The following is a 72,089-nucleotide window of genomic DNA, read 5'->3' as shown; positions in this document are numbered from 1 at the left end:
TCTCCAAAAAGTTTTGTTGCGTTTGGACTCCGTTTGGTACTGATATTCTGTGAAGTAAAAAACAAGCAAAAAACAACAACTGGCACTAGGCACTATGTCAATAGGTTAGTCCCAAAAATGATATAAAGTTGCTATAAAATGATTGTAAAACATCCAAGAATGACATATAACATCATGGAACGAGCAAAAAATATAGATACGTTGGTGACGTATCAGTGCGCCGCCTGCATCGCAGCCGGTCTGCCTCCAGACTCGGCGAAGCCGGAGGAGGAGGAGGAGGAGGAGCGGCAGCCGTCTTCGATGGAGGTGACGGATCCGAAGGAGTACAAGGCAGAGCAGCCGTAGGATAAGCTGGCGGGGGCTCCGGGCTTCAGCATGGCGGGCGCGGAGGCGGAGTTCGTGGTCGCCCAAGCGACCAAGATGGCAGAGCAACATGCCATCCTCTAGTCCATCCAAGATGAGGCCTACTTGGAGGCCAACCAACAATTCATCCGGCGGGAACAGGCCGCGATCGACGCGCTTTTCGATGGACTCGACACGGAGATGGAGGTGGAGGCCGACGTAGAGCAGCTGGAAGAGTCAGAGTTGCGGTTGTCTCCCATGTACCTAGAGCCAGGCACGAAGATAGTGGACATCTTGGACGAGAATTAGGGTATTATATGTTTCTATGTAGGACTTTCTCGTGTGCATGATTTGTAAGGTTTCAAATTTGATATATCTGGATGCAAAGTAGTAAATTTAAGGTCTAACCTATCATTACCCATGGACGTGCCCGGGCACGTCCGCTTTGAGGGGCCGGATTGAAGGAAATATGCCCTAGAGGCGATGACAAAGGGAACAACGTATGTTGTTATGCGGTCTGACCGATAAAGATCTTCGTAGAATATGTGGGAGCCAATATGAGCATCCAGGTTCCGCTATTGGGTATTGACCGAAGACGTGTCTCGGTCATGTCTACATAGTTCTCGAACCCGTAGGGTCTGCACGCTTAAAGTTTCGATGACGGTTATATTATGAGTTTATGAGTTTTGATGTACCGAAGGTTGTTCGAAGTCCCGGATGTGATCACAGACATGACGAGGAGTCTCGAAATGGTCGAGACATGAAGATTGTGTTGGGGAACGTAGTAATTTCAAAAATTTCCTACGCACACGCAAGATCATGGTGATGCATAGCAACGAGAGGGGAGAGTGTTGTCTACGTACCCTCGTAGACCGTTCGCGGAAGCTTTATATCAACGCGGTTGATGTAGTCGTATGTCTTCACGATCCGACCGATCCAAGTACCGAAAGCACGGCACCTCCGAGTTCTGCACACGTTCGGCTCGGTGACGTCCTCACCTTCTCGATCCAGCAAGAGGGGCAAAGTAGTAGATGAGTTCCGGTAGCACGACGGTGTGGTGACGGTGTTGGTGAAGAACAATCTCTGCAGGGCTTCGCCTAAGCACTATGAAAACTAGGATGGAGGATAAACTAGAGGGGACGGGGTTGCCGGCACACGGTTTGGTGTTTCTTGATGTGTCTTTGGTGCTAGCCTTGCCCCTCTATTTATATGTTGAGCCATGGGGTCGAAACTTGGAGCAAAAGCCTCCTCAAAGTCGGTTTTGCCCGAAAGGCAAGAGTCCCACTCGGACTCCAGGACCGAACGCCACAATCCTTGGCGTCTGGCCCAGATGCCATGGGCCTCGGCGTCTGGCCTAGGGCCAGACGCCAGGGTCTCCAGCGTTTGGCCCCCTGGCCTCCGCAAAACTCCTTTTGCACCGACTTATAGCCCCATGGGCCTGACCCCTTGGCCAAACCATATCATCCAATATATGAATCTTTACCTCCGGACCATTCTAGAGCTCCTCGTCATGTCCGTGATCTCATCCGGGACTCCGAACAACATTCAGTCACCAACATACATAACTCATATAATACTATATCGTCAACGAATGTTAAGCGTGCGGACCCTATGGGTTCGAGAACTATGTACACATGACCGAGACACCTCTCTGGTCAATAACCAATAGCGGGACCTGGATGCCCATATTGGCTCCTACATATTCAACGAAGATCTTTATCGGTCAGACCGGATAACGACATATGTTGTTCCCTTTGTCATCGGTATGTTACTTGCCCGAGATTCGATCGTCGGTATCTCAATACCTAGTTCAATCTCGTTACCGGCAAGTCTATTTACTCATTCCGTAATACATCATCCCGCAACTAACTCATTAGTTGCAATGCTTGCAAGGCTTATAGTGATGTGCATTACCAAGTGGGCCCAGAGACACCTCTCTGACAATCGGAGTGACCAATCCTAATCTCGAAATACGCCAACCCAACAACTACCTTCGGAGGCACCTGTAGAGCACCTTTATAATCACCCAGTTACGTTGTGACGTTTGGTGGCACACAAAGTGTTCCTCCGGTAAACGGGAGTTGCATAATCTCATAGTCATAGGAACATGTATAAGTCATGAAGAAAGCAATAGCAACAAACTAAACGATCAAGTGCTAAGCTAACGGAATGGGTCAAGTCAATCATATCATTCTCCTAATGATGTGATCCCGTTGATCAAATGACAACTCATGTCTATGGTTAGGAAACTTAACCATCTTTGATCAACGAGCTAGTCAAGTAGAGGCATACTAGTGACACTCTGTTTGTCTATGTATTCACACATGTATTATGTTTCTGGTTAATACAATTCTGGCATGAATAATAAACATTTATCATGAAATAAGGAAATAAACAATAACTTTATTATTTCCTCTAGGGCATATTTCCTTCAGTCTCCCACTTGCACTAGAGTCAATAATCTAGATCACATCGCCATGTGATTTGACATCAACAGTTCACATCTTTATGTGGTTAACACCCATAGTTCACATCGACATGTGACCAACACCCAAAGGGTTTACTAGAGTCAGTAATCTAGTTCACATCGCTATGTGATTAACACCCAAAGAGTATTAAGGTGTGATCATGTTTTTCTTGTGAGATAATTTTAGTCAACGGGTCTCTCACATTCAGATCCATAAGTATTTTGCAAATTTCTATGTCTACAATACTCTGCATGGAGCTACTCTAGCTAATTGCTCCCACTTTCTATATGTATCTAGACCGAGACTTAGAGTCATCTAGATTAGTGTCAAAACTTGCATCGACATAACCCTTTACGACGAACCTTTTGTCACTTCCATAATCGAGAAACATATCCTTATTCCACTAAGGATAATTTTGACCGCTGTCCAGTGATCTACTCCTAGATCAATATCGTACTCCCTTTCCAAACTCAGTGGTAGGGTATGCAATAGATCTGGTACACAGCATGGCATACTTTATAGAACCTATGGCTGAGGCATAGGGAATGACTTTCATTCTCTTTCTATCTTCTGTCGTGGTCCGGCTTTGAGTCTTACTCAATTTCACACCTTGTAACACAGGCAAGAAACTCTTTCTTTGACTGTTCCATTTTGAACTACTTCAAAATCTTGTCGAGGTATGTACTCATTGAAAAAAAACTTATCAAGTGTCTTGATCTATCTCTATAGATCTCGATGCTCAATATGTAAGCAGCTTCACCGAGGTCCTTCTTTGAAAAACTCCTTTCAAACACTCCTTTATGCTTTGCAGAATAATTCTACATTATCTCCGATCAACAATATGTCATTCACATATACTTATCAGAAATGTTGTAGTGCTCCCACTCACTTTCTTGTAAATACAGGCTTCACCGCAAGTCTGTATAAAACTATATGCTTTGATCAACTTATCAAAGCGTATATTCCAACTCCGAGATGCTTGCACTAGTCCATAGATGGATCGCTGGAGCTTGCATATTTTGTTAGTACCTTTAGGATTGACAAAACCTTCTGGTTGCATCATATACAACTCTTCTTTAATAAATCCATTAAGGAATGAAGTTTTGTTTATCCATTTGCCAGATTTCATAAAATGCGGCAATTGCTAACATGATTCAGACAGACTTAAGCATAGATACGAGTGAGAAACTCTCATCGTAGTCAACACCTTGAACTTGTCGAAAACCTTTTTGCGACAATTCTAGCTTTGTAGATAGTAACACTACTATTAGCGCCCGTCTTCCTCTTGAAGATCCATTTAATCTCAATGGTTCGCCGATCATTGGGCAAGTCAATCAAAGTCCATAATTTGTTCTCATACATGGATCTCATCTCAAATTTCATGGCCTCAAGCCATTTCGCGGAATCTGGGCTCATCATCGCTTCCTCATGGTTCGTAGGCTCGTAATGGTCAAGTAACATGACCTTCAGAACAGGATTACCGTACCACACTGGTGCGGATCTCACTCTGGTTTACCTACGAGGTTCGGTAGTAACTTGATCTAAAGTTACATGATCATCATCATTAGCTTCCTCACTAATTGGTGTAGTAGTCACAGGAACAGATTTCTGTGATGAACTACTTTCCAATAAGGGAGCAGGTACAGTTACCTCATCAAGTTCTACTTTCCTTCCACTCACTTCTTTCGAGAGAAACTCCTTCTCTAGAAAGGATCCATTCTCAGCAATGAATAACTTGCCTTCGGATCTGTGATATAAGGTGTACCCAACATTTTCTTTTGGGTATCCTATGAAGACGCACTTCTATGATTTGGGTTTGAGCTTATCAGGTTGAAACTTTTTCACATAAGCATTGCAACCTCAAACTTTAAGAAACGACAGCTTAGGTTTCTTGCCAAACCATAGTTCATACGGTGTTCGTCTCAACGGATTTAGATGGTGCCCTATTTAACGTGAATGTAGCTGTCTCTAATGCATAACCCCAAAACTATAGTGGTAAATCGGTAAGAGACATCATAGATCGCACCATATCTAATAAAGTACGGTTACGACGTTCAGACACACCATTACACTGTGGTGTTCCAGGTGGCATGAGTAGTGAAACTATTTCACATTGTTGTAACTGAAGGCCAAACTCGTAACTCAAATATTTTACTTCTGCGATCATATCGTAGAAACTTTTTATTTTTGTTACGATGATTCTCCACTTCACTCTGAAATTCTTTGAACTTTTCAAATGTTTCAGACTTGTGTTTCATCAAGTAGATATACTCATATCTGCTCAAATCATCTGTGAAGATCAGAAAATAATGATACCTGCCGCGAGCCTCAATATTCATCGGACCACATACATCAGTATGTATGATTTCCAACAAATCTGTTGCTCGCTCCATTGTTTCGAAGAACGGAGTTTTAGTCATCTTGCCCATGAGGCATGGTTCGCAAGCATCAACTGATTCATAATCAAGTGATTCCAAAAGCCCATCAGCATGGATTTTCTTCATGCGCTTTACACCAATATGACCTAAACGGCAGTGCCACAAATAAGTTGCACTATCATTATTAACTTTGCATCTTTTGGCTTCAATATTATGAAAATGTGTATCACCACGATCGAGATCCACCAAACCATTTTCATTGGGTGTATGACCATAGAAGGTTTTATTCATGTAAACAGAACAACAATTATTCTCTAACTTACATGAATAACCGTATTGCAATAAACATGATCCAATCATATTTATGCTCAATGCAAACACTAAATAACATTTATTTTAGGTTTAACACTAATCCCGAAAGTATAGGGAGTGTGCGATGATGATCATATCAATCTTGGAACCATTTCCAATACACATCGTCACTTCACCCTTAACTAGTCTCTGTTCATTCTGTAACTCCTGTTTCGAGCTACTATTCTTAGCAAATGAACTAGTATCAAATACTGAGGGGTTACTATAAACATTAGTAAAGTACACATCAATAACATGTATATCAAATATACCTATGTTCACTTTGCCATTCTTCTTATCCGCCAATTACTTGGGGTAGTTCCGCTTCCACTGACCAGTCCCTTTGTAGTAGAAGTGATGACCCACAAGTATAGGGGATCTATCGTAGTCCTTTCGATAAGTAAGAGTGTCGAACCCAATGAGGAGCAGAAGGAAATGATAAGCGGTTTTCATCAAGGTATTCTCTGCAAGTACTGAAATAAGTGGTAACAGATAGTTTTGTGATAGGATAAATTGTAACGAGCAACAAGTAACAAAAGTAAATAAAGTGCAGCAGGGTGGCCCAATCCTTTTGTAGCAAAGGACAAGCCGGAACAAACTCTTATAATAGGAAAAGTGCTCCCGAGGACACATGGGAATATCATCAAGCTAATTTTCATCACGTTCATATGATTCGCGTTCGATACTTTGATAATTTGATATGTGGGTGGACCGGTGCTTGGGTGATGTTCTTACTTGAACAAGCATCCCACTTATGATTAACCTCTATTGCAAGCATCCGCAACTACAACAAAAGTATTAAGGTAAACCTAACCATAGCATGAAACATATGGATCCAAATCAGCCCCTTACGAAGCAACGCATAAACTAGGGTTTAAGCTTCTGTCACTCTAGCAACCCATCATCTACTTATTACTTCCCAATGCCTTCCTCTAGGCCCAAATAATGGTGAAGTGTTATGTAGTCGACGTTCACATAACACCACTAGAGGCTAGACAACATACATCTTATCAAAAATATCAAATGAATACCAAATTCACATGACTACTCATAGCAAGACTTCTCCCTTGTCCTCAGGAACAAACGTAATTACTCACAAAGCATATTCATGTTCATAATCAGAGGGGTAATAATATGCATATAGGATCTGAACATATGATCTTCCACCAATTAAACCAACTAGCATCAACTACAAGGAGTAATCAACACTACTAGAAACCTACTAGCACCAATCCCGGACTTTGAGACAAGAATTGGATACAAGAGATGAACTAGGGTTTGGAGATGAGATGGTGTTGGTGAAGATGTTGATGGAGATTGCCCTCTCCCGATGAGAGGAGCGTTGGTGATGACGATGGTGATGATTTCCCCCTCCGGGAGGGAAGTATCCCCGGCAGAACAACTCTGCCGGAGCTCTAGATTGGATCCGCCAAGGTTCCGCCTCGTGGCGGCGGAGTCTCGTCCCGAAAAGTTCCTTCCTATTTTTTTCTCATCGAAAGACCTCATATAGGAGAAGATGGACGTCGGAGAGCCACCAGGGGGCCCACGAGGTAGGGGGCGCGCCCTAGGGGGGGCGCCCCCACCCTCGTGAGAAGGGTGTGGGCCCCTTGGCCTTCATCTTTTGCGAGGATTTTTCTTTATTTATTTTAAGACATTCCGTGGAGTTTCAGGACTTTTGGAGTTGCGCAGAATAGGTTTCTAATATTTGCTCCTTTTCCAGCCCAGAATTCCAGTTGCCAGAATTCTCCCTCTTTATGTAAACCTTGTAAAATAAGAGAGAATAGCCATAAGTATTGTGACATAAAGTGAAATAACAGTCCATAATGCAATAAATATCGATATAAAAGCATGATGCAAAATGGACGTATCAACTCCCCCAAGCTTAGACCTCGCTTGTCCTCAAGCGAAAAGCCGATAACAATAAATATGTCCTCATGTTTAGAGGTAGAGGCGTCGATAAAAATAAAATACGGACATGAAGGCATCATGATTATTCTCATAACAGCAACTTATATAGATTTTGTCATATGATTACTTATGTTCAAGTGATGATCTATTCACAATGCAAAAGTATAAATCATAAACCTTATTGGGCTCCGACAAACTATAATCTCAGTCATTGAAGCAATCGCAATTTATCATAACATCGGAAAGAGTCTATGTCAGAGCTAAAAAGCAAGTCCACATACTCAACTATCATTTAGTCCCCCATAATTGCTAACACTCACACAATACTTGTGGTTACGGAGTTTTAATCGGACACAGAGAAAGATAGGGGCTTATAGTTTTGCCCCACAACCTTTTACCTCAAGGGTAATGTCAACAATAATGGTTCATGCTCCCCTACATCCAATTAGATATATATATATATATCATGTTCTTTCCAACATGCTGAGCTTGCCAAAGGATAAAATGAAAAAGGAAAGGTGAAGATCACCGTGACTCTTGCATAAGGCAGAAGATAATAATAAAAGATAGGCCCTTCGCAGAGGGAAGCAGAGGTTGCCATGCGCTTTATGGTTGGATGCATAAAATCTCAATGCGAAAGAACGTCACTTTATATTGCCCCTTGTGATATGAACCTTTATTATGCAGTCCATCGCTTTTATTACTTCCACATCACAAGATCGTATAAAGCTTATTTCTCCCACACCAATCAATCATACATATTTAGAGCAATTCTTATTGCTTTGCACCGATGACAACTTACTTGAAGGATCTTGCTCAATTCATAGGTAGATATGGTGGACTCTCATGGCAAAACTGGTTTAGGGATTTTGGAAGCACAAGTAGTATTTCTACTTGGTGCTGAGAATTTGGCTAGCATGAGGGGGAAAGGCAAGCTCAACAAGTTAGAGGAACCATGACAACATACTTTATCTCAGATATAAGAAAGACATAACTCATTACGTTGTCTTCCTTGTCCAACATCAACTCTTTAGCATGTCATATTTTAATGAGTGCTCCCAATCATAAAAGATGTCAATGATAATATATCTATATGTGAAACCTCTCTTTTCTTATTACTTCGTATTAATTGCAACAATGACCAAAGCTATGTCTGCCAACTCCCAACAACTTTTAATCATCATACTCTTTCTATGTGAAGTCATTACTCTCAATAAGATCAATATGAACTTTTTGTTTCTTTTTATTCTTTTCTTCTTTCTTTTATTCACCCAAGATTATGGCAAAACAATCAATCCCTTGACTCAACACTAATTTTTATTATATATAGCTCACGGACTCGATTACATAGAGAGATCATAAAGCAAAACTCAAAACTAGATCATGACATAAACTTTATTCTACTAGATCAAGATACTACTAATAAGATCGAACTAAGAAAAATGATAAAGATAGGAGTTGTGATTGTGATATGATACTGGGGCACCTCCCCCAAGCTTGGCAGTTGCCAAGGGGAGTGCCCATACCCATGTGATTATGTCTCCTTCTTTGTTGTCGGTGTAATATTCTTGGCGATGATTCCCCTCAGGATGCGGTTCTCCTCCTTGAGCTTATTGACTTGCTATTTAGGTCCATTATTTCCTTACGAAGCTTTCTTGTGACAGCTAAAGCTCCTTGCACCCAAGGGTGTTGCATAGCTGCGGGAGAACAAGTGACACTCCTCTTCATATTTTCATAAGAAAGAAATCTAACATTAGAAGGGATAACCGAGTTTGGAATAGCTGAGCTCTGTAGTTCCCCCATCGTGAACCCAGCTCGGAGGCAAGAGGTGACTTCTTGATCCTCCATGGCATCTACTCTCATCAAGTCAGCCTCCATCTCTTCCTCCGTTGCTGGCCCAAAGTGGTCAGCGTCGCTATTTGCCCTTGGTTCCGGTGCCGGATTAGATACCCGGCTCTCCCCGATTGACTCTTGAGAAGACATCTTGCCCTAATCTACAGCGGCAAAAGCTCGAAAACAAAAACAGAGGAATTTTGCGTGATACGGGAGTCAAAACCTTCGGGAGGTTATATAATGAATTTTTACCGACCAAAATACGTAACATGCAAGAAAACGGAGTCCGGAAGGCACACGAGGTGCTCACGAGGTAGGGGGCGCGCCCAGGGGGGTAGGGCGCGCCCACCACCCTCGTGGGGCCCTCGTGTCCTTCCCGGACTGCTGCTTATTTTTCTATTTTTCTAAATATTCCAAAACGGAGAAATATTGCCTTAAAAATTGTTTTGGAGTCGGTTTACTACCTATTCCTTTTCGGAGTCTGAAACGTTCCGGAAAGTGTCCCTTATGTATTCCTCCGGGGTTACGGTTTCAATAATATTGGTTTCAACATTTATGGGATTACCTGAGATATAATGTTTAATTCTTTGACCGTTTACCACCTTCGGATTTGTGCCTTCGAAGTTGTTGATTTTTATGGCACCGGAACGATAGACCTCCTCGATAACGTAAGGGCCTTCCCATTTAGAGAGAAGTTTTCCTGCAAAAAATCTTAAACGAGAGTTGTATAACAATACATAATCACCTACATTAAACTCACGCTTTTGTATCCTTTTGTCATGCCATCTTTTAACTTTTTCTTTAAACAACTTGGCATTTTCATAAGCTTGGGTTCTCCATTCGTCAAGTGAGCTAATATCAAATAACCTCTTCTCACCGGCAAGTTTAAAATCATAGTTGAGTTCTTTAATAGCCCAATATGCCTTATGTTCTAGTTCGAGAGGTAAGTGACATGCTTTTCCATAAACCATTTTATACGGAGACATTCCCATAGGATTTTTATATGCAGTTCTATATGCCCATAATGCATCATCAAGTTTCTTAGACCAATTCTTTCTAGACCTATTAACAGTCTTTTGCAAAATTAATTTGAGCTCTCTATTGCTCAACTCTACTTGACCACTAGACTGTGGGTGATAAGGAGATGCAATTCTATGATTAACATCATATTTAGCAAGCATTTTACGGAAGGCACCACGGATAAAGTGTGAACCACAATCAGTCATTACATATCTAGGGACTCCAAACCTCAGAAAAATAACTTCTTTAAGCATTTTAATAGAAGTGTTATGATCATCACTACTAGTTGGAATAACTTCTACCCACTTAGTAACGTAATCAACAACAACTAGAATATGTGTGTATCCATTAGAGGCAGGAAAAGGTCCCATATAATCAAAGCCCCAAACATCAAATGGTTCAATAACAAGTGAATAATTCATAGGCATTTCTTGACGTCTACTAATATTACCAATTCTTTGACATTCATCACAAGACAAGACAAACTTACGGGCATCCTTGAAGAGAGTAGGCCAATAAAAACCAGATTGCAGTACCTTATGTGCAGTTCTATCTCCAGCGTGGTGTCCTCCATAAGACTCGGAATGGCACTTGCGTAGGATATGTTCCTGTTCATGCTCAGGTACACAACGTCTAATAACACCATCTACTCCTTCTTTATAAAGATGTGGGTCATCCCAAGAGTAATGTCTCAAATAATAGAAGAACTTTTTCTTTTGCTGGTATGTGAAGCTAGGTGGTATAAACTTGGCAACAATATAATTAGCATAATCAGCATACCATGGAGTACTACGAGAAGTACTTATAACATTTAATTGTTCATCAGGAAAGTCATCATTAATAGGTAGTGGGTCATCAAGAATATTTTCTAACCTAGGCAAATTGTCTGCAATGGGGTTCTCAGCTCCCTTTTTATCAACAATATGCAAATCAAATTCTTGTAGCAAGAGAACCCATCTAATAAGTCTAGGTTTAGCATCTTTCTTTTCCATAAGGTATTTAATAGCAGCATGATCAGTGTGAATAGTTACTTTAGAATCAACAATATAAGGTCTGAACTTATCACAAGCAAATACAACTGCTAAAAGCTCTTTTTCAGTAGTAGCATTATTTCTTTGAGCATTGTCTAGAGTCTTACTAGCATAATGAATAACATTTAATTTCTTATCAACTCTTTGCCCTAGAACAACACCTACATCATAATCACTAGCATCACACATAATTTCAAAGGGTAAATTCCAATCAGGTGGCTGAACAATAGGTGCAGAGACTAATGCTTTCTTAAGTATTTCAAATGCTTCTACACAATCATCATCAAAGACAAATGGTATATCTTTTTGCAATAAATTAGTCAGAGGCCGAGAAATTTTTGAGAAGTCCTTAATGAACCTCCTGTAAAATCCGGCGTGACCAAGGAAACTTATTATACCTTTGATGTCCTTGGGACATGGCATCTTTTCAATAGCATCAACCTTGGCTTTATCAACTTCAATACCTCTTTCAGAGACTTTGTGCCCCAAGACAATACCTTCATTAACCATAAAGTGGCACTTTTCCCAATTCAAGACAAGATTAGTTTCTTCACATCTCTGCAAAACTCGATCAAGATTGCTCAAGCAATCATCAAAAGAGGAACCATAGACGGAAAATTCGTCCATGAAAACCTCACAAATCTTTTCACAAAAGTCAGAGAATATAGCCATCATGCATCTTTGAAAGGTAGCAGGTGCATTACATAAACCAAAAGGCATACGTCTATAAGCAGAAGTACCAAAAGGGCATGTCAAAGTAGTCTTTGATTGATCTCTAGCCGACACAGGTATTTGAGAGAAACCAGAATAACCATCTAGAAAGCAATAGTGTGTGTGTTTGCATAATCTTTCTAGCATTTGATCAATAAAAGGTAAGGGGTAATGATCTTTCTTAGTAGCTTTATTTAATTTATAGAAATCAATTACCATCCTGTAACCTGTGATAATTCCTTGTGGAATCAATTCATCTTTATCATTAGGAACAACAGTAATACCTCCCTTCTTAGGGACACAATGGACAGGACTTGCCCACTCACTATCAGCAACGGGATAGATTATACCTGCCTCCAGAAGCTTTAGTATTTCTTTTCTTACCACTTCTTTCATTTTAGGATTCAGACGTCGTTGAGGATCACAAACTGGTTTGGCATTTGCTTCCAAATTTATTTTATGTTGACATAGAGTGGGACTAATGCCCTTAAGATCATCAAGAGTATATCCAATAGCAGCACGATGCTTCTTCAGAGTTTTCAATAATCTTTCTTCTTCATGCTCTGAAAGGTTAGCACTAATAATAATAGGATATATCTTCTTTTCATCAAGATAAGCATATTTAAGATTATCAGGCAGAGGTTTAAGCTCAAACACGGGATCACCCTTGGGTGGAGGAGGATCCCCTAAAATTTCAACAGGCAAATTGTGATGCAGAATAGGTTCCTGTTTAAAGAATACTTCATCTATTTCCCTTCTTTCATTCATGAACATATCATTTTCATGGTCTAGCAAAAAGTGTTCTAAAGGATCACTAGGAGGTACGGCAATAGAAGCAAGACCAATAATTTCATACTTACTAGGTAATTCTCCCTCACGATGTTGTTTACTAAATTTAGAGAAATTAAACTCATGAACCATATCATCCAAGCCAATAGTAACAACATTCTTTTCGCAGTCTATCTTAGCATTAACAGTGTTCAAGAAGGGTCTACCAAATATAATGGGACAAAAGCTATCTTGTGGGGAAGTAAGAACAAGAAAATCAGCAGGATATTTAGTCTTCCCACACAAGACTTCAACATCTCTAACAATTCCAATTGATTAAATAGTATCTCTATTAGCAAGTTTAATTGTGACATCAATATCTTCTAACTCAACAAGTGCAATATCATGCATAATTTCTTTGTATAAGTCATGAGGTATAACACTAGCACCGGCACCCATATCACATAAGCCATGATAACAGTGATCTCCTATTTTAACAGAAATAACAGGAACGCCTACCACATGTCTATGTTTATCTTTATCACAAGGTTTAGCAATTCTAGCAATTTCACCTTCGAACTAAATAACATGCCCATCAATATTATCAGACAAGAGATCTTTAACAATAGCAATTTTAGATTCTACTTTAACTTGCTCAGGAGGTGTATAAGTTCTAATATTGCTTTTACGAACAACAGTTGAAGCTTTAGCATGATCCTTTACTCTAATAGGGAAAGGTGGTTTCTCAACATAAGAAGTAGGAATAATAGGATCATTATAAGTGACAGTCTTTTCTTCAACTTTAATAGGTGCAACTACTTTTATTCTATGCGAGGATGATATTTAAACCACTTCTCCTTAGGGAGATCAACATAAGTAGCAAAGGATTCACAGAAAGAAGCTACTATCTCAGAATCAAGTCCATATTTAGTGCTAAACTTACGGAAAATATCGGTATCCATAAAAGATTTAACACAATCAAACTTAGGTGTCATAGCTGACTCCTTACCTTCATCGAGATCCCAATCTTCAGAGTTGCGTTTAATTCTATCCAATAAATTCAATCTGAATTCAATAGTCTTCATCATAAAAGAGCCAGCACAAGAAGTATCGAGCATGGTGCGATTGTTTTTAGAAAGCCGAGCATAAAAACTTTGCATAATTATTTCTCTTGGGAGCTCATGATTGGGGCATGAATATAACATTGATTTAAGCCTCCCCCAAGCTTGAGCGATGCTTTCTCCTTCGCGAGGCCAAAAATTATATATATAATTGCGATCACGATGAACAAGATGCATAGGGTAATACTTTTGATCAAATTCCAACTTCAATCTTTTATAGTCCCATGATCTCATATCATCACATAGCCTATACCATACCAATGCGTCTCCCTTCAAAGATAAAGGGAAGACCTTCTTCTTAGCAACATCATCGGGTATACCTGCAAGCTTAAATAATCCACGAACTTCATCCACATATATTAAGTGCTCATCAGGATGCTTTGTTCCATCTCCTGTAAAAGGGTTAGCTAGCAGTTTTTCCATCATAGCCGAAGGAAATTCAAAAGGAGTTTCATTTTCAATAGGTTCAGTAGGTTGAGGAGCAACTCTTTGCTCTACTGGACGGGGTGAAGATACCCCAAACAAGCCCCTCAGAGAATTACTTTCCATAGTAACAAGTGATAGTAAGTTTCAGCACACTATATAAATTTTTTCCTTACCAAATTCCACCTACCAAAGGTGCTACACTCCCCGGCAACGGTGCCAGAAAAGAGTCTTGATGACCCACAAGTATAGGGGATCTATCGTATCCTTTCGATAAGTAAGAGTGTCGAACCCAACGAGGAGCAGAAGGAAATGATAAGCGGTTTCCAGCAAGGTATTCTCTGCAAGTACTGAAATAAGTGGTAACAGATAATTTCGTGATAGGATAATTTGTAACGAGCAATAAGTAACAAAAGTAAATAAAGTGCAGCAAGGTGGCCCAATCCCTTTTGTAGCAAAGGACAAGCCTGGACAAACTCTTATATAGAGAAAAGCGCTCCCGAGGACACATGGGAATATCATCAAGCTAGTTTTCATCACGCTCATATGATTCGCGTTCGATACTTTGATAATTTGATATGTGGGTGGACCGGTGCTTGGGTACTGTTCTTACTTGAACAAGCATCCCACTTATGATTAACCTCTATTGCAAGCATCCGCAACTACAACAAAAGTATTAAGGTAAACCTAACCATAGCATGAAACATATGGATCCAAATCAGCCCCTTACGAAGCAACGCATAAACTAGGGTTTAAGCTTCTGTCACTCTAGCAACCCATCATCTACTTATTACTTCCCAATGCCTTCCTCTAGGCCCAAATAATGGTGAAGTGTTATGTAGTCGACGTTCACATAACACCACTAGAGGCTAGACAACATACATCTTATCAAAATATCAAACGAATACCAAATTCACATGACTACTCATAGCAAGACTTCTCCCTTGTCCTCAGGAACGAACGTAATTACTCACAAAGCATATTCATGTTCATAATCAGAGGGGTAATAATATGCATATAGGATCTGAACATATGATCTTCCACCAATTAAACCAACTAGCATCAACTACAAGGAGTAATCAACACTACTAGCAACCTACTAGCACCAATCCCGGACTTTGAGACAAGAATTGGATACAAGAGATGAACTAGGGTTTGGAGATGAGATGGTGCTGGTGAAGATGTTGACGGAGATTGCCCTCTCCCGATGAGAGGAGCGTTGGTGGTGACGATGGTGATGACTTCCCCCTTCGGGAGGGAAGTATCCCCGGCAGAACAGCTGTGCCGGAGCTCTAGATTGGATCCACCAAGGTTCCACCTCGTGGTGGCGGAGTCTCGTCCCGAAAAGTTCCTTTCTATTTTTTTTCTCATCAAAAGACCTCATATAGGAGAAGATGGACGTCGGAGAGCCACCAGGGGGCCCACGAGGTAGGGGGGCGCGCCCCCCACCCTCGTGAGAAGGGTGTGGGCCCCCTGGCCTTCATCTTTTGAGAGGATTTTTCTTTATTTATTTTAAGACGTTCCGTGGAGTTTCATGACTTTTGGAGTTGCGCAGAATAGGTCTCTAATATTTGCTCCTTTTCCAACCCAGAATTCCAGCTGCCGGCATTCTCCCTCTTTATGTAAACCTTGTAAAATAAGAGAGAATAGCCATAAGTATTGTGACATAAAGTGAAATATCAGTCCATAATGCAATAAATATCGATATAAAAGCATGATGCAAAATGGACGTATCAAGAAGCACTTAGTTTCAGGCTTAGGTCCAGATTTGGGTTTTTTCACTTGAGCAGCAACTTGCTTGCCGTTCTTCTTGAAGTTCCCCTTTCTTCCCTTTGTCCCTTTACTTGAAACTAGTGGTTTTGTTTACCATCAACACTTGATGCTTTTCTTGATTTCTACCTTCGTTGATTTCAGCATCATGAAGAGCTTGGAAATCGTTTCTGTTATCCCTTGCATATTATAATTCATCACGAAGTTCTACTAACTTGGTGATGGTGACTAGAGAATTCTGTCAATCACTATTTTATCTGGAAGATTAACTCCCACTTGATTCAAACGATTGTAGTACCCAGACAATCTGAGCACATGCTCACTTCTTAAGCTATTCTCCTCCATCTTTTAGCTATAGAACTTGTTGGAGACTTCATATCTCTCAACTTGGGTATTTCCTTGAAATATTAACTTCAACTCCTGGAACATCTCACATGGTCCATGACGTTCAAAACGTCTTTGAAGTCCCGATTCTAAGCCGTTTAAGCATGGTGCACTAAACTATCAAGTAGTCATCATATTGAGCTAGCCAAACGTTCATAACATCTGCATCTACTCCTGCAATAGGTTTGTCACCTAGCGGTGCACCAAGGACATAATTTTTCTGTGCAGCAATGAGGATAAACCTCAGATCATGGATCCAATCCGCATCATTGCTACTAACATCTTTCAACTTAGTTTTTTCTAGGAACATATCAAAAATAAAACATGGGAGCTAAACGCGAGCTATTGATCTACAACATAGATATGCTAATACTACCAGGACTAAGTTCATGATAAATTTAAGTTCAATTAATCATATTACTTAAGAACTCCCACTTAGATAGACATCCCTCTAATCCTCTAAGTGATCACGTGATCCATATCAACTAAACCATGTCCGATCATCATGTGAGATGGTGTAGTATCAACGGTGAACATCACTATGTTGATCATATCTACTATATGATTCACGCTCGACCTTTCGGTCTCCGTGTTCCGAGGCCATATCTGTTATATGCTAGGCTCGTCAAGTTTAACCTGAGTATTCCGCGTGTGCAACTGTTTTGCACCTGTTGTATTTGAACGTAGAGCCTATCACACCCGATCATCATGTGGTGTCTCAGCACGAAGAACTTTCGCAACGGTGCATACTCAGGGAGAACACTTATACTTTGATAATTTAGTGAGGGATCATCTTATAATGCTACCGTCAATCAAAGCAAGATAAGATGCATAAAAGATAAACATCACATGCAATAAATATAAGTGATATGATATGGCCATCATCATCTTGTGCTTGTGATCTCCATCTCTGAAGCACCTTCATGATCACCATCGTCACCGGCGCGACACCTTGATCTCCATCGTAGCATCGTTGTTGTCTCGCCAATATTATGCTTCCACGACTATCGCTACCGCTTAGTGATAAAGTATAGCATTATAGGGCGATTGCATTGCATACAATAAAGCGACAACCATATGGCTCCTGCCAGTTGCCGATAGCTCGGTTACAAAACATGATCATCTCATACAATAAAATTTATCATAATGTCTTGACCATATCACATCACAACATGCCCTGCAAAAACAAGTTAGACGTCCTCTACTTTGTTGTTGCAAATTTTACGTGGCTGCTACGGGCTTAGCAAGAACCGTTCTTACCTACGCATCAAAACCACAATGATAGTTTGTCAAGTTGGTGCTGTTTAAACCTTCGCAAGGACCGGGCGTAGCCACACTCGGTTGAACTAAAGTTGGAGAAACTGACACCCGCCAGCCACCTGTGTGCAAAGCATGTCGGTAGAACCAGTCTCGCATAAGCGTACGCGCAATGTCGGTCCGGGCCGCTTCATCCAACAATACCGCCGAACCAAAGTATGACATGCTGGTAAGCAATATGACTTATATCACCCACAACTCACTTGTATTCTACTCATGCATATGACATCTACTCATAAAACCCGGCTCGGATGCCACTGTTGGGGAACGTAGTAATTTCAAAAAATTCCTACACACACGCAAGATCATGGTGATGCATAGCAACGAGAGGGGAGAGTGTTGTCTACGTACCCTCGTAGACCATTCGCGGAAGCGTTATATCAACGCGGTTGATGTAGTCGTACGTCTTCACGATCTGACCGATCCAAGTACCGAAAGCACGGCACCTCCGAGTTCTGCACACGTTTGGCTCGGTGACGTCCTCGCCTTCTCGATCCAGCAAGAGGGGCGAAGTAGTAGATGAGTTCCGGCAGCACGACGGCGTGGTGACGGTGTTGGTGAAGAACAATCTCCGCAAGGCTTCGCCTAAGCACTACGAAAACTAGGGCGGAGGATAAACTAGAGGGGACGGGGCTGCCGGCACATGGCTTGGTGTTTCTTGATGTGTCTTTGGTGCTAGCCTTGCCCCTCTATTTATATGTTGAGCCCTGGGGTCGAAACTTGGAGCAAAAGCCTCCTCAAAGTCGGTTTTGCCCGAAAGGCAAGAGTCCCACTCGGACTCCAGGACCGAACGCCACAATCCTTGGTGTCTGGCCCAGATGCCATGGGCCTCGGCGTCTGGCCCAGGGCCAGACGCCAGGGTCTCCGGCGCTTGGCCCCTTTGCCTCCGCAAAACTCCTTTTGCACCAACTTATAGCCCCATGGGCCTGACCCCTTGGTCAAACCATACCATCCAATATATGAATCTTTATCTCCGGACCATTCCGGAGCTCCTCGTCATGTCCGTGATCTCATCCGGGACTCTGAACAACATTCGGTCACCAACATACATAACCCATATAATACTATATCATCAACGAACATTAAGCGTGCGGACCCTACGGGTTCGAGAACTATGTACACATGACCGAGACACCTCTCTGGTCAATAACCAATAGCGGGACCTAGATGCCCATATTGGCTCCTACATATTCTACGAAGATCTTTATCGGTTAGACCGCATAACAACATATGTTGTTCCCTTTGTCATCGGTATGTTACTTGCCCGAGATTCGATCGTCAGTATCTCAATACCTAGTTCAATCTCGTTAACGGCAAGTCTCTTTACTCGTTTCGTAATACATCATCCCGCAACTAACTCATTAGTTGCAATGCTTGCCAGGCTTATAGTGATGTGCATTACCGAGTGGGCCCAGAGATACCTCTCCGACAATCGGAGTGACCAATCCTAATCTCGAAATACGCCAACCCAACAAGTACCTTCGGAGGCACCTGTAGAGCACCTTTATAATCACCCAGTTACGTTGTGACGTTTGGTGGCACACAAAGTGTTCCTCCGGTAAACGGGAGTTGCATAATCTCATAGTCATAGGAACATGTATAAGTCATGAAGAAAGCAATAGCAACAAACTAAACGATCAAGTGCTAAGCTAACGGAATGGGTCAAGTCAATCATATCATTCTCCTAATGATGTGATCCCATTAATCAAATGACAACTCATGTCTATGGTTAGGAAACTTAACCATCTTTGATCAACGAGCTAGTCAAGTAGAGGCATACTAGTGACACTCTATTTGTCTTATGTATTCACACATGTATTATGTTTCCAGTTAATACAATTCTGGCATGAATAATAAACATTTATCATGAAATAAGGAAATAAATAATAACTTTATTATTGCCTCTAGGGCATATTTCCTTCAGATTGATATATTGGAAGCCTATATTTGGATATCGGAAATGTTCCGGGTGAAATCGGGATTTTACCGGAGTACCGAGTGGTTACCGGAACCCCCCGGGGGCTTAATGGGCCATAGTGGGCATTAGTGGAGAAGAGGAGAGGCGGCTAGGGCAGGGCCGCGCGCCCCTCCCCCTCTAGTCCGAATAGGACAAGGAGAGGGGGGGGGCGCCCCCCCTTTTCCTTTGTCTCTCCCTCCACTTTACCCCCTTCTCCTAATCCAACAAGGAAGGGAGGGAGTCCTACTCCCGGTGGGAGTAGGACTCCTCCTGGCGCGCCTCCTCCTGGCCTGCCGCACCTCCCCCCTTGCTCCTTTATATACGGGGGCAGGGGGCACCCCATAGACACAACAATTGTTTTGATCTTTTAGCCATGTGCGGTGCCCCCCTCCACCATAGTCCACCTCGATAATACTGTAGCGGTGCTTAGGCGAAGCCCCGCGTCGGTAGAACATCATCATCGTCACCACGCCATCGTGCTGATGAAACTCTCCCTCAACACTCGGCTGGATCGGAGTTCGAGGGACGCCATCGGGCTGAACGTGTGCTGAACTCGGAGGTGTCGTGTGTTCGGTACTTGATTGGTCGGATCGTGAGCACGTACGACTACATCAACCGCGTTGTGCTAACACTTCCGCTTTCGGTCTAGGAGGGTATGTGGACACACTCTCCCCTCTCGTTGCTATGCATCACCATGATCTTGCGTGTGCGTAGGATTTTTTTTTGAAATTACTACGTTCCCCAACAGTGGTATAAGAGTCAGGTTATATGCGTAGATGTCATATGCACGAGTAGAACACAAGTGAGTTGTGAGCGATATAAGTCATACTGCTTACCAGCATGTCATACTTTGGTTCGGCGGTATTGTTGGATGAAGCGGCCCGGATCGACATTACGCGTACGCTTACGCGAGACTGGTTCTACCGACGTGCTTTGCACACAGGTGGCTGGCGGGTGTCAGTTTCTCCAACTTTAGTTGAATCGAGTGTGGCTACGCCCAGTCCTTGCGAAGGTTAAAACATCACCAACTTGACAAACTATCGTTGTGGTTTTGATGCGTAGGTAAGAACGGTTCTTGCTCAGCCCGTAGCAACCACGTAAAACTTGCAACAACAAAGTAGAGGACGTCTAACTTGTTTTTGCAGGGCATGTTGTGATGTGATATGGTCAAAGCATGATGCTAAATTTTATTGTATGAGATGATCATGTTTTGTAACCGAGTTATCGGCAACTGGCAGGAGCCATATGGTTGTCGCTTTATTGTATGCAATGCAATCGCCCTGTAATGCTTTACTTTATCACTAAGCGGTAGCGATAGTCGTGGAAGCATAAGATTGGCGAGACGACAACGATGCTACGATGGCGATCAAGGTGTCGCGCCGGTGATGATGGTGATCATGATGGTGCTTCGGAGATGGAGATCACAAGCACAAGATGATGATGGCCATATCATATCACTTATATTGATTGCATGTGATGTTTATCTTTTATGCATCTTATCTTGCTTTGATTGACGGTAGCATTATAAGATGATCTCTCACTAAATTTCAAGATAAAAGTGTTCTCACCGAGTATGCACCGTTGCCAAAGTTCGTCGTGCCCAGACACCACGTGATGATCGGGTGTGATACGCTCTACATCCATCTACAACGGGTGCAAGCCAGTTTTGCACACGCAGAATACTCAGGTTAAACTTGATGAGCCTAGCATATGCAGATATGGCCTCAGAACACTGAGACCGAAAGGTCGAGCATGAATCATGTAGTAGATATGATCAACATAGTGATGTTCACCATTGAAAGCTACTCCATTTCACGTGATGATCGGTTATGGTTTAGTTGATATGGATCACGTGATCACTTAGAGGATTAGAGAGATGTCTATCTAAGTGGGAGTTCTTAAGTAATATGATTAATTGAACTTAAATTTATCATGAACTTAGTACCTGATAGTATCTTGCTTGTCTATGTTGATTGTAGATAGATGGCCCGTGTTGTTGTTCCGTTGAATTTTATTGCGTTCCTTGAGAAAGCTAAGTTGAAAGATGATGGTAGCAATTACGCGGACTGGGTCCGTAACTTGAGGATTATCCTCATTGCTGCACAGAAGAGTCATGTCCTGGAAGCACCGCTAGGTGTACCACCTGCGCCAGCAACTGCAGACATTGTGAATGCCTGGCAGCCACGTGTTGATGACTACTCGATAGTTCAGTGTGCCATGCTTTACGGCTTAGAACCGGGACTTCAACGACGTTTTGAACGTCATGGAGCATATGAGATGTTCCAGGAGTTGAAGTTAATATTTCAAAAGAATGCCCGGATTGAGAGATATGAAGTCTCCAATAAGTTCTACAGCTGCAAGATGGAGGAGAATAGTTCTGTCAGTGAGCATATACTCAAGATGTCTGGGTACTGCAATCACTTGATTCAACTGGGAGTTAATCTTCCGGATGATAGCATCATTGACAGAGTTCTTCAATCACTGCCACCAAGCTACAAAAGCTTCATGATGAACTATAACATGCAAGGGATGGATAAGACGATTCCCGAGCTCTTCGCAATGCTAAAGGCTGCAGAGGTAGAAATCAAGAAGGAGCATCAAGTGTTGATGGTCAATAAGACCACCAGTTTCAAGAAGAATGGCAAAGGGAAGAAGAAGGGGAACTTCAAAAAGAACAGCAAACAAGTTGCTGCTTAAGAGAAGAAACCCAAGTCTGGACCTAAGCCTGAGACTGAGTGCTTCTATTGCAAGCAGACTGGTCACTGGAAGCGGAACTGCCCCAAATATTTGGAGGATAAGAAGGATGGCAAGGTGAACACATGTATATATGATATACATGTTATTGATGTGTACCTTACCAGAGCTCGTAGTAGCACCTGGGTATTTGATACTGGTTCTATTGCTAGTATTTGCAACTCAAAACAGGGACTACGGATTAAGCAAACACTGGCCAAGGATGAGGTGACGATGCGCTTGGGAAACGGTTCCAAAGTCGATGTGATCGCCGTCGGCACACTACCTCTACACCTACCTTCGGGATTAGTATTAGACCTAAATAATTGTTATTTGGTGCCAACGTTGAGCATGAACATTATATCTGGATCTTGTTTGATGCGAGACGGTTATTCATTTAAATCAGAGAATAATGGTTGTTCTATTTATATGAGTAATATCTTTTATGGTCATGCACCCTTGAAGAGTGGTCTATTTTTGATGGATCTCGATAGTAGTAATACACATATTCATAATGTTGAAGCCAAAAGATGCAGAGTTGATAATGATAGTGCAACTTATTTGGGGCACTGCCGTTTAGGTCATATCGGTGTAACGCATGAAGAAACTCCATAATGATGGACTTTTGGAACCACTTGATTATGAATCACTTGGTAATTGCAAACCGTGCCTTATGGGCAAGATGACTAAAACGCCGTTCTCCAGAACTATGGAGCGAGCAACTGATTTATTGGAGATCATACATACTGATGTATGTGGACCAATGAATATTGAGGCTCGCGGCGGGTATCGTTATTTTCTCACCTTCACAGATGATTTAAGAAGATATGGGTATATCTACTTAATGAAACATAAGTCTGAAACATTTGAAAAGTTCAAAGAATTTCAGAGTGAAGTTGAGAATAATCGTAACAAGAAAATAAAATTTCTACGATCTGATCATGGAGGAGAATATTTGAGTTACGAGTTTGGTCTACATTTGAAACAATGCGGAATAGTTTCGCAACTCACGCCACCCGGAACACCACAGCGTAATGGTGTGTCCGAACGTCGTAATCGTACTTTACTAGATATGGTGCGATCTATGATGTCTCTTACTGATTTACCGCTATCATTTTGGGGTTATGCTTTAGATACGGCCGCATTCATGTTAAATAGGGCACCATCAAAATCCGTTGAGACAACGCCTTATGAACTGTGGTTTGGCAAGAAACCAAAGTTGTCGTTTCTTAAACTTTGGGGCTGCGATGCTTATGTGAAAAAGCTTCAACCTGATAAGCTCGAACCCAAATCGGAGAAATGTGTCTTCATAGGATACCCAAAGGAGAGTGTTAGTTACACCTTCTATCACAGATCCGAAGGCAAGATATTCGTTGCTAAGAATGGATCCTTTCTAGAGAAGGAGTTTCTCTCGAAAGAAGTGAGTGGGAGGAAAGTAGAACTTGATGAGGTAACCATACCTGCTCCCTTATTAGAAAGTAGTTCATCACAGAAACCGGTTCCTGTGATGTCTATACCAATTAGTGAGGAAGTTAATGATCATGATCATGGAACTTCAGATCAAGTTGTTACTGAACCTCGTAGGTCAAGCAGAGTAAGATCCGCACCAGAGTGGTATGGTAATCCTGTTCTGGAGGTTATGTTACTAGACCATGACGAACCTACGAACTATGAAGAAGCGATGGTGAGCCCAGATTCCGCAAAATGGTCTGAGGCCATGAAATCTGAGATGGGATCCATGTATGAGAACAAAGTGTGGACTTTGATTGACTTGCCTGTTGATCGGCAAGCCATTGATAATAAATGGATCTTCAAGAAGAAGTCTCACACCGACGGTAATATTACTGTCTATAAATCTCGACTTGTTGCAAAAGGTTTTCGACAAGTTCAAGGGATTGACTATGATGAGACCTTCTCACCCGTAGCGATGCTTAAGTCTGTCCGAATCATGTTAGCAATTACCGCATTTTATGGTTATGAAATTTGGCAAATGGATGTAAAAACTGTATTCCTGAATGGATTTCTGGAGGAAGAGTTGTATATGATGCAACCGGAAGGTTTTGTCGATCCAAAGGGAGCTAACAAAGTGTGCAAGCTCCAGCGATCCATTTATGGACTGGTGCAAGCCTCTCGGAGTTGGAATAAACGCTTTGATAGTGTGATCAAAGCATTTGGTTTTGTACAGACTTTTGGAGAAGCCTGTATTGACAAGAAAGTGAGTGGGAGCTCTGTAGCATTTCTGATATTATATGTGGATGACATATTGCTGATTGGAAATGATATAGAATTTCTGGATAGCATAAAGGGATACTTGAATAAGAGTTTTTCAATGAAAGACCTCGGTGAAGCTGCTTATATATTGGGCATCAAGATCTATAGAGATAGGTCAAGACGCTTAATTGGACTTTCACAAAGCACATACCTTGACAAAGTTTTGAAGAAGTTCAAAATGGATCAAGCAAAGAAAGGGTTCTTGCCTGTGTTACAAGGTGTGAAGTTGAGTAAGACTCAATGCCCGACCACTGCAGAAGATAGAGAGAAGATGAAAGATGTTCCCTATGCTTCAACCATAGGATCTATCATGTATGCAATGCTGTGTACCAGACCTGATGTGTGCCTTGCTATAAGTCTAGTAGGGAGGTACCAAAGTAATCCAGGAGTGGATCACTGGACAGCGGTCAAGAACATCCTAAAATACCTGAAAAGGACTAAGGATATGTTTCTCGTTTATGGAGGTGACAAAGAGCTCATTGTAAATGGTTACGTTGATGCAAGCTTTGACACTGATCCGGATGATTCTAAATCACAAACCGGATACGTGTTTACATTGAACGGTGGAGCTGTCAGTTGGTGCAGTTCTAAACAAAGCGTCGTGGCGGGATCTACGTGTGAAGCGGAGTACATAACTGCTTCAGAAGCAGCAAATGAAGGAGTCTGGACGAAGGAGTTCATATCTGATCTAGGTGTCATACCTAGTGCATCGAGTCCAATGAAAATCTTTTGTGACAATACTGGAGCAATTGCCTTGGCGAAGGAATCCTGATTTCACAAGAGAACCAAGCACATCAAGAGACGCTTCAATCCCATCCAGGATCTAGTCCAGGTGGGAGACATAGAAATTTGCAGGATACATACGGATCTGAATGTTGCAGACCCGTTGACTAAGCCTCTTCAACGAGCAAAACATGATCAGCACCAAGACTCCATGGGTGTTAGAATCATTACTGTGTAATCTAGATTATTGACTCTAGTGCAAGTGGGAGACTGAAGGAAATATGCCCTAGAGGCAATAATAAAGTTATTATTTATTTCCTTATATCATGATAAATTTTTATTATTCATGCTAGAATTGTATTAACCAGAAACATAATACTTGTGTGAATACATAGACAAACAGAGTGTCACTAGTATGCCTCTACTTGACTAGCTTGTTGATCAAAGATGGTTATGTTTCCTAGCCATAGACATGAGTTGTCATTTGATTAACGGGATCACATCATTAGGAGAATGATGTGATTGACTTGACCCATTCCGTTAGCTTAGCACTCGATCATTTAGTATGTTGCTATTGCTTTCTTCATGACTTATACATGTTCCTATGACTATGAGATTATGCAACTCCCGTTTACTGGAGGAACACTTTGTGTGCTACCAAACGTCACAACGTAACTGGGTGATTATAAAGGTGCTCTACAGGTGTCTCCGAAGGTATTTGTTGGGTTGGCGTATTTCGAGATTAGGATTTGTCACTCCGATTGTCGGAGAGGTATCTCTGGGCCCACTCGGTAATGCAGATCACTTAAGCCTTGAAAGCATTGCAACTAATGAGTTAGTTGCGGGATGATGTATTACGGAACGAGTAAAGAGACTTGCCGGTAACGAGATTGAACTAGGTATTGAGATACGGACGATCGAATCTCGGGCAAGTAACATACCGATGACAAAGGGAACAACGTATGTTGTTATGCGGTCTGACCGATAAAGATCTTCGTAGAATATGTGGGAGCCAATATGAGCATCCAGGTTCTGCTATTGGTTATTGACCAGAGACATGTCTCGGTCATGTCTACATAGTTCTCGAACCCGTAGGGTCCGCACGCTTAAAGTTTCGATGACGGTTATATTATGAGTTTATGAGTTTTGATGTACCGAAGGTTGTTTGGAGTCCCGGATGTGATCACGGACATGATGAGGAGTCTCGAAATGGTTGAGACATGAAGATTGATATATTGGAAGCCTATATTTGGATATCGGAAATGTTCCGGGTGAAATCGGGATTTTACCGGAGTACCGAGGGGTTACCGGAACCCCTCGGGGGCTTAATGGGCCTTAGTGGATAAGAGGAGAGGCGGCTAGGGCAGGGCCGCGCGCCCCTCCCTTTTCCTTCCTCTCTCCCTCCTCTTTCCCCCTTCTCCTAATCCAACAAGGAAGGGAGGGAGTCCTACTCCCGGTGGGAGTAGGACTCCTCCTGGCCGGCCGCACCTCCCCCTTGCTCCTTTATATACGGGGGCAGGGGGGCACCCCATAGACACAACAATTGATTTGATCTTTTAGCCGTGTGTTGTGCCCCCCTCCACCATAGTCCACCTCGATAATACTGTAGCGGTGCTTAGGTGAAGCCCTGCGTCGGTAGAACATCATCATTGTCACCACGCCGTCGTGCTGACGAAACTCTCCCTCAACACTTGGCTGGATCGGAGTTCGAGGGACGTCATCGGGCTGAACGTGTGCTGAACTCGGAGGTGCCGTGCGTTCGGTACTTGATCGGTCGGATCTTGAAGACGTAGACTACATCAACCGCGTTGTGCTAACGCTTCCGCTTTCGGTCTACGAGGGTACGTGGACACACTCTCCCCTCTCGTTGCTATGCATCACCATGATCTTGCGTGTGCGTAGGAATTTTTTTGAAATTACTACGTTCCCCAACATGGATTTGCCAAGTCTAGCTATTGATGCTCTTAAGGATTCTTCGAGAAAATCTATCGCAAATCATTATGGCCGAAGCGCCATATCGGTCCTCCCGCACCGTCCGATCCAGTCTCCTATGTTCGTTTGATCTGTCGGTCAGCTCTATCGACCCTCCCCCCATCCAAGAAATCCTCACCGCCACACAGTGTGTGTTCCCTTCCCAAACGCCAACCGGCTCGCTAGCTGTCCTCGCCTGCTTGCCTTGCTGCTGACGTTCATCGACGATGCTACCCTGATACGTCTCCAACGTATCTATAATTTTTGATTGTTCCATGCTATTATATTATCTGTTTTGGATGTTTAATGGGCTTTATTATACCTTTTTATATTATTTTTGGGACTAACCTATTAACCGAAAGCCCAATGCAAATTGCTAATTTTTTTGCCTATTTCAGTGTTTTGCGGAAAAGGAATATCAAACGGAATCCAAACGAAATGAAACCTTCGCGATGATTGTTTTTGGAACAAACGTGATCCAGGAGACTTGGAGTGAACGTCAAGGAAGCAGCGAGGCAGCCACGAGGTAGGAGAGCGCGCCCAGGGGGGCCAGGCGTGCCCCCACCCTCATGGGCCCCTCGCAGCTCCACCGACCTACTTCTTTCGCCTATATATACTCTTATACCCTAAAACCTTCGGGGAGAGCCACGAAACACCTTTTCCACCACCGCAACCTTCTGTACCCGTGAGATCCCATCTTGGGGCCTTTTCCGGCAATCTGCCGGAGGGGGATTCGATCATGGAGGGCTTCTACATCAACACCATAGCCTCTCCGATGATGTGTGAGTAGTTTACCACAGACCTTCGGGTCCATAGTTATTAGCTAGATGGCTTCTTCTCTCTCTTTGGATCTCAATACAAAGTTCTCCTAAATCTTCTTGGAGATCTATTCGATGTAACTCTTTTTGCGGTGTGTTTGCCGAGATCCAATGAATTATGGGTTTATGAACTTGATTATCTATGAATATTATTTGATTCTTCTCTAAATTCTCATATGCATGATTTGATATCTTTGAGAGTCTCTCTGAATTACCGGTGCGGTGCTCGATCCCAGTGACAGAAAGGGAAACGACAAGTATTGTATTGTTGCCATCAAGGATAAAAAGATGAGGTTTATATCATATTGCTTGAGTTTATCCCTCTACATCATGTCATCTTGCCTAATGCGTTACTCCATTCTTATGAACTTAATACTCTAGATGCATGCTGGATAGCGGTCGATGTGTGGAGTAATAGTAGTAGATGCAGAATCATTTTGGTCTACTTGTCACAGACATGATGCCTATATTCATGATCATTGCCTTAGATATCATCATAACTATGCACTTTTCTATCAATTGCTCGACAGTAATTTGTTCACCCACCGTAATACATGCTATCTTGAGAGAAGCCACTAGTGAAATTTATGGCCCTCGGGGTCTACTTTACATCATATAAGTTTCCAATCTACAATTCTAGTTTACTATCTATTTTGCAATCTTTATTTTCCAATCTATACCACAAAAATACCAAAAATATTTATCTTATTATCTCTATCAGATCTCACTTTCGCAAGTGACCGTGAAGGGATTGACAACCCCTTTATCACATTGGTTGCGAGGTTCATGTTTGTTTGTGTAGGTACTAGGGGACTTGCGTGTAGTCACCTACAGGATTGATACCTTGGTTCTCAAAAACTGAGGAAAATACTTACGCTATGATACATCTCCAACGTATCTATAATTTATGAAGTATTCATGCCACGTTTACAATAGTTTTATATGATTTTGGTATGATTTGATTAGAACTAACCCGGACTGACGTTGTTTTCAGTAGAACTACCGTGGTGTTGTTTTTGTGCAGAAATAAAAGTTCTCGGAATGCGATGAAAATCAACGGAGAATTTTTCTGGAAAATGTAAAAAATACTGGAACAAAAATCTACCGGAGGGGAGTCCCGTGGGCCCCACGAGGGTGGGGGCGCACCCCTGTGCCTCGTGGACTTCCAGTGGGCCCTCCTGACTTGTTCTCGACGCCAACCTCTCCTATAAATGCCCAAACCTCCAGAAAATAACCTAGATCGGAAGTTCCGCCGCCGAAAGCCTCTGTAGCCATGGGAAATCAATCTAGGTCCTCTCTGGCACCCTGCCGGAGGGGGCCATCATCACTGGAGGCTATGGAGGAGGATCCCGGAGGGGCCACCATCACCATGAAGGCCAAGGACCAGAGGGAGGACCTCTCCCCATCCAGGGGGGAGGCCATGGAGGAGGAAGCACAAGGGGGAGAACCTCTCCTCCTCTCTCTCTCGGTGGCGCCGAAGTGCCATCGGGAGGGGAATCATCGCTGTGGTGATCGTCTTCATCAACATCACCATCATCATCACCATCCTCATCTCTTTTACGCGGTCCACTCTCCCGCACCCCGCTGTAATCCCTACTTGAACATGGTGCTTTATGCCACATATTAGGATCCAATGATGTGTTGCCTTCCTATGATGTTTTGAGTAGATATCCTTTGTCTTTGGGTTGATTGATGATCTAGATTGGTACGAGTTGTATGTTTTATTTTGGTGCTGTCCTATTGTGCCCTCTGTGTCGCGCAAGCGTGGGGGATTCTCGCTGTAGGGTGTTGCAATACATTCATGATTCGCTTATAGTGGGTTGCTTGAGTGACAAAAGCATAAACCCGAGTAAGGGGGTTGTTGCTTATGGGATAAAGGGGACTTGATGCTTTAATGCTATGGTTGGGTTTTACCTTAATGATCTTTAGTAGTTGCGGATGCTTGCTAGAGTTACAATCATAAGTGCATATGATCCAAGAAGAGAAAGTATGTTAGCTTATGCCTCTCCCTCATATGAAATTGCAATGACGACTATCAGTCTTGTTAACAATTTCCTAGGACAATTCCGCACACCGATCCCTCATTACTCCACACTCGCTATTTAATATTTAGTAATATATTCTAACTTTATGATAACAACACCTACTGAGGGAGTCCTGGATTAGGGGGTGTCCGGATGGTCGGACTATACCTTCAGCCGGACTCCTGGCCTATGAAGATACAAGATTGAAGACTCCGTCCCGTGTCCGGAAGGGACTTTCCTTGGCGTGGAAGGCAAGCTTGGCGATACGGATATGAAGATCTCCTACCATTGTAACCGACTTTGTGTAACCCTAACCCTATCCGGTGTCTATATAAACCGGAGGGTTTTAGTCCGTAGGACAACATACACATCAACAATCATACCATAGGCTAGCTTCTAGGGTTTAGCCTCTTCGATCTCGTGGTAGATCTACTCTTGTACTACCCATATCATCAATATTAATCAAGCAGGACGTTGGGTTTTACCTCCATCGAGAGGGCCCGAACCTGGATAAAACTTCGTGTCCCTTGTCTCCTGTTACCATCCGGCCTAGACGCACAGTTCGGGACCCCCTACCCGAAATCCGCCGGTTTTGACACCGACATTGGTGCTTTCATTGAGAGTTCCTCTGTGGCATCGCCGTCAGGCTCGATGGCTCCTACGATCATCAATGGTGATGCAGCCCAGGGTGAGACCTTCTCCTCGGACAGATCTTCGTCTTCGGCGGCTTCACACTGTGGGCCAATTCACTTGGCCATCTGGAGCAGATCGAAAGCTACGCCCCTGGCCGTCAGGTCAGATTTGGAAGTTTAAACTACACGGCTGACACCCGCCAGTACTTGATCTTCGACGGATTCGAGCCACTGCCGAGCGTGCCGCATTGTCCCGACGAGCATGATCTAGCTCTGCCGCCGAATAGTGCCCTGGAGGCCGCACCCGCATCGGCTTCGACCCTTAATTCGGAGCCAACTGCGCCGATCGAGGATGGGTGGTTGGATGCCGCCTCGGGGGCTGTGATCCCAACGGCGATCGAGCCGAACACCAGCCCCGCACTATGCGAGACTCGTGACTCCAAGGAGCCGGACTCCTCTCCGGACTCCGAACCCTCCGCGCCCCTGCCAATCGAATCCGATTGGGCACCGATTATGGAGTTCACTGCCGCGGACATCTTTTAGCACTTGCCTTTCGGCGATATCCTGAAGTCACTAAAGTCTCTCTCTTTATCAGGAGAGCCCTGGCCGGACTACGGTCAGCAAGGTTGGGGTACGGACGATGAAGAAATTCAAAACCCACCCACCACCCACTTTGTAGCCACTGTCGACGATTTAACCGACATGCTCGACCTCGACTCCGAAGACATCGATGGTATGGACGCCGATGAAGGAGACGAGGAAGAACCAGCGCCTATCAGGCCCTGGAGCGCCACCTCGTCATATGACGTATACATGGTGGACACACCAAAAGATGATGACGAGGAGCGGAAGGATGCACCGAAGGCTTGTTCCCTCGAAAAGCAGTCAAAGCGGCGACGCAAGCACCGCCCCAAATCCCGCCTCGACAGAAATAGCGATCACACAGACCCAGCGCTGGAGCAGGGCGAACCGCTGCCGGAGAACGGCAATCCGGATAATCAAACCGAACAAACAAATCCTATCAAGGACAATGGTCCGGACGACGTAACGCCGGACAGGCACCCGGAGCAGCAAACTGCCCGTAAAAGGCTTGTTGCTACCGCGAGGAGTCTGAAAAAGCAGAAGCAAAGGCTCAAGGCTGTGCAAGGCACACTCCACATCAGATGGAGCAAAATACTCAACACAGCAGCGAGGTACGGCGACAATCGCCCCTCCAAGAGCTACCCAAAGCGGAAGCTGCTACCCGAATTCGATGAGGAGGCCTCAGACCCCCCATAACCAAATATCAAAGCAGCCACCTGGTTGGATAGACGACCCCTCTACCAACACAGAGCGGCATACAACGCCGCTCACAATACAATACGCGACCCATGCGAGGGCTCGCACCCAAAGGACGGCGCACCAAGATCCATCTATGGACCACGCAAGCGCGCCCCAGCATACAATGCAACACAACAAACACCCGAACAACGCGGTACACCCAGCTATAGGGGTGCCACACACCCCCTATGTTTCGCTGATGAGGTGCTAGACCATGAATTTCCAGAGGGATTCAAGCCTGTAAACATAGAGGCATACGACGGAACAACAGACCCTGGGGTCTGGATTGAGGACTACATCCTTCACATCCAAATGGCTCGAGGAGATGATCTCCACGACATCAAGTACTTACCCCTCAAGCTCAAAGGGCCAGCTCATCACTGGCTCAAAGGCCTCCCCGAAAGCTCCAATGGAAGTTGGGAAGAGCTCGAAGACGCCTTTCGGGCAAATTTTCAAGGGACTTATGTCCGACCTCCAGATGCGGACGATTTGAGTCATATAACTCAATAGCCCGGAGAGTCAGCCCGAAAGCTTTGGAACAGGTTTCTTACTAAAAAGAACCAGATTGTCGACTGTCCGGACGCCAAAGCCTTGGCAGCTTTCAAGCATAGCGTCCGTGACGAATGGCTCGCCAGACACCTTGGCCAAAATAAGCCGAGAGCGATGGCCGCATTAACAAACCTCATGACCCGCTTTTGCACGGGTGAGGACAGCTGGTTAGCCAGATGCAGCACCAGCGACCCCAGTACATCTGAAGTTAGAGATGGAAACGGGAAATCACGGCGCAACAGCAATAACAAACGCCGGATTAAAGAAGACAACACGAAGGGCATGACAGTAAATGCTGGATTCAAAAGCTCTCGGCCAGGTCAAAAGCCGCCCCCTAAAGGCACCAGGGATGAACTGTCCAGCCTCAACAAAATTCTGGACCAAGTATGCCAGATCCATAGTACCCCTGGTAAACCCGCTAATCATACCCACAGAGAATGTTGGGTCTTCAAGCAGTCCGGCAGGCTCAACGCCGTACACAAGGGGGAGGATACACCAAGTGAAGACGAGGACGAGCCCCCTAAGCAAGACACAGGGGAACAAAAGAAATTTCCACCAGAAGTCAAAACAGTAAACGTGTTACACGTGATCAAGGGAAAAAACAACGCGGCACTCTCAGGAAAATATACCCAAGTGCCTGTCACCGCGAAGTCCTGCCACTGGTCGTCTCAACCGATCACTTTCGACCATCGCGATTACTCAGCAAGTATCCGACACGCAGGATGGGCTGCCCTGGTATTAGACCCAGTAATTGGCGGATATCACTTCACACGAGTCTTGATGGACGGCGGCAGTAGCCTAAACCTAATATATCAGGATACAATCCGCGGGATGGGGTTAGACCCAACACAAATTCACCATAGCAATACTACCTTTAAAGGAGTAACGCCAGGCCCAGGGGCTCGTTGTACGGGTTCCCTCTTACTACAAGTTATATTCGGCTCCCCCGATAACTTCCGTCGCGAGCATTTAACCTTCCACATCGCTCCGTTTCAAAGTGGCTATCAAGCACTGCTCGGACGCGAAGCTTTCGCTCGCTTTAATGCAATACCACACTACGCCTCCCTCACACTCAAGATGCCCGGTCCACGTGGCATCATTAGAGTGCACGGAAATATCAAGCGCTCTCTGCGCGCCGAAGAGAGTGAGGCTGCCTTGGCAGCCGCACATTAAAGGTGTCCGGACCAGCGAAAGCATCCAATAGGTCGTCAAGACCTCAGACACAACTAATCAAGTCCGACGCCGCTATTTATACCGAATAAGTGGTCACACCCCTATTTGTCAATACAAGGGGCTCAATGCGCGCAGACAAGTGGCAATTTCTTATCATCTCAAATTATACATGGTTTCTTTAAAAACTATCCTTTTGCACGACAACTTTTTCACTTAACTTCCTCTCTTTTACAGACGATCATCGTGCTACACCCGTCCAGGATACGACACAACGGAGACACATGCGCAGACGTGCAGCAGGGACCCGCTCCAAGGATTCTTTTTAGATTAAGACCCTGCGTAAACCTTTTTTACTATCTCTTGTTGATACATATCCACCGTTGAGAAGGATGCTGACGTCTTGGCATGTGGCCACGCCAGAACAATGCATGTACCTGGACACAAGGGGCTTCTTACAAAGGCCATTATTTAGGCCCGGTTTATACCACAAAGACCGAATACCTTAGGGAGTGTTCGGCGTCGCGAGTTTGGCCCTATATGCATCAGCTCCGAATCATTGTCTTTGGTCAAATGTTGGGTTTGCCCGGCTCCTGTGTTTTGGTGCCTTACGTTCTGCTTTACCGGCTAAGGTAGCACCAGGAGAACTACTGCGATTGTGCCCTGGTTCATCCGGAAGAGCACCTCAGTAGAGAAAGCCGAAAACTGACTGTCATGATATAGCGTGAGACTGGTCAACCACTCGATGACCTGTGAGAATGTTAGAATTCTTCCGCCTTAACGAAGGGCCGTTTTTCGGCCAGGCATGTACGCACCCTAGAACCGGGAGAGTGCGGAGCCACCAGGGGCTATCTAGTAGCCCCACTGTCAAACTCCTATGGCTAAGTGAAAGTGCTAAAGCATTATAGTCCGGTTGCCTCGCTTGCTCCGCTATCACCTCCTTAATAGGACCAAGACGTTGGGTTAAGTGTGAACGCATGTCTTTGCGAACACCTCCGCATTATATGCGTGGGGGCTAAAGCCGACGACTGCAATCTTTCAGGTTATACACATGTATACATAAACGGCCGCTCAGGAGGCATCATATTACTTTCAGGCAAAAGTATAAAAATAGCCTTATAAAAATTTATAAAAGCATTTCGCTTACGATGAGATTACATATCAGTCAAACATAATATTTTTTGAGCACTGGGTCTCTATCAAACAAGCACTCTCAAGAACTTCTTCAAAGTAGTGCTCAGCAGCCTTTCGACCTATAGCCGAATCCCACGCTGCAACATGGGTAGCATCCATCTCCGCCCAGTATGCCTTAACATGGGAAAAGGCCATCCGTGCGCCCTCTATGCACGCCGACCTCTTCATCGCATTAATGCGCGGCACCACGTCAAGGAACTGCTGCACCAAGCTGAAATAGCTGTTCGGTTTTGACCTTTCCGGCCATAGCTGATCCACAACAGACCTCATGGAGAGTCTGGACAACCTATTTAGTTCGGCCCATTCGGCTAATTGGTCAGTCAATGAAAGTGGACGCTCGGGAGTATGGAATTGTCTCCAAAACAGCTGGTCTACTCCACGGTCCGTCTGACCCTGGAAGTACTTGGCCACATCGGCAGCGCTCGCCGCCAAATCCATATATACATCCTCCGATCTCCACAGCCGATCCAGAGGGGCATACCGTGGATCTCCGAACTTCCTCCGCAACATAAAGGATTTCCCAGCTACAATATCTCCGGCTTCCCACAGCTCCTCCTTCTTTGCCCTCATAGCAGAGCGGAGGTCCTTTCTCGTCGCAGCAGCCTTCTCAAGTTCCGATGCCTTCACCTGGTTTTCCTTTTCAAGAACCCGGCAACGGTCGGCAGCGGCTTTTAATTCTATGGCCATCTTGGCCATCTTGTCTCGGCTCTCTCCATGTGTGGCCTTCTTGGCTTGCAACTCTTCGGCCGCCTTCAAAGCAGCCGCATTACCCAACCTCGCTTGTTCCTTGGCTCGGGCAAGTTCTGCCCGCAAGGCTTCAACAGTGGTAGCTCCATCTGCAGTCACAACATATTAAAGATACTGGCATCATGCTGCTCTTCCTATGTGACGTTTACCAGATAATGACACTTACCCTGTGCCTCGTCAAGCCTTTTGTTAACAAGCTCGATGTCGGCGTCTGCCGCATCCAACTGCCGTTCTAAATGGGCAAATTCGCTAGTCCGGCTAGCCATCGGAGCTTCCATCACCTACACATAGAGGCAGTATGGTTATTACCGGAGAATATGATCCTCTGTTTGTCGTCATTTGCGACGACAACCAGAGTCTCAGGGGCTACTATCTACACAGGGCACACCTAGCATGTGCAGGACTATCATACATTTTTACGTACCTCAAAGCCTGTCAGTAGACTCATAAAAGCTTCATGCAATCCACTTTCGGCGGACGATATTCTCTCCGTCACCGTATTCATCAGCACACGGTGTTCATCTGAGATGGCCGCTCGCCCCACCAACTCCCTCAGAACGTCCGATCGCACACTAGACGATGCCGGACTCTTTTGTCTGCTCTCTTCGGGAGCCGGACACCGGGAGCTTCGGGGGGTCAATGGGATTATCTTCTGGCCTCACCGGACTCGGAGACTCCCTCCGCGACGACACTTCAGGGTCGCCTGCTTCCAGAGCGGAGGAGTCCGGAGGAGGCGTTTCGCTCTCCATCATCTCTGGAAGAAGACCCCCCGAAGACGAGCTCATTTGAGAGGGGCTAAGGCCCGAACTGCAAAAATATATGCGGTGGTTATCTTCTCAGAAGAAAAATGGCATATCTGTACTATTAAAGTATTTCGGGTCACTCACGACTCGCGGGAGAATTGATCCCCCCGCGGACTTTGTGCGGCAACGGCGCCCCCCAAGGTAGGACCCTCTGTGGGAGACTTCTTCTCCCATTTGGAAGTTTCGGCTTCCGAATCCCCGGGTGCAGTCCTTTTCCTCTTCTGGTCGTCTTCCTTCATGGAGACGCTCGCTCCCTCGGCTAGAATGGGCAGTGTTGGGGGCCCGCGTCCGCCCGCATTGCCCTCCACAGTATCTTCCTTTAAGGGCTCCGGGCAAGGTACGGTCTGGAGCATCTTTTCCAATACCGGATTTTCCAAGCCCTCAGGGAGGGGGGCCGAACACCGAATCAACTTCGCCTTTGTTAGCCAGTCCTGGTCAAAAAGCGAACTCTCAGAAATAACTTCGTAACAAAGGAGAGATAGTATGTTCGGCCGGAAGATGACTTACCTGTCCGGTGGCGCGGTTACTACTCAGGCTCACGTCCTCGGTGATTTCCGGACACTCCACCTGAGGTCTGAAGAATGACTTGTACATCTCCTCGTGCGTCAGGCCGAGAAAATCTTGAATGACACGCGGTCCCTCGGGATTGAACTCCCATAGGCGAAGGGGCCAGCATTTGCAAGGCTGGACTTGACGAACCAGCATAACTTGTATGACCGCAACCAAACTGAAATCTCCATTGAAGAGATCTCGAATGCGGCTTTGCAGTATAGGCACGTCCTTGGCTGGACCCTAGCTCAGACCCCTGCTGATCCATGACATCAGTTGTGGTGGAGGGCCCGAGTGGAAAATAGGGGCGGCCGCCCACTTGGCGCTTCTAGGAGCCATGATGTAGAACCACTCCTGTTGCCACAATTCAGACACCTCTGGGATGGAACCTTTGGGCCACGGAGCTCCCGTCATCTTGCGTATTGAGGCACCTCCACACGCCGCATGCTGCCCCTCGATCATCTTCGGCTTCACTTCAAAGGTCTTGAGCCATAGGCCAAAGTGAGGGGTAACCCGGAGGAAGGCCTCGCATATGACAATAAATGTCGTGATATGAAGAAAGGAGTCCGGAGCTAGATCATGGAAGTCTAGCCTGTAATAAAACATCAAACCCTTGACGAAAGGATCTAGAGCAAGGCCTAGACCTCGGAGGAAGTGGGAGACGAACACGACGTTCTCGTTGGGTTCGGGGGTAGGGACAGCCTGCCCTCGGGGAGGCAGCCGATGCGAAATTTCGGCGGTCAGATATCTGGCCTCCCTCAACTTTTTGATGTCTTCTTCCGTGACGGAGGAAGGCACCCATCGGCCTTGAAGGCTAGATCCAGACATGACTGGAGGTTCGGAGCACCTGACCGGAACTTCGGGCGTTTGAGCTTGAGGTGTGGGAAGGATTCGATTGAGCATGGGAGGGAAAAATAAAAGCCTTGTCCCCTTTATAAAGAGGGTGAATCTCAAGCGTCCTCTCCGTGTCCGCTTGGACTTGCCTATAATCTAGGAGTCCTAGAGGCGGTGGGGTTACCCACGCCGTATTGATGAGAATCCCGGAATAAGGGGACACGATCTCTGCTTTAACAAGACATGCCAAGGAAACCGCCTCGCATGACGCGCTGAGGTGGGATAATGAAATGACTCGGATAAAGGCTTGGCCGTGGTGTGTCACACTACGGAATACGCCAGCAGATTAGATTTGTGTAAATATTATTCTCTCTATGGCAATATGTGGAAACTTACTTTGCAGAGCCGAACACTACCTTTGTGTTCAAAATCTTCTACGAAGTACTTGGAGGAGGAACCCGCCTTGCAATGCCGAAGACAATCTGCGCACCGGACTCGTCGTCATTGAAGCCTGGTTCAGGGGCTACTGAGGGAGTCCTGGATTAGGGGGTGTCCGGATGGTCGGACTATACCTTCAGCCGGACTCCTGGACTATGAAGATACAAGATTGAAGACTCCGTCCCGTGTCCGGAAGGGACTTTCCTTGGCATGGAAGGCAAGCTTGGCGATACGGATACGAAGATCTCCTACCATTGTAACCGACTTTGTGTAACCCTAACCCTATCCGGTGTTTATATAAACCGGAGGGTTTTAGTCCGTAGGACAACATACACATCAACAATCATACCATAGGCTAGCTTCTAGGGTTTAGCCTCTTTGATCTCGTGGTAGATTACTCTTGTACTACCCATATCATCAATATTAATCAAGCAGGACATAGGGTTTTACCTCCATCGAGAGGGCCCGAACCTGGGTAAAACTTCGTGTCCCTTGTCTCCTGTTACCATCCGGCCTAGACGCACAGTTCGGGACCCCCTACCCGAGATCCGCCGGTTTTGACACCGACACCTACTTTCATATTTTAGCTCTCTGATATCATGCAAAGTTATCCGCTTCATACCCACAATGTTGTTTTATTTCTCGTTTCTAGTTGGAAGCGAACGTTCGGTGTACGTAGAGTCGTATCAGTGGCAGATAGGGCTTGAGAGAATATTGATCTTACCTTTAGATCCTTATGGGTTCGACACTCCATACTTATGATTTCCACCATTGGGAATTGCTACGATGATTCCCTGCACTTGGGGATTATCAAGCTCTTTTTTGGCGCCGTTGTCGGGGAGCAATAACGTGGGGTTGATATTCTCGTGTGTGCTTGTTTGCTTTCTTCACTAAGTAGATTTTGTTTTTTCTTTTTGTTTCTGTTTAGTTGTGGGTGAAACATACATTTTTTGAAAAAGAATGAAAATACAAAAAAATTACTTGCCTCTCATACCTAAAAAGTTTTTCAATAAGAGAAGTGATTGGAAGGTTATGCATTGGAGAAATGAGGGTCGACCTTGAACACTTGTGTTCATGCTCATGGAAACAATGTAAAAAAAATCATGGAAGCTTCTCTGAAAATAAGTATCCCCTTGTATATATCCATTGTATTATAAAAATAATGTGCCAGGCCTTGGTTTTAGGATGATTAGATTGCTTGTTTACTTTGTGTAGTACAAAAACAGAAAGTTTAGCTGTAGCGCGTGATTTTACATTTTTTACTGGAAAGTCAAATGGGTCTGAAACTTTTTGCACATTACTTCTGTATAATTTTTTTTAAATTGTCGGATTTTTTTGAATTTTTTGGAGTTTCATAAGTTTACTAAACTTCCGCATTACTACAGACTGTCATGTTTTTGACAGATTCTGTTTTCTTTGAGTTGTTCACTTATTTTGATGAATCTATGGGTAGTATCGGGGGGGGGGGGGGTATGAACCATGGTGAAGTTGGAATACAGTAGATATAGTTCTAATATGAAATTGGAATAAGTTTGCAACAGTACCTAAAGGTGGTGATTTGCTTTATTTACACTAACGGATCTCACAAAGTTTTTGTTAAAGTTTTGTGTGGATGAAGTGTTCGAAGACCGAGGAGCTATCAATATGAGAAGAATAAAGAGAGGCAAGAGCTCAAGCTTGGGGGTTCCCAAGGCACCCCAAGTAAATATTTCAAGGATACTCAAGCATCTAAGCTTGGGGATGCCCCGGTTGGCATCCCATCTTTCTTCTTCAACAATTATCAGTATACCTCGAATTTTGTTTTTTCACATAATTTGTGTCCTTTGTGTTTCTGTTTTTCCTTTAAGAACTATGCTAGTATGAGATAGCCCTTTTTTGGTTTATAGAATACTTCATGTGCTTCACTTATATCTTTTAAGTATGATCTTATAGAATTGCTCTTTGTGCTTCACTTAAATCTTTTGAGTATTTATAGAATGCTTCGTGTGCTTCACTTATATATTTTGAGCTTGGATATTGGTTAGTCTATATTAATTGTAGAATGCCCCATGAACTTCACTTATATCTTTTGTAGTATGAATAATACTATCATCTAAAGTGGATTTAGAAGAAGTTTGCTCCCACTATTCCGAATGAGGAGAATTTTGCTTATGTGGAGACTAGTGAATTTTCTATGCTTGTAGATCATGAACAGAATGCTTTATGTGATGGTTATATTGTTGAACTCATTCATGATGCTACTGAAAATTATTATGTGGGAGGAATACATGCTTGTAAGAGTTCCAATAATATCAAGTTTCCTCTCTATGTGCTTAAAGTTTTGAAGTTATACTTGTTTTGCCTTCCTATGCTAGTTGATTCTTGTTCCCATAAATTGTGTGCTCACAAAATCCCTAGGCATAGGAAGTGGATTAGATTTAAATGTGCTAGTCATACTCTTCATGATGCTCTCTTTATGTTTCAATTCTTATCTTTTATGTGAGCATCATTGAAATCATCATGCCTAGCTAAAAGGCATTAAAGAAAAACGCTTGTTGGGAGACAACCCAATATTTTACCCTTACGGTTTTTGTGTGTTTACATGATTAAGCTACTGTAGTAATCATGTTTTATATCTTTTGTTTCAATAAAGTGCCAAGTAAGACCTTTGGGAAGACTTGGGTGAAAGTTATTGTGATCTTGCTGTAAAAAACAGAAACTTTGCGCTTACGAGTTTAGCTGCCATTTTTTTTACAGAAGTGTGATTTGGTGTTGATTCTTTTTGCAGAAGATTAATAGAAAAATTCCTCACGTCCACCAATTTATTTAATAATCTTTTGAGTAGCATAAGTATGGTTGCTGTTCAGATCATTACAGACTGTTCTGTTTCTGAAAGATTTTGTTTTCATTGCATAGTTTGCTTGTTTTCTAGTTTCTATGGCTTGTATTTCTCAATATAAATTGTAGAAATGATAGGGTACAGTAGGCATTGTGTGAGAACATTTATGAACCTCGTCTTTGACACTACAAAAGTGAATGGTTTACTCTTTATCATACTAACCTATTTCATGAAGTTCCGTTAAGTTTTGTGTGATTGAAGTTTTCAAGCTTTGGGTGAGATATCGATATGAGGAGAATAAGGAGTGGAAAGACCCTAAGCTTGGGGATGCCCAAGGCACCCCAAGGTAATATTCAAGGAAGACTCAAGTGCCTAAGCTTGGGGATGTCCCGGAAGGCATCCCCTCTTTCGTCTTCAAAACTATCGTATACCTTACTCGGAGCTATATTTTTATTTGTCACATGATATGTATTTTGCTTGGAGCGTATTTTAAATTTTACTTGCTGTTGGAATAAAATCATTGGATCTGAAATCTTGAGTGAAAAAAGAATCCTCCCATGGCTAGCTAATTATTTGACTACTCAGCGTTCTTCACTTATATCTTTTTGGAGTAGTTTGTCATTTACTCACGCGCTTCATGTATATCCTATGAGTAAATGGTTGAATAAATTGAATATCATAAATCTGAATTTATATATGTTTCATATGCTTATAACATAGGGAGTAATGACTTCACACATAATAAGTATAGGTAGTAAACTTATTGAAAGTTAGCAAACGCAGAATTGGTCACTTGAACAATTCATGAAAGAATATTGAAGGAAGAGAGATTTCACATATAAATATATTATCTTGGACATCTTTTGCAATTATGAGCACTCATTAAAATATGACATGCTAAAAGGTTGATGTTGGACAAGGAAGACAACTTAATGGGTTATGTTTTCGTATATCCGAAACGTTATATTGTCTTGGATCATCCAACATGTTGAGCTTGCCTTTCCCTCTCCTGCTAGCCAAATTCTTTGCACCAAGTAGAGATACTACATGTGCTTCCAAATATCCTTAAACCTAGTTTTTCCATGAGAGTCCACCATATCTACCTATGGATTGAGTAAGATCCTTCAAGTAAGTTGTCATTGTTGCAAGCAATAAAAATTGCTCTATAAATATGTATGATTTATTAGTGTGGAGAAAATAAGCTTTATACGATCTTGTGATGTGGAAGAAATAAAAGCGACGAACTGCATAATAAAGGTCCATATCACAAGTGGCAATATAAAGTGACGTTCTTTTGCATTAAGATTTCGTGCATCCAACCATAAAAACACATCACAACCTCTGCTTCCCTCTGCGAAGGGCCTATCTTTTATTTTTGTCTTATACCTTATACAAGAGTCATGGTGATCATCACCTTTCCCTTTTTAAATTTTTCCTTTGGCAAGCACTTTGTGTTGGAGCGATCCGGATATATATATATATATATATCCACTTGGATGTAGGTTTTCATAAATTATTATTGTGGACATTACCCTTGAGGTAAAAGGTTGGGAGGCAAAACTATAAGCCCCTATCTTTCTCTGTGTCTGATTAAAACTTTGAACCCATAAATATCATGTGAGTGTTAGCAATTGTGAAAGATTAAATGATTAGTTGAGTATGTGGAGTTTGCTGAACCAAAGCTCTTACATAGACCTCTAACATCCACAATGCGGCTATATCTCCCACGTGTCGGGGCACGACTTAGAGGCATAGCCGCATGGTAGGTTTGTCGCAAGAGGGGTAATATTCACACATCCCATGTACTGAATAAGAAAGGGATAAAGAGTTGGCTTACAACCGCCACTTCACACAAATACAAGTTAAACATACATCATCCAGAATACAATCAAGGTCCGACTACGGAACCAAAATAAAAGAAGACAACCCCAAATGCTAGATCCCCGATCGTCCCAACAGGGCTCCACTACTGATCAACGGGAAACGAAAGATAACAACGACCAAGATCTTCATCGGGCTCCCACTTGAGCTCGGTTGCGTCACCTGCATTGCTAACATCGGCACCTGCAACTGTTTGGAAGTATCTATGAGTCACGAGGACTCAGCAATCTCACACCCGTGAGATCAAGACTATTTAAGCTTATGGGTAGGAAAAAGGTAGTGAGGTGGAGCTGCAGCAAGCACTAGCATATATGGTGGCTAACATACGCAGATAAGAGCGAGACGAGAAGCAACGCAATGGTCGAGAAGCTAGAAGCGATCAAGAAGTGATCCTGAAACTACATACGCACAAACATAACTCCAAAACCGTGTTCACCTCCCGAACTCCGCCGGAAAGAGACCATCACGGCTATACATGCGGTTGATGCATTTTAATTAAGTTAAGTGTCAAGTTCTCTACAACCAGACATTAAAAAATTCCCATCTGCCACATAACCGCGGGCATGGCTCTCGAAAGTTTATACACTGTAGGGGTGTCCCAACTTAGCCCATCACAAGCTCTCACGGTCAACGAAGGATATTCCTTCTCCCGGGAAGACCCGATCAGACTCGGAATCCCGGTTACAAGACATTTCGACAATAGTAAAACAAGACCAGCAAAGCCGGCCGATGTGCCGGCAATCCCGATAGGAGCTGCACATATCTCGTTCTCAGGGCAACACCGGATAGGTCAAGCTATGAGTAAAACCAGACCTCAAGTTTCCCCGAGGTGGCCCCGCAGGCTGCCTGTTTCAGACCAACACTTAGAGAAGCACTGGCCGGGGGGGGGGGGTTAAAATAAAGATGACCCTCAGGAGCGTGACTCCCAAGGGAAAAGTAGGTGGTGGTGAGGCAAATGGTAAAACCAAGGTTGCGCCTTGCTGGAGGAGTTTTATTGAAAGCAAACTGTCAAGGGGTTCCCATAACACCCAACCACGTAAGGAACGCAAAATCAAGGAACATAACACCAGTATGACGGAAACTAGGGCGGCAAGCATGGAACAAAACACCAGGCACAAGGCCGAGCCTTCCACCCTTTACCAAGTATATAGATGCATTAATTAAATAAGAGATATTGTGATATCCCAACATATCCATGTTCCAACATGGAACGAACTTCATCTTCACCTGCAACTAGCAACGCTATAAGAGGGGCTGAGCAAAAGCGGTAACATAGCCAAACAACGGTTTGCTAGGAAAGGTGGGTTAGAGGCTTGACATGGCAATATGGGAGGCATGATAAACAAGTGGTAGGTAGCGCGACATAGCAATAGAGCGAGCAACTAGCAAGCAAATATAGAAGTGATTTCGAGGGTATGGTCATCTTGGCTGAAATCCCGCAAGGAAGAAGAACGAGTCCATGAAGAAGACAAGCGAACATAGTTGAACGGATCCTCACAAACGCAACGTTACCAGAACTAACACGAAGAAGCAACACCGGAAAGAAGCAAACAACATGGTAAACAACCATCACATAAACATGGCATGATGCGCAACCAAGTATGATGCATGTCCGGTTTAATGAGGCATGGCATGGCAAAGTGCGACAAACAAAACTACAAATTAAGTGGACTTCAATATGCAACGAGTTGCATATTGATGAAGCACCACAACAATTATTTAGTTCTCTCCCATTTAAGTACTCAACAATATTAAATGTTGGTTAGCAAGGCAAGGGGTGAAGCATACATAAACTAACTATCTAGCCAAGTTTAAATGAGGCCGGAAACAACAACCAACAATTCCGGAAAAACCTCATGTGCATATTTATGGATTTGGTACTGTTCTGCCCTAAACCATATTTTAGAGTTGTTTAACATGCAAAGTGATACCACGGTTTCAGACGCGAGGGGGGGTTAGGTGCGCTGCAGGCGGGCTGTGGAGATACCGTGTGGTGAGAAGAGAGAGAAGCAGAGCGGTCCGGCGACTGTTCCGGAGACCGAAACATCCGACGTTTGACCGGCTATAATGCCGCTATAGTTTAACGGTTGGGCTATCAAACGAGCTCCGAATGTGATGAAACTTGGCAGGCGGTCTACCTACAACATAACAAGACCGCACACCAACTCTCATACCATTCCGAGAACATTCCCGGCCACTTATAAAATAATATTTCGGACGTGCCGCGGGCGCGTGCAAGTGTGGTTGGGCTCAGAACGGACAACGGATGGAACTGGGGGAACCCGGACGGATGCAAGTTTTGAAAACATGCAGATGCAATGCGGATGATGACATGGCAATATGCAACACGCAAGCGAATGACAAGTCAACAATAATGAATAACTGGAAGACACCTAGCGCGTCGGTCTCGGGGCGTCACAACACTCCACCACTACAAGAGGATCTCGTCCCGAGATCTAGGATGGCACCGGAGAAAAACGGAAGAGAAAGAGAAGATGTAAAACTAAGTTACTTCTTTGATAAACGAGTGAAACCAAAGAACCTTGCAGGGTTGAACAAATTGAAAGAAAGAATACAATGAAGATGAATGAATTTGAAAACACTCCATTAGAAAAGAGGAACAAGGAACATTACGAGAACCTTGTAGGTTGAAAGACATACGAAAAAGGGTTGCAATGGACAGGAAGTACATGTGAGCACTCTGGATGGAACGAGATGTACAAGGAACGAGAAGGATCAATTCCGACAACACTCCGGTTGGAAATGGAAGGCATAGAATAGAAACTTGACAAAATGAAAGCACTTGGATGAGACTCCGGTTAGAAGAGGAATGATAGACACAACACTCAGTTAAAACAAGATAGAAAGGGAATAAGAATGATATAATTTGGACAGCACTCCGACTGTAAATGGAAGGAATTGAACATGATCTTGACAAAACAAGATGATGGGTCGAAGAGAGCAACATCACCATGCCTCCGGAACAAATGTAAGAATGGAATCAAAAGAACGGAGGAGAACACGACATCTTCTACCTCAAATGAGCTTGAAAAAGCATCTTTAGGAGAAGGGTCGAACGGAGTTGTTTGGAAAACCAACAACGAAACGAATAAGCTTGTAGTGGGCTTATGGAAAACATCCCAAAACTATTTGGTGAAATTCTGCCACTAACGGAAACAATAGATTGGAATGATATGAACAAGTAGATGAGAAGCTTATTTCACCGGGAGGATAACTGGAGAACTTGGGTCATTTATAAGCACCATAGATAGCAACAATCCTTAGGGAAAACTTTAGGTGAAATATAACCCAAGATAACTCCAATGAAGAGATTGGTGGGTTTAAATATCTCATTCTTAACAAATTGTGAATCATGAAACACGAAGGGAAATTGTCGAGAATGACATAACACAACCTGAAAAGGTAAGGTAGAAGGAATTGCACTTCAGATTGCAAGATGAAGAATACTTGAGCTCCTCTGAAAATAATCTTGATGAGCACTTCGAGAAGGAATTAAATCCTTGCTGAACCATCATGTAGAACCTCCATGAAGAACTCCGGTAATAAAAGAATGATCCAAAGAAGTGAAGGATGAAAAGAATAAGATTGAAGCCTTGCAATGATTTAGATGGATCTTCGTGATGATGAGAGCTTGGAACTCCGGGAAAAGAGAAGATGAAACAATAAAACCGAGAATTTGATGAGCCTCTGGAATAATGAAAGAATTGAATTTACTCGATGAAACAAGAATAAGAATTGCATTATGCTTATCCTTCACCAATTTAAATTGATGACAGGCAACGGATTTGGCACACTACTTATTCTCGTAGAAAGGATTAAGATAGATATAGCGCAAACTTGAGAAGGTGTTCGATGAACCACCGGAAGGATTGAAAATGAAAGTAGCAAAGGCACAATTCACCGGTAAGAATTGGAAAACGAAAGATGATAGTTGAGGGAATTTAGATGCAAGTGAACGAAGAGATCCCGAGCTGATTAGCGAATATTTGAATGATGCACCGTTAAGATTTGGAGAACAATAGCTGAAAGCTGAGGATGAATAAACCCGAAATGATGGCCTTCAGAGAATCAAACTGAAAAAGAATCTTGAATTTGCTCCGGATAGGTGAAAAGAATTCTCACAATCAAAAACGATCATGAGAGGATGGCATCAAGCTTGAACTACGCATCTTCGAGAGAACGGACCAAGATTTGAGAGAAACTCTTCTTCGGTCTTCAAGTGTTAGAATGACGATGAGAAACACCACCATGAATTGTTGAGATACTCCGGGATGAAAATTAGAAAGGTTGAACCAAACGATGAAAAGAATTTGAAAGATCTTGGATAAAAACATATGACTGATGATAATTCATTCTTACGTCAACTTTGAAATGAATTTGAGAATAACTCCGGAAAAAATTAGAAGAGTTAAGTAAGATCCTGGAAAAAGACCTGTGGGTTAGGGCCCCACTCAAAAGAAACACCGTTGAACGATTTAAAACATAGATTGCGCCGGCTGAATTAAATGGCTTGAATGAGATAACAACCTAGAAATAGGTTAAGCGGATCTTGCATGAAAAGACGAGCCTTCTAAGATATCTTCAGCACTCCGGAACAAATGAATAGCGAGAAGTGAAAGATTAAGAGGTGCACCGGCGTGAGAAAGCATTTGAAAGGAGGAAAAGGGTATGATCGACAAAGCTTGAATTGAATCCACCGGAGAAGAAAAGAATGAAGAATAATGAGCTTGAAGCTTCCTTAGCATCTAAATGAGAATCACCAGGTAAGAACTTTGAAGGAAAAGAATGAAGGAACTTCACATCACTAAAATGGATGCTTGATTGGGATATATGAGTCCTTGAATAGAAGGGTGGGAGGGCGGGAAAACAAAAGCAACTTGGGATGGATGAAACAAACATCGTTGGGAAGAACTTAGAATTGATCTTGCGGATGTTGAAAATGATTGGATCCACTTGAAGAGGAGCACGCCGGTTGAAAAGGATTGACATGACAATCTCGATTATCATGAAGGATTAGTATTCACATAGAAATATGAGAACACCGCTTAGGAAAAGTATGGAATCAACACTTGACATTGAAGCAACTCGAATACCACAACTCAAAACAAGGCAAAGGTTGGGCTTGCAGAATAAGCCGAAAACAAACATATGATAGATCCCGTATCGTATCATGTGTCTGTTGGAAAGATATTCTAGGAGCTACTTGAATTCCCACTTATAAACTCCCGGAACTTTCTGGTTATGCAATCAGGTGTTGGGGATACAGGGGAAGCATAATATCTCACCCAAACTAACAATTCCTACATCCAGCTGTATCCATCCTTCAACACATAACCAAGAAACCTTCGGAAATCATGTACCTCAACCTTCGAAAAGCATCCGTTATATGATTTATGGCAATACTCCCGAACTCCCGCCCCAGTACTGGGTGGCGTCGAGGTTATCTCACCAACAACTGCATAAAAGAGATTTTCGATGTCGGCGAACTCAGGTATTCCAGAACTGCAACGATAAAATTGTGATGACAACACCTCGGAGGTCAACTCCCCGGGACACTGCCACAACCCCTAAATGTCAGGAGGCACCAAGAACAATGTTCTCGTCACAAGACTATCGGAAAAATTCCAAGATACCCGCGTGATCCTAAAAACAATTCGTGAAATTTGAGGAGAGGGGAGTCAAAACTTCTACGTCAGGAGGCCTCACCAGAGCGACGAAGGGACTGAGGAGTAAAAAGAATCCTACTCTCTGATATATATAATCCTAAGACTCAAAACAATTTATTCTAGACTCAACAACGTCAGCGATTCGATCAAGCAGGGGGCTCCTAAGTCGGGGATGGCTCTGATACCAACTTGTAACACCCACAATGCGGCTATATCTCCCACGTGTCGGGGCACGACTTAGAGGCATAGCCGCATGGTAGGTTTGTCGCAAGAGGGGTAATCTTCACACATCCCATGTACTGAATAAGAAAGGGATAAAGAGTAGGCTTACAATCGCCACTTCACACAAATACAAGTTAAACATACGTCATCCATAATACAATCAAGGTCCTACTACGGAACCAAAATAAAAGAAGACAACCCCAAATGCTAGATCCCCGATCGTCCCAACTGGGCTCCACTACTGATCAATAGGAAACAAAAGATAACAGTGACCAAGATCTTCATCGAGCTCCCACTTGAGCTCGGTTGCGTCACCTGCACTGTTAACATCGGCAACTGCAACTGTTTGGAAATATCTGTGAGTCACGAGGACTCAGCAATCTCACACCCGCGAGATCAAGACTATTTAAGCTTATGGGTAGGAAAAAGGTAGTGAGGTGGAGCTGCAGCAAGCACTAGAATATATGGTGGCTAACGTACGCAAATAAGAGCGAGAAGAGAAGCAACGCAATGGTCGAGAAGCTAGAAGTGATCAAGAAGTGATCCTGAAACTACTTACGCACAAACATAACTCCAAAACCGTGTTCACTTCCCGGACTCCGCCGGAAAGAGACCATCACAGCTACACACGCGGTTGATGCATTTTAATTAAGTTAAGTGTCAAGTTCTCTACAACCGGACATTAACAAATTCCCATCTGCCACATAACCGCGGGCCCGGCTCTTGAAAGTTTATACCCTGTAGGGGTGTCCCAACTTAGCCCATCACAAGCTCTCACGGTCAACGAAGGATATTCCTTCTCCCGGGAAGACCCAATCAGACTCGGAATCCTGGTTACAAGACATTTCGACAATGGTAAAACAAGACCAGCAAAGCCTCCCGATGTGCCGACAATCCCGATAGGAGCTGCACATATCTCGTTCTCAGGGCAACACCGGATTGGGCAAGCTACGAGTAAAACTAGACCTCAAGTTTCCCCGAGGTGGCCCCGCAGGCTGCCCATTTCGGACCAACACTTAGAGAAGCATTGGCCCGGGGGTGGGGGTTAAAACAAAGATGACCCTCGGGAGCGCGACTCCCAAGGGAAAAGTAGGTGGTGGTGAGGCAAATGGTAAAACCAAGGTTGGGCCTTGCTGGAGGAGTTTTAGTCAAAGCGAACTGTCAAGGAGTTCCCATAACACCCAACCACGTAAGGAATGCAAAATCAAGGAACATATCACCGGTATGACAGAAACTAGGGCGGCAAGAGTGGAACAAAACACCAGGCATAAGGCCGAGCCTTCCACCCTTTACCAAGTATATAGATGCATTAATTAAATAAGAGATATTGTGATATCCCAACATATCCATGTTCTAACATGGAACAAACTTCATCTTCACCTGCAACTAGCAACGCTATAAGAGGGGCTGAGCAAAAGCGGTAACATAGCGAAACAACGGTTTGCTAGGAAAGGTGTGTTAGAGGCTTGACATGGCAATATGGGAGGCATGATAAACAAGTGGAAGGTAGCACGACATAGCGATAGAGCGAGCAACTAGCAAGCAAAGATAGAAGTGATTTCGAGGGTATGGTCATCTTGGCTGAAATCCCGCAAGGAAGAAGAACGAGTCCATGAAGAAGACAAGCGGACGTAGTTGAACGGATCCTCACAAACGCAACGTTACTGGAACTAACACGAATAAGAAACACCGGAAATAAGCAAACAACATGGTAAACAACCATCACATAAACATGGCATGATGCGCAACCAAGTATGATGCATGTCCGGTTTAATGAGGCATGGCATGGCAAAGTGCAACAAACAAAACTACAAATTAAGTGGACTTCAATATGCAACGAGTTGCATATTGACGAAACACCACAACAATTATTTAGTTCTCTCCCGTTTAAGTACTCAACAATATTAAATGTTGGTTAGCAAGGCAAGGGGTGAAGCATACATAAACTAACTATCTAGCCAAGTTTAAATGAGGCCGGAAACAACAAACAACAATTCCGGAAAAACCTCATGTGCATATTTATGGATTTGGTAATGTTCTGCCCTAAACCATATTTTAGAGTTGTTTAACATGCAAAGTGATGCCACCTGTTTAAACTAGGCATTTTTCTACCCCATTTACATATAAAGTTTATTTAAAACCGAGCTACGGTTATTTAGTTATGAATTAAATCATTTTAACAAGGCATTTGAGCAAATTAAACAAACATCATTTTAAGCATTTCAAACATGGATGCAAGTTGGATATTATTAAACTAGACAAAATTCTAGTCATTTTACATATATAAATTATTTACATGCAATGCACGGTTTGTGAGTTAGGATATGCATGAAACTTAGGGGGTTTTCTGTAAAAGAGGCGTTCTCTGGGATAATAGACAAAATCGTCCAGTGGAAAAAACATGACACAGGCCAAAACTATTGGGCCAGATGCACAAGATACTGGAGGGAGGGGCTTCTCACCCACGGACATGGCCCAGGTCGAGGGAGAGGCTTGGCAGGCCGGGCGCCTGGCGCGCTGGGCCTTGACGCAGGATGCGGCCCACGCGCGCGGTCAACGGATCGAAGCAGCGCGACGAAGGACGTCGGGAACGGCTAGTCCGGCAGAGCAGCTCCGGCGGCGACGCTCCGTCGACGCGGGGAACAACAGGGAGGCCGGGAACGGGCGCGGAACCGACGGATCTGGAGTGGAGGAGGCCGGATCTGGCTCCGGGGGTCCATTTCCGGCGACGGCGAGGACGGGAAGCTCTGGGCGGTGGCGATCCCTGGTGATGGGATCTTGTGGGGGAGAGAGAGATCATGAGGGAGATGGAGGAGAGGTAGGGAAGGAAGGAGGAGAGGCAGGGAGGCGCAACCTGGCCGGAGGTGGTCGCCGGCAGCGACTCCGGCGAGTCAGCGGGAAGGAGCAGATGGCGAGGTCGAGGTCGAGGGGCTCCTCCCCTCGCTCTAGATCGGGAGCGATGGAGCGGGAGGCGCGGGGCTGCGACTGTGCGGGCCTGGGCGGGCCTCCCGTGGGCCGCGGCGGAGTGGGGAGCCCGGGGCCACGTGGCCGGCTTTGGTTGGCCGCAGGCACTGCTGGAGCGGCGACTGGCCACTGGCAGTGCGCCAAGTGGCGGTGAGGGGGGGTTGGCTGGGCACGGAAATGGAGGTGGTGGCGGTGGCTGGAAGGTGGAGGTGGCGACTGTGGGTTGGGGGCGCGGAAAACAAGGAGGGGAGGAAGGAAAGACCAGAATTGGAAGGGAGGTCTCCTTTTATAGGCAGGGTTAGGGTTTGGGGGGATTTGAGGTCGTCTCGGAGCCCTCCGATCGTGATCGAACGGTTTCGGACGCGAGGGGGGGGGGGTTAGGTGCGCTGCAGGCGGGCTGTGGAGAGACCGTGTGGTGAGAAGAGAGAGAAGCAGAGCGGTCCGGCAACTGTTCTGGAGACCGAAACGTCCGACATTTGACCGACTATAATGCCGCTATAGTTTAACGGTTGGGCTATCAAACGAGCTCCGAATGTGATGAAACTTGGCAGGCGGTCTACCTACAACATAACAAGACCACACGCCAACTCTCATCCCATTTCGAGAACATTTCCCAGCCACTTATAAAATAATATTTCGGACGTGCCGCGGGCGCGTGCAAGTGTGGTTGGGCTCAGAACGGACAACGGACGGAACTGGGGGAACTCGGACTGATGCAAGTTTTGAAAACATGCAGATGCAATGCGGATGATGACATGGCAAGATGCAACACGCAATCGAATGACAAGGCAACAATAACGAATAACTGGAAGACACCTGGCGCATCGGTCTCGGGGCGTCACAAGACCCTTCCCGAAAATAAGATGAACTGCAATTGTTTGATGACTAAGGGCATGGTTTGTTAGTTTTCAAGAAAGTTTATGATCTATACTTTAACATGTGAATAGCTTGTTACTTGATCATGAGAAGTTTTATGAATTGAGCTACTGTTATGATATATAATGATGCTATAAAAAGTGATTGAAACTACCATTGATCAAACTTAAGCACTTGCTAGCATCCACACTTCATAAATTATTTATTTTATCATTTACCTACCCGAGGATGAGCAGGAAGTAAGCTTGGGGATGCTGATACGTCCCCAACGTATCTATAATTTATGAAGTATTCATGCCATGTTTACAATAGTTTTATATGATTTTGGTATGATTTGATTAGAACTAACCCGGACTGACGCTGTTTTCAGCAGAACTACCATGGTGTTGTTTTTGTGTAGAAATAAAAGTTCTCGGAATGCGATGAAAATCAACGGAGAATTTTCTGGAAAATATAAAAAATACTGGAACAAAAATCTACTGGAGGGGAGTCCCGTGGGCCCCACGAGGGTGGGGGGGCGCACCCACCCCCCTGGGCGCGCCCCTGTGCCACGTGGACTTCCCGTGGGGCCCCCTGACTTGTTCTCAACACCAACCTCTCCTATAAATGCCCAAACCTCCAGAAAATAACCTAGATCGGAAGTTTCGCCGCCGCAAGCCTCTGTAGCCACAAGAAATCAATCTAGGCCCTCTCTGGCACCCTGCCGGAGGGGGCCATCATCACTGGAGGCTATGGAGGAGGATCCCGGAGGGGCCATCATCACCATGAACGCCAAGGAGCAGAGGGAGAACCTCTCCCCATCTAGGGGGGAGGCCATGGAGGAGGAAGCACAAGGGGGGAGAACCTCTCCTCCTCTCTCTCTCGGTGGCGCCGGAGTGCCATCGGGAGGGGAATCATCATCGCGGTGATCATCTTCATCAACATCACCATCCTCATCTCTTTTACGCGGTCCACTCTCCCACACCCCGCTGTAATCCCTACTTGAACATGGTGCTTTATGCCACATATTATGATCCAATGATGTTTTGCCATCCTATGATGTTTTGAGTAGATATCCTTTGTCTTTGGGTTGATTGATGATCTAGATTGGTATGAGTTGTATGTTTTATTTTGGTGCTATCCTATTGTGCCCTCTGTGTCGCGCAAGCGTGAGGGATTCTCGCTGTAGGGTGTTGCAATACGTTCATGATTCGCTTATAGTGGGTTGCTTGAGTGACAAAAGCATAAACCCGAGTAAGGGGGTTGTTGTGTATGGGATAAAGGGGACTTGATGCTTTAATGCTATGGTTGGGTTTTACCTTAATGATCTTTAGTAGTTGCGGATGCTTGCTAGAGTTCCAATCATAAGTGCATATGATCCAAGAAGAGAAAGTATGTTAGCTTATGCCTCTCCCTCATATGAAATTGCAATGACGACTATCGGTCTTGTTAACAATTGCCTAGGACAATTACGCACAAGGATCCCTCATTACTCCACACTCGCTATTTATAATATTTAGTAATATATTCTAACTTTATGATAACAACACCTACTTTCATATTTTAGCTCTCTGATATCATGCAAAGTTATCCTCTTCATACCCACGACGTAGTTTTATTTCTTGTTTCTAGTTGGAAGCTAACGTTCGGTGTACGTAGAGTCGTATCAGTGGCAGATAGGGCTTGAGAGAATATTGATCTTACCTTTGGCCCCTTGTGGGTTCGACACTCCATACTTATCACTTCCACCATTGGGAATTGCTACGATGATTCCCTGCACTTGGGGATTATCATGCTACTTTGCTGCATCACCCTTTCCTCTTCAAGGGAAAACCAACGTATGCTCAAGAGGTAGCAATAAGGATTTCTGGCGCCGTTGCCGGGGAGATCTATGCACAAGTTAAGACATACCAAGTACCCATCACAAACTCTTATCTCTCGCATTACATTATTTGCCATTCACCTCTCATTTTCCTCTCCCCCACTTCACCCTTGCCGTTTTATTCGCCTCTTTTCCATTCGCCCTTTCTCCGTTCGTCTTCTTTCGCTTGTCTATTGTGTGTTTGCTTGCCCTGATGGCCTTGCCCAAAAATGTTGATCCTCACCTTAGAAGGTTGGAAGAAATTGAGAACAATGTTAGAAGCTTTATGTCTTTGCAATTTCTTCATAATAATTTCTTCAGAAACAAACTTAAGAACAAAATAGTTTTATAGAGTACATGAATAAAGAGCTGGATGATATGTCTAAGGAATTTTATGGTTTGAAATCTCAGTTTGCCCATCTTGAAAATTTATTAGGCCAAATTTCAGATAAGCAAGCCACCTTAGTTAATAAGATGGCCGCTAAACCGGAAGATCTAAAAGATAATAATGATGAAGATCTAAAAGTGATTGGTGTGCCTCCTATTAAGTTTTTGTTTGCCAATATGAATCTTGATAAAGATGGGACTTGAGACGAGTCAACTTTAGTTAAAAGGCGTCCCAATGATTCGGAGTTTTTAGATATTGATGTAAAAATTAATAAAAGTGGGATTGAAGAGGTCAAAACTTTACATAGCAATGAACCCACTATTTTGGATTTAAAGGAATTTAATTATGATAATTGCTCTTTGATAGATTGTATTTCCTTGTTGCAATCCATGCTAAATTCTCCTCATACTTATGATCAAAACAAAGCTTTCACTAAACATATCGTTGATGCTTTGATGCAATCTTATGAAGAAAGACTTGAATTAGAAGTTTCTATCCCTAGAAAACTTTATGGTGAGTGGGAACCTACTATTAAAATTAAGATTAAAGATCATGAATGCTATGCTTTATGTGATTTGGGTGCTAGTGTTTCCACGATTCCAAAAACTTTTTGTGATGTGTTAGGTTTCCGTGAATTTGATGATTGTTCTTTAAATTTGCATCTTGCGGATTCCACCATTAAGAAACCTATGGGAAGAATTAATGATGTTCTTATTGTTGCAAATAGGAATTATGTGCCTATAGATTTTATTGTTCTTGATATAGATTGCAATCCCACATGTCCTATTATTCTTGGTAGACCTTTCCTTAGAACGATTGGTGCAATTATTGATATGAAAGAAGGAAATATTAGATTCCAATTTCCATTAAGGAAAGGTACGAAACACTTTCCTAGGAAGACAATTAAATTACCTTATGAATCTATTATGAGAGCCACTTATGAATTGCATACCAAAGATGATGACACCTAGATCTATTGTTGTTTTTATGCCTAGCTAGGGGCGTTAAACGATAGCGCTTGTTGGGAGGCAACCCAATTTTATTTTTGTTCTTTGCTTTTTGTTCCTGTTTAGTAATAAATAAATCATCTAGCCTCTATTATGATTGTGTTTTTATGTTTTAATTAATGTTTGTGCCAAGTAAATCCTTTAGGATCTTCTTGGATGATTGTTATTTGACCTTGCTAAAAAAACAGAAAGTATGCGCTCACGAGAATAATTTTTATTTTTAACCAGAGGGCGATAAAAAACTGATTCCAACTGAAGTAGATCAATATACAAATTATTTAGGTATTCCTAATTTGGTAGAACTTTTGGAGTTACATAAGTATTCGAAACCTACAAGTTACTACAAACTGTTCAGTTTTTGACAGATTCTGTTTTTCGTGTGTTCTTTGCTTATTTTGATGAATCTATGGCTAGTATCGGGGGGTATGAACCATAGAGAAGTTGGAATACAGTAGGTTTAACAACAATATAAATAAAGAATGAGTTCATTACAGTACCTTAAGTGGTGATTTGTTTTCTTATACTAACGGAGCTCATGAGATTTTCTGTTGAGTTTTGTGTTGTGAAGTTTTCAAGTTTTTGGGTAAAGATTTGATGGATTTTGGAATAAGGAGTGGCAAGAGCCTAAGCTTGGGGATGACCAAGGCACCCCAAGGTAAAATCCAAGGACAACCAAAAGCCTAAGCTTGGGGATGCCCCGGAAGGCATCCCCTCTTTCTTCTTCGTCTATCGGTAACTTTACTTGAGGCTATATTTTTATTCAACACATGATATGTGTTTTGCTTGGAGCGTCTTGTATGATTTGAGTCTTTGCTTTTTAGTTTACCACAATCATCCTTGCTGTACACACCTTTTTGGAGAGACACACATGAATCGGAATTTATTAGAATACTCTATGTGCTTCACTTGTATCTTTTGACCTAGATAATTTTGCTCTAGTGCTTCACTTATATTTTTAGAGGATGGTGGTGGTTTTATTTTGTAGAAATTATTGATCTCTCATGCTTCACTTATATTATTTTGAGAGTCTTTTAGAACAGCATGGTAATTTGCTTTGGCTATAAAATTAGTCCTAATATGATAGGCATTCAAGATGGGTATGATAAAAACTTTCATATAGAGTGCATTGAATACTATGATACTTGATAGATGTTTTGAGATATAAAGGTGGTAATGTTAGAGTCATGGTAGTTTGGTAATTGTGAAATTGATAAATACATGTGTTAAAGTTGGCAAGTCCCGTAGCATGCACGTATGGTAAACGGTGTGACAAATTTGAAGCATGGGGTGTTCTTTGAGTGCTTTCCTTATGAGTGGCGGTCGGGGACGAGCGATGGTCTTTTCCTACCAATCTATCCCTCTAGGTGCATGCATAGTAGTACTTTGCTTCGAGGTGTAATAAACTTTTGCAATAAGTATATGAGTTCTTTATGACTAATGTGACTTCATGGATCATACGCACTCTCACCTTTCTGCAATTTGCTAGCCTCTACGGTACCGTGCATTGCCCTTTCTCGCCTTGAGAGTTGGTGCAAACTTCGCCGGTGCATCCAAACCCCATGATACGATACGCTCTATCACACATAAGCCTCCTTATATCTTCCTCAAAACAGCCACCATACCTACCTATTATGGCATTTCCATAGCCATTCTGAGATATATTGCCGTGCAACTTTCCACCGTTCCGTTTATTATGACACGCTCCATCATTGTCATATTGCTTTGCATGATCATGTAGTTGACATCGTATTTGTGGCAAAGCCACTTTCATAATTCTTACATACATGTCACTCTTGATTCATCGCATATCCTGGTACACCGCTGGAGGCATTCACATAGAGTCATATTTTTGTTCTAGTATCGAATTGTAACATTGAGTTATGAGTAAATAAAAGTATGATGATCATCATTACTAGAGCATTGTCCCATGTGAGGAAAGTCAAAAAAGGAGAGGCCAAAGAAGCCCAAATAAAAAAATGAGAGAAAAAGAGAGGAGGGACAATGTTACTATCATTTTTCCACACTTGTGCTTCAAAACAACACCATGGTCTTCATGATAGAGAGTTTCTTACTTTGTCACTTTCATATACTAGTGGGAATTTTCCATTATAGAACTTGGCTTGTATATTCCAATGATGGGCTTCCTCAAAATGCCCTAGGTCTTCGTGAGCAAGCAAGTTGGATGCACACCCACTTAGTTTCTTTTGATGAGCTTTCATACACTTATAGCTCTAGTGCATCCGTTGCATGGCAATCCCTACTCCTCGCATTGACATCAATTGATGGGCATCTCCATAGTGCGTTCATTAGCCGCGTCAATGTGAGACTTTCTCCTTTTTGGTCTTCTCACATAACCCCCATCATCATATACTATTCCACCTATAGTGTTATATCCATGGCTTGCGCTCATGTATTGCGTAAGGGTTGAAAAGGCTGAAGCGCGTTAAAAAGTATGAACCAATTGCTCAGCTTGTCATCGAGGTTATGAATGAGGGGAGCATTTTGTGTGATGAAAATGAAGCATGGCCAAACTATATGATTTTGTAGGGATAAGCTTTCTTTGGCTAAGTTATTTTGATAAGACATAATTGCTTGGTTAGCATGCTTGAAGTATTACTACTTTTATGTAAATATAAAACTTTTATCTTGAATCTTTTGGATATGAACATTCATGCCACAATAAAGAGAATTACATACAAAATATTGTTTTGGAGCATTCCACATCAAAAATTCTGTTTCTATCATTTACCCACTCGAGGACGAGCATGAATTAAGCTTGGGGATGCTTGATACGTCTCCAACATATCTATAATTTTTGATTGTTCCATGCTATTATGTTATATGTTTTGGATGTTTAATGGGCTTTATTATACCTTTTTATATTATTTTTGGGACTAACCTATTAACCTAAAGCCCAGTGCAAATTGCTGTTTTTTTCCTATTTCAGTGTTTCGCAGAAAAGGAATATCAAACGGAATCCAAACGGAATGAAACCTTCGCGAGGATCGTTTTTGGAACAAATGTGATCCAGGAGACTTGGAGTGGACGTCAAGGAAGCAGCGAGGCGGCCACAAGGTAGGAGGGGGCGCCCCCCATCCTTGCGGGCCCCTCGCAGCTCCACCAACCTACTTCTTTCGCCTATATATACTCTTATACCCTGAAACCTTTGAGGAGAGCCACGAAACACCTTTTCCACCACCGCAACCTTCTGTACCCGTGAGATCCCATCTTGGGGCCTTTTCCAGTGATCTGCCGGAGGGGGATTCGATCACGGAGGGCTTCTACATCAACACCATAGCATCTCCGATGATGTGTGAGTAGTTTACCACCGACCTTCGGGTCCATAGTTATTAGCTAGATGGCTTCTTCTCTCTCTTTGGATCTCAATACAAAGTTCTCCTCGATCTTCTTGGAGATCTATTCGATGTAACTCTTTTTGCAGTGTGTTTGCCGAGATCCGATGAATTGTGGGTTTATGAACTTGATTATCTATGAATATTATTTGATTCTTCTCTGAATTCTCATATGCATGATTTGATATCTTTGCAAGTCTCTTTGAATTATCGGTTTAGTTTGGCCTACTAGATTGATCTTTCTTGCAATGGGAGAAGTGCTTAGCTTTGGGTCAATCTTGCGGTGCTCGATCCCAGTGACAGAAAGAGAAACGACACATATTGTATTGTTGCCATCGAGGATAAAAAGATGGGGTTTATACCATATTGCTTGAGTTTATCCCTCTACATCATGTCATCTTGCCTAATGCGTTACTCTGTTCTTATGAACTTAATACTCTAGATGCATGCTGGATAGCGGTCGGTGTGTGGAGTAATAGTAGTAGATGCAGAATCATTTTGGTCTACTTGGATGTGATGCCTATATTCATGATCATTGCCTTAGATATTATCATAACTATGCGCTTTTCTATTAATTGCTCGACAGTAATTTGTTCACCCACCGTAATACATGCTATCTTGAGAGAAGCCGCTAGTGAAACCTATGACCCCCGGGTCTACTTTACATCATACAAGTTTCCAATCTACAATTCTAGTTTAATATCTATTTTGCAATCTTTATTTTCCAATCTATACCACAAAAATACCGAAAATATTTTCTTATTATCTCTATCAGATCTCACTTTCATAAATGATCGTGAAGGGATTGACAACCCCTTTATCTCGTTGGTTGCGAGGTTCTTGCTTGTTTGTGCAGGTACTAGGGGACTTGCGTTTAGTATCCTACTGGATCGATACCTTGGTTCTAAAAAACAGAGGGAAATACTTATGCTACTTTGATGCATCACCCTTTCCTCTTCAAGGGAAAACCAACGCATGCTCAAGAGGTAGCATACCCGCCGTCGATCACAACTTCCCCCGTTGTCATCCACAGCAAAGTCATTCACCACAGCCTTCTTTTATTGTCACCATGTTCCAACCATGGTAGCGCCATCATTGTCGGCCGCATCAACACTCCTCCTGAGATGTAACACTTTCAGCCGACCTTTTTGATATGGAGCACTCGTTATTTTAATAGCATCAAGAAAGAGATAAAAACATGAAAAGAGAACTAGAGGATCTTCAGAACGATCCCTTGAAAGTAGGCCCGACTCATGCCGGGTTAAATATCATTAAGAAGTTTGTTTAATTGTACTACCATGAAGAGATCATGTGGCGCCAGTGATCGCATATCGAGTGGCTGGCAACAGGTGACAGGAATACAAAATATTTTCTTCAAACCCCTCCTTTACTTACATGTGCAATGTTTTACTTTCTGGTTGTACATTTTGAATTGCATATGTAGGGTGATACTTGACTTGCTAGAATTGCTAAAATCTGCCTACAACTAAAATTGGGAAAAGGTTAGGTTTTATTTAGTCAAGTAGTCCCTCTCATTGTTGAGGAAATCGTTAACTGGTAGCTGCTCGGTCGGCCGATGAGTAGGGGATTAATAGGCTAATCGGCAAGTTAATCGGCCATTTAACAATTAATCGGACGATTTATCGGGTAATTGGCTACTCGGGGACCCTATGAGTAGGGATTAATCGGCAAGTTAACTGGTTAATCGGATGAATTCTTGAACAGGGGTCCCTCTAGACATACTTTTGATCCTATAGAAGTTCACACCCTTGCGGATGCGAATCTCTATTTGGAGGGGTGTGGAGTGATACGTCTCCAACGTATCTATATTTTTTGATTATTCCATCCTATTATATTATCTGTTTTGGATGTTTTATATGCATGAATATGCTATTTTATATTATCTTTGGGACTAACCTATTAACCTAGAGCCCAGTGCCAGTTTTTGTTTTTCCCTTGTTTTAGAGTTTCATAGAAAAGGAATACCAAATGGAATAAAACTTCCACGATGATTTTTCTTGGATCAGAAGACATCCAGCGGACTTGGAGTGTAAGTCAGAGAAGCCACGAGGTGGCCACAAGGATGGAGGGCTCGCCCCCACCCTTGTGGGCCCCTCATGACTCCACTGACCTATTTCTTCCGCCTATATATTCCCATATATCCCAAAAACAACCAGGGGAGCCACGAAAATACTTTTCCACCGCCGCAACCTTCTGTACCCGTGAGATCCCATCTAGGGGCCTTTCCCGGCGTCCTGCCGGAGGGGGATTCGATCATGGAGGGCTTCTACGTCAACACCATTGCCCTTCCGATGAAGCATGAGTAGTTTACCACAGACCTACGGGTCCATAGCTAGTAGCTAGATGGCTTTCTCTCTCTTTGATTCTCAATACCATGTTCTCCTCGTTGTTCTTGGAGATCTATTCGATGTAATACTTTTTTTGCGGTGTGTTTGCCGAGATCCGATGAATTGTGGATTTATGATCAGCTTATCTATGGATATTATTTGAATCTCCTCTGAATTCTTATATGCATGATTTGATATTGATACGTCTCCAACGTATCTATAATTTTTGATTGCTCCATGCTATATTATCTACTGTTTTGGACATTATTGGGCTTTATTATCCACTTTTATATTATTTATGGGACTAACCTATTAACTGGAGGCCCAGCCCAGAATTGCTGGTTTTTTGCCAGTTTTAGGGTTTCGAAGAAAAGGAATATCAAACGGAGTCCAAACGGAATGAAACCTTCGGGAACGTGATTTTCTCATCGAATACAACTCATGAGACTTGGACCCTACGTCAAGACACGTAACAGGAGGCCACGAGGTAGGGGGCGTGCCTACCCCCCCAGGCATGCCCTCCACCCTCATGGGCCCCCTGTTGCTCCACCGACATACTTCTTCCTCATATATATACCCACGTACCCCCAAATGATCAGATACGGAGCCAAAACCCTAATTCCACCGCCGTAACTTTCTGTATCCACGAGATCCCATCTTGGGGCCTGTTCCGGAGCTCCACCGGAGGAGGCATCGATCACGGAGGGCTTCTTCATCAACACCATAGCCCCTCCGATGAAGTGTGAGTAGTTTACCTCAGACCTACAGGTCCATAGTTAGTAGCTAGATGGCTTCTTCTCTCTTTTTGGATCTCAATACAATGTTCCCCCCTCTCTTGTGGAGATCTATTCGATGTAATCTTCTTTTTGCGGTGTGTTTGTTGAGATCGATGAATTGTGGGTTTATGATCAAGTCTATCTATGAATAATATTTGAATCTTCTCTGAATTCTTTTATGTATGATTGGTTATATTTGCAAGTCTCTTCGAATTATCAGTTTGGTTTGGCCTACTAGATTGATCTTTCTTGCAATGGGAGAAGTGCTTAGCTTTGGGTTCAATCTTACGGTGTCCTTTCCCGGTGACAGTAAGGGCAGCAAGGCACGTATTGTGTTGTTGCCATCGAGGATAACAAGATGGGGTTTTCTTCATATTGCATGAGTCTATTCCTCTACATCATGTCATCTTGCTTAAGGCGTTACTCTGTTTTTAACTTAATACTCTAGATGCATGCTTGATAGCGGTCGATGAGTGGAGTAATATTAGTAGTTGTAGGCAGGAGTCGGTCTACTTGTCTCGGACGTGATGCCTATATACATGATCATACCTAGATATTGTCATAACTATGCTCAATTCTGTCAATTGCTCAACACTAATTTGTTCACCCATCGTAGAATACTTATGCTCTCGAGAGAAGCCACTAGTGAAACCTATGGCCCCCGGGTCTATCTTTATCATATCAATCTCCTACTAATTAGTTATTTACTTTGCTATTTATTTTGCCTTTATTTTACTTTGCATCTTTATCATAAAAATACCAAAAATATTATCTTATCATATCTATCAGATCTCACTCTCGTAAGTGGCCCTATAGGGATTGGCAACCCCTATTTGCGTTGGTTGCGAGGATTTATTTGTTTTGTGCAGGTGCGAGGGACTCCCGCGTAGCCTCCTACTGGATTGATACCTTGGTTCTCAAAAACTGAGGGAAATACTTAGGCTACTTTGCTGCATCATCCCTTCCTCTTCGGGGAAAACCAACGCAGTGCTAAAAGAGGTAGCAGATATCTTTGCAAGTCTCTTCGAACTATCGATTTGGTTTGGCCAACTAGATTGGTTTTTCTTGCAATGGGAGAAGTGCTTAGCTTTGGGTTCAATCTCGCGGTATCCTTTCCTAGTGACAGTAGGGGAAGCAAGGCACGTATTGTATTGTTGCCATCGAGGATAAAAAGATGTGGTTTACATCATATTGCTTGAGTTTATTCCTCTACATCATGTCATCTTACTTAATGTGTTACTCTGTTCTTCATGAACTTAATACTCTAGATGTAGGCAGGAGTTGGTCGATGTGTGGAGTAATAGTAGTAGATGTAGGCAGGAGTCGGTCTACTTGACACAGACATGATGCCTATATTCATGATCATTACCTTAGATATCATCATAACTTTGCGCTTTTCTATCAATTGCTCGGCAGTAATTTGTTCACCCACCGTAATATTTCCTATCTTGAGAGAAGCCTCTAGTGAAACCTATGGCCCCTGGGTCTATTTTCCATCATATAATCTTCTATTCTCCATCATATTAGTTTCTGATTTACTTCCTTTGCAATCTTTTACTTTCCGATCTATAAACCAAAAATACCAAAAATATTTACTTTACCATTTATCTATCTCTATCAGATCTCACCTTTGCAGGTAACCGTGAAGGGATTGACAACCCCTTTATCGCGTTGGGTGTCAGTGTCAAAGCTGGCGGATCTCGGGTAGGGGGTCCCGAACTGTGCATCTAAAGTTGATGGTAACAGGAGACAGGGAACACGAAGTTTTACCCAAGTTCGGGCCCTCTTTGATGGAGGTAATACCCTACGTCCCGCTTGATTGATATTGATGAATATGATTATTACAAGAGTTGATCTACCACGAGATCGTAATGGCTAAACCCTAGAAGTCTAGCCTGTATGACTAAGGTATTGAGTATATCCTTTCCGTACTACACCCTCCGGTTTATAGACACCGGGGGGATCTAGGGTTAGATAGAGTCGGCTACATAAGATGGAATCTTCATAGTTGTTCACCAAGCTTGCCTTCCACGCCAAGGAGAGTCTTATCCGGACACGGGTGTAGTCTTCGGTCTTCATATCTTCACAGCCCATCAGTCCGGCCCATAGATAACAGGCCGGACGCCCGAGGACCCCTTAGTCCAGGACTCCCTCAGTAGCCCCAGAACCAGTCTTCAATAGCAAGGTGTTCGGCACACATATTGTCTTCAGGCAAGGCGGGTTCCTCCTTTAATGATTTCCAAGTAGTGTATTCGGCCGTAGATTCGATGTCTCCCCTCGGCTTCTGCGTGCTTAATGTCCTCGTTTTTCACGTGTCGAGCGAATGCGGACTGTCAGGGTATTTTTTGCAAATAACACCCCAATCCTGCAAGGAAGATCATCTATTTAAAGAGACTGGATCTCAGATCCTTTCGGCACCAAGCGGAGAAAATCCTCAGAGACCGCCAGGCAAGACCATTCCAACATGACCAACAATCCCAGATCCTCTTCCCGTTCCAACCTAGAGACAGGCGAGTGGGAGAGGTGCTCTGTGTCCCATAGCCGATTGGTGAAGCTGCAAGCACAGGGATTTCTTCCTCCAGTAGATCTGGTCCCTGTTCGAGCAGGGTTGGCCTCCTTCAATGGCAAAACCCAGGCAAAGGATTTTCCTAGTCCGTCTGTGGGAGAACGGGTGTGCTTCGTCCCCTATCTGCTGAGGGGAGTGGGGTTTCCAATTCACCCATTCCTCCGAGGGCTGCTGGAGTACTATGGCCTCTAGCTGCACAATTTTACCCCCGGCTCCATCCTCCACATTGCGGGTTATGTCGCCGTATGCGAACTATTCCTGGGGTGCGAGGCCCATTTTGATTTATGGAGAAGACTGTTCGGCCTCGTCCCTCGCAATCAAGGTGGATCAATTTTTGAAGTGGGAGGAGCCGAAGTGTGGTGCATTGCCGGGACCGGATACCTGTCCGGCACACCGAAGAAAGCTCCCGAAGAGTGGCCTTCCGAATGGTTCTACATCGACGACGTTGCTCTACCCGACCCCGTCCGCATAGGCCTCCCTGAGTTTTCAAACGCTCCGCTGAAGAAGCGCCATAGCTGGCGTCCTCGGAGCCTCGAGGAAGAGGATAGCGCGGAGATCAGCTCGCTAGTAGGCAAGATTAAAACTCTTGCCCAGTCCGGATTGTCAATAGTCAAGGTGATGGTGATTTCTATAATGCAGGGGGTCCAGCCACTCTAATACCGAGGACTGCCCATGTGGCATTATAACGGAGAAGACGACGCCTCACGTTACGGCCGAAAGGTCCCGAAGACCCCTGCTTCTCTAGCCAAGATCCCGGCCGAGCTGTATAAAGGGGAGAAGGAGGAGTTCAGCCGTCTCCAACATCGAGACGGACTTTCCATGTACAATCCTCCCCACTGGATAAGGTTCGGCCCTGCTTATTTTATCCTGTCCCTGGATCATTTGTTGACAGACATCATCTTATTTGCTCCTAACAGGAATGGAGAAAGGCTGTCGAGGGGATCTATGACCCAGCCCCTCAGCTAGAGAATCACAACCGGGATCTTGACCCCGGATATGAAGAAGATCCAGACATATTCGTGGAGCTTGAGGAGGGGACATTCTATCAGATGAGCTACGACGGTACATATGTACCCATTATCGCCGATTACCCCGGCCTCCTTCCAGCTTCACACGTAAGCAATCCAAAGACACCTTATCCAAAAGAGACCCCTCCTTCCTTCTCACCCACCGCACCATCCTGTGCTCAAAAGGGGAAGGGTTCTACGTGCCGTACCGCCCCAGGGGTATCTCCGAAGAGAGCGCCCTCCACACCAGGCGAGCCTCCCAAGAGGAAAGCAAACGAAGACACGGCCGATCCTTCATCGAAGAAGTATGAATTTGCCAGCGTGCACCTGGGCAGTCACGTCCGACCGTGACCTTCCCGTTTTCCATGTGTCAGGAAAAAGGTGCGCCGGACTATATCCGAAGGTTCGAGCGACCGTACTTCCCGCAGCCAGGATTCAAATCCTTCTGTGAAGACGGGGGCTGATGCGGGGGTGACGCCGAACTGTCCTCCAGCCGAGGACTCGAATGATGTATCCGTCACCAACTCGGAAGTGGAGAGTGACATGAATCATCGGCGACACCGGGCCATTTTACAAGACCCTGGTTTTTCAGAAGAGTCGTTTAATGCCTTCAGCTCGGCCGATGCATACATCCGAGCTGCTCGAGATGGGCTTAATAGGGCCACAAGGCAACATTTGAAAGATGTGCAGGTAAATTTGTTTTGTCTGACTATGATAACCATATGCCAGTAGCCCCCGAGACTTAAAGGAGTTGAAACAACTAATTTAAGGATCAATGTACAACCAGGTGCTTACGGAGAAGAACACCCTGTTAGCTCAGGAACTAGAAAAAGTGTCAGCGCCGACTGCTTGCTGCCAATGCCGAACTGGAGAAATACAAGGCATCTCTTGGTAATATTTCCCTCTATCGAGAATTCATAATGATACACTGATAGTTTGAATCTGGGTGCTTATCTTTGTGTTGGGTTGTTAGACCAATACAAGAGCAGCTGGACTTCGCTCGAAGCAAAGAACACAGAGCCAAAAAGCTACTAGCAGCGGGTGAGCGTGTATTGACAAAAGTCGTTCAAGAGAAAAAGAAACTCCAAAATTCGAACACCAAACTGGGCGAAGAACTGAAAGATGTGCGAGCTCAGCTAGCAGACTCTGTGAAGGAGAACAAGAAGCTGTGAGGCGGCATATTCAGTACGTGACCGCTTTTATCCTATAACAGTTTGGAGGTAACAGTAGCTGATATAGCTGTAATTGTAGGTATATTGACGAACTGCCCCGAAGAGGAGGTGTCCGGATCATCAAGTGATCTTCTGCAAGGGCTGTCACAGTTGCACGAGCAAGCTCGGCAGGCGATGCGGAGTGTAGCCAAGGCCTTATGGCCATCCGACTCCCCTCCAGGAAGTATGGAGAAGCTGGTAGAGCTGTTCAAGGGAGCGCAGCGGCGTATCTGACTATGGAAGATATCGGCCTGCCAAGAGGGTGCATGAGAGGCCTGGGCCATGGTGAAGACGCGATATACCAAGCTGGATCCTAATCACATGGCTCGTGTCGGACTGCTAGGGACGGATGGGGAAGAAATTCCCGTTAGTTTAGTATATGACCAAGTAGAGGTGGCCACCAAATATTCCCAATAGGATTGTAAATTAGACCGCCTTTTAGATGGTATAGAGGAGGAAGTGTTTAAGTCATGAGTTACTATGTACTTTCCTTCTAGCTGGATAATAAAGACAATTGTCATCGCCGACCTTTTCACTTCAACCTCTGGACCATAGGGGTCATAATTGCTCAAACAGACAATGTGCATCTAGCTAGTTATGTTATATTACATTATGTAAGAAACATCTTCCAGAGAGAATAGTTCCGTTAAGGGTTCCTTTCCCTGGGTGTGCATGCATTTAATGTGCGTGTCCGAACTGTGATTGAAAAACTCTTAGAGTAAGTAACACCTAGGGTTCACAATGGAGTGAATGCAGAAACACCTTTAATTCGCCGACCGAATATTCCCTTAAGAACGCTAGCTTTCGGCTTCACCCAGTCTGAGGTACACATCTGGATGACCCGATAGTAACAACCGTAGAGGTGCTCCCTTTATGCCCTAGCCGAACTAACGGGAACGTTGGGAATAAGCACAGGAGCCAGGCAACCCAGCTTGGCCAAAACTTAAGTCATATCGATGCATATAATCGCGAAGAAAAGGTACATATGGAAAAAACGCATATGTGCTGAGCTTGGTGCTCGAAGAATAGTCGCAAGCTTCTGTACAAGAAGCCCCCAGGTATAATGAACGTACATATTTAGAGATGTACGCATCAGGTAGGGATGGTCCAGCCGTACTAAAGCCGTAAGGCTAAAGAAAAAACGAAAAAGGTAAAAGACGAAAAGAGAGGGAAGAAAAATAACTGTAATAACAGGAGGGAGGAAACAAACACAGAGTTCGGCTCTAGGCATAAAATCGTTGTAGTCTGGCCACGTTCTAGGGGTTCGGCTCCAGGTAATTGTCTGACGCATCATGTAGGCGGTACGCTCCTCCGATGAGAACTTCATCAATGATGAAGGGACCCTCCCACTTGGGCTTGAGTTTGTCATTTTTCTTCTCGGCAAGCGTAGAACGAGTTCACCAGCGTTATAAGTATTGGCCCGCACTTCTCTGCTTTGGTACCTGCAAGCCTGCTGTTGATAATATGCCGAACGGGCTTTTGCGATGTTGCACTCCTCCTCCAAGCTATCTAAGCTGTCCTGCCGATCTAGCTCGGCTTCTCTCTCTTCGTACATATGCACTCAAGGTGAGTCATGAATAATATCGCAGGGTAACACTTCTTCCGCACCGTACACCATGAAGAAGGGTGTACATCCGGTAGTGCGGTTGGGCGTGGTCCGCAACCCCCAGAGTACGGAGTCAAGTTCCTCCACCCAGTGCTTGTCCGATTCCTTCAAAGACCGCACTAGTCTGGGTTTGATGCCGCTCATAATGAGACCATTAGCCCGTTCGACTTGACCGTTTGTCTGCGGGTGATAGACAGAGGCGTAATCGAGCTTAATGCCTAGATTAGCACACCAGGTTTTCACCTCATCGGCTGTAAAGTTGGAGCCATTTATCGGTGATTATACTGTGCAGGACACCGTAACGGTGTACCACGCCGGATATGAAATCTATTATTGGCCCCGCTTCGGCCGTTTTGACTGGTTTGGCCTCTATCCACTTAGTGAATTTATCCACCATGACCAGCAGATACTTTCTCTTATGACTTCCTCCTTTAAGGGGTCCGACCATATCGAGCCCCCAAACTGCAAAAGGCCAAGTGATGGGGATTGTTTGTAAGTCAGTGGGGGGCATATGGCTTTGGTTGGCAAAGAGTTGGCATCCGACGCAATGTTGGACTAGGTCCTGTGCATCTGCTCGGGCCGTCAGCCAATAAAACCATGTACGGAAGGCCTTGCTAATAAGGGCCCGAGCTGCGGCATGGTGACCACCGAGTCCGGCATGGATTTCAGCCAAGAGCTGCCGCCCCTCTTTCGCGGATTTACATCGTTGAAAGACTCCGGTAGCACTTTTCTTATAGAGCTCTCCATCATGAACCTTGTAGGCCTTTGAACGCCAGACAATGCAGCGGGCCTCATTCTGGTCTTAGGAAGTTCCTTCCTGTTAAGGTAGGCCAGGAAGGGTTCGGTCCATGGGGCAATGACTGCCATGATGAGATGCGCCGACGGTGTTATTTCAGTGGCTGAGCCCCCAACGACGTCGGTGTTTCTGGGATCTGGGGTTATGTTTGGATCCGAACTAGTATTGCTGTTTTCCCCCTGCCACACCATAGATGGCTTAAAAAGCCTTTCCAGGAAGATATTAGGTGGGACAGGGTTGCGTTTAGCGCCGATACGAGCAAGAACATCAGCCGCTTGATTACTTTCTTGAGCCACATGATGGAACTCGAGCCCCTCGAACTGGGCCGACATTTTTATGACTGCGTTATGATACACTGCCATCTTCAGATCTTTGGCGTTGAAGTCTCCATTTATTTGAGATATTGCCAGGTTTGAGTCCCCGCGCACCTCTAGGCGTTGTATGCCATGGAGACTGCCATCCGGAGACCATGTAATAAGGCCTCGTATTCGGCTGCGTTATTGGAGTCTATGTATAGTATTTGGAGGACATACTGAACGACGTCTCCAGTAGGGGACGTTAAAACGATGCTCGCTCCTAACCCTGCCAGCATTTTGGAGCCGTCGAAATACATGACCCAATTGGAGTATGTGCCGTACTCTTTAGGGAGTTCGGCCTCTTTCCATTCGGCGACGAAGTCGGCCAGTACCTAGGATTTGATAGCTCGACGTGGTTTATATGTAATGTCAAATGGGAGGAGCTCGATGGCCCATTTGGCAATCCGGCCCGTAGCATCGCGGTTGTTTATAATGTCATTGAGTGGTACTTCGGAGGCCACCGTGACCGAACACTCTTGAAATTAGTGACGGAGCTTTCGGGATGCCATGAAGACCCTGTATTCTATCTTTTGATAATGAGGGTACATGGATTTTCATGGTGTAAGGACAGTAGATACGTAGTATACTGGCTTCTAAAGCGGGAATTTATGCCCATCCTGTTCTCGTTCAACGACGAGTACGACGCTCACCACCTGATGTGTTGCGGATATGTATAATAACATCGGTTCGCCGGTGTTTGGTGCGACTAGGATTGGATTGCTCGCAAGAAGGGATTTTATTTCCTCCAGTCCTGCTGTTGCCGCGTCTGTCCACTCGAAGTGGTCGGTTCGCCATAGAAGGCGATAGAGTGGCAGTGCCTTTTTTCCCAATCTGGAGATAAAGCGGCTTAGAGCTGCTATGCAACCCGCGAGCTTTTGAACTTGTTTAAGGTCTGTTGGCTTAGCCAATTGTGACAAAGCTCGGATTTTGGCTGGGTTTGCTTCATTTCCTCTATTGGAAACGATGAAGCCCAGAAGTTTTCCAGCAGGGACACCGAAAACGCATTTTTATGGATTGAGCTTAATGTCATACATGCGGAGGTTGTCGAATGTGAGACGTAAATCGTCTATTAGTGTTTTGACGTGCCTACTTTTGATGACGACGTCGTCCACATAAGCTTCAACTATTTTGCCGATCTGTTTCTCCAGGCATGTTTGAATCATGCGTTGGTATGTGGCGCCAGCGTTCGTGAGCCCGAAGGGCATGGTGTTGAAGCAGAATGGCCCATATGGGGTGATGAATGTTGTTGCCGCTTGGTCGGATTCCTTCATTTTGATGATGGTATCCAAAATATGCGTCAAGAAAACAAAGTGAGTCGTGTCCTGCGGTGGCGTCAATAATTTGATCGATGCAGGGGAGGGGGAAGGGATCCTTGGGGCATGCCTTGTTGAGGTCTTTGAAATCGACGCACAGGCGCCAGGATTTGTACTTCTTTGGTACCATCACCAAATTTGCTAGCCAGTCCGGATGTTTTATTTCTCTAATTAATCCGGCCTTGATTAACTTGGCTATCTCTTCCCCCATAGCTTGGCGTTTGGGTTCGAAACAGTGCCGCAGTGTTTGCTTGACCGGCTTGTGTCCCTTCAATATATTGAGGCTATGTTCGGCCAACTCGCGTCGGATTCCTGGCATATCGGAAGGGTGCTAGGTGAATATATCCCAATTCTCGCGCAGGAACTCTCGTAGAGCGGCGTCAACCATCGGGTCTAGTTGTGCTCCGATGGATGCTGTCTTCTTGGGGTTCGTTGGATGGACTTGGAATTTGACTATTTCTTCTGCCGGTTTGAATGAGGTGGATTTGGGTCGTTTGTCTAGGACCACATCATCTT

Source organism: Triticum urartu, chromosome 5 (assembly GCF_003073215.2).
Source record: "Triticum urartu cultivar G1812 chromosome 5, Tu2.1, whole genome shotgun sequence".
NCBI lineage: Eukaryota > Viridiplantae > Streptophyta > Magnoliopsida > Poales > Poaceae > Triticum > Triticum urartu.
Note: the sequence above shows the minus strand (reverse complement) of the source record.